The following is a 71,233-nucleotide window of genomic DNA, read 5'->3' as shown; positions in this document are numbered from 1 at the left end:
CTTCTCATTAGAAGTCCACAATGGCCTTTCCTCAGACGTGTAGTCTGCCCTGCCCAACATTACTCCCACTTAAACGTGCCATTCATCCCCAAGAATCAGATGCTGTGTCGCCTGCCAGTGCTGTCAGCCATTGAAACCCAACTGCAAAGCTCCAAATGAAGATGTGAAAAGCCAGTCTACGTTCCAGCAGGAGAGGGAAGTAATTTTCTCTTCCCGCCTCTCTATTGATCTCAGCATGGCTGATTCAGAGCCCTGCTGCTTTCTGGGCACAGGAAGTAGAGAGAAATGGCCTCACTGGGAGGAGAAGGCAAACAATTGAAGAAAGACATTTTTGTCTCACCTTCATTGCACATTTAAAATCCCATAGAGGAAAAACTAGCCATGATAGACACCAGATTGCAAAGAATCTGCTGTATTTTTCTGCTTCCCCTCACTGAGACACCACCTCATTGGGCATCATACTACAAGATAGATGGCTTATTTTTTCAGAGAATATCATTGGTTGCTCTCTCTAAGGCAGGTACAAAAGTTGGTTCCACAAAGCATAATGCATGAATTTGCACATCCTTATGGGAAGTCATTTCACTGCTACACTAGTAGTGGGGGTGCTTCATGGAGAGGTTTGAGAACCCCTGCCTTAGAAGACTGGAAGCACACCAACTGTCATCACATATCAATGTGTAGCAGTAAATCTTCAGCTCACTGCCCAGGGGAAACTGCATCTTACCTTGGTGACAGATGTGCTGCTGAATAACTTTGGTAAAATGAGAAGTAAACAACCAATGGGCTCATGCCACATTAGAGACAGATCAAGGATCTATACTGCAGGGAAGTTAATCTTTCAAGAAAACTTGTTAATCCAGCCATGAGGGGTCAGTCTACATGCTTGAGAATAAAATGTAGAATCTTTAGTTATTGGCACACAACCAGGCCTAGGCGAATTGGCTTTCGTTTATCCTTGGGACATCCACCCTGGAAAAACACAGGGTGAAGTGCTTTGCTCTAAGAAGTAGTGTGTCATTTCTGAGCCATAAGTTTAACCAAACAGAATTTCAAAATGATGCATTTTCAAACATGTTCCCTAAACAGCTGTTTTTAAAGATTAACTTCAACTGAGCGATGGATAATGGCAAAAGTATTATGAAAGGCTCTCTATTGTCCACAACATTATTCGAAGGCCCCATGAGGTTTTTTGTGATTTTCTAGATAACAATTCTAGATAAGAATTTTAAAATATTTTTTCTCACAATTTCTACCTGACAAAATAAAATGTTAAATTATTTTAGAGCTTGGTATTGTACATTTATATTTATTTACATTATTTAATTTAGGTCTAAAAAAAAAAAAAAAAAAAAAAAAAAAAAAAAAAAAATTCACACTTTTAGACTCATCACAAAATCATTATCACATCATCTATTCAGTTTTTCTAGAGAGTTGGAACCCTGATTCTTTAAAGAAAAATAGTTACTGGATGAGTTAATTTAAAATAAAAACCATTCTGATTGTTAGTTGTTCAGGCTTATTTTAAAGCTTGTTTTGTTATTGTCATCATTGGACATTTGCTGAGGCCCCAAGTGAGCTTAGGCCCTGATTGAGAACCACTGTAATATGGTACTGATATTGAGCATACGTATTTTTTATTTTATCTTTTTTTTTTGCATGGAATAACAGGAGGACTTATTCTTACTGCACAAGCAAACAGCTTCAATCAAGTACTGTATTAGAGTACACAGATATTTGACAGACACTGTAGTACTCTGCCATCCCTCTCACCCTCTATTAGAATAAAAGTGTGTTAAAGAGAAGTATACATGATCCATTAAATTATACATGATGCCCTCCATTGAGCCAGGCAAAGTTAAGATTTGTATATCACCACCTGAGGGTCGAATTCGCTAATGGAGGTGAGGAAAGAGGTTGTTTTGCCACCTGGGGAACAGCAAGATAGACTGGACTCATTTGCAGCTACACTTCAGTGACCACTGTCGACTGCATGCCAAGTGGAGCTGTGCATTGGAGGTGTCAATGTGAGCTCCCATATGGTGACAGGCCTCTCTCTACTCCTTTCTCTCTGTCGTGCCTCACACATTCAGAAACTCTCCCAACCTGCGCTAAAGGAGCAAGTGTCAAACAGTGAAGCATGACCAACTGTGAAATTGTAACAGCTCATATTGTTCTGAGAGGACTTGAACTCGGGACGCCCAAAGTGCAACATCACTTTATGTCAGCACGCTGCAGATGAGGCTATTGCCACCAAACCTGCACTTTTAAGTTAAGATGTTCAGTGCTAACAAATACACCTGTATAGTGCTTGTCGATATTTAAACTTGACTTTTCTCAAAGTGTAACCACCTCATTGTTAGAGCTTAAGGAATGCATCTCCGTTACAACTGATGGAAAAGAAAACGTTCGGCAATGATAACAGAGGAGTAACAACGTGAATCATTATGAAAAATGTAATTTAATTAAAACCAAAATGACATAATTATCCGATGCAAAAAAAACAGGAATGCACAACATGGACTGAAATGATGTACATTATTATTCTATGTAAATGTTGTAATAATACATTTTGTATATATCTGATTGATGTCATAAACTAAGCATAATCATCTTAATCAGAGAAATATAGTATAGTAATATAAATTTGAAAAATTTCAAAAAGGAAAGCAGCATTAAAGGCTCATTTAGATATCACCGTGAGCCTTTGCTGCACTCAGTATTTTTTAAGATACAGTTCTATATCCTCCCACATCCCCTGCTCCATCAGGCTAGCAGCACATAGATAGGAAAGGTTGTAGAAGTTGATTAAAAAGCCGCAAACCCAGGGAGAGTAGTGTGACTGCACTTTGACCCCTAGAGCTCAAACATGGCAAATTGAAAGCTGCTAAACTTCAGCAGAGCCCCTCCACAATAACCAGCAATCGAAAAAAAAGGGTCAGCAGTTATGATGGTGCCTGAAAAGGAATTAACTCAAAGTCTGGGTGGGTATTTATAGAGGCATACGCATGAGATACAACAGTTCACCTTACTTCTGCCACTGACAATGGATTCTGTTAGACCCAGATCCCAGTGGCCCATTGATTGTTAGTTTTACAATCAACGGAATGAGAACTGAAATAAGAAATTTTAAAATACTATTTCCTGAAATTACTTGCTGAAATATTGGGTGATAATTCATTTCAATTCAAATTAAATAGCCTCAGTGGAATCAGTCAGTACAAAAATGATGGGTATAAATATATAAAGCCCCGGAATTGAATTCAGCAGAGAACCTATGACGGTAACTTGAGAACATAGGTGGGGGGAATGAATGACCAGCGCTCTCTTCCACCCTCAATACCATGAATGAGGTGAGACCCTTAAACAAGGCACTGCACCCCCCAACTTCTCCCTGGACGCCGCAGCACATGGCTGCCCACTGCTCCAGGTGTGTGTTCACGGTGTGTGTGTGTGTGTGTGCATGTTCACTACTGTGTGTGTGCACTTGGATGGGTTAAATGCAGAGCACAAATTCCTAGTATGGGCCACCATACTTGGCCACACGTCAGTTCACTTTCGTTCACTTTCTTTCTAACATTACATGGCATCACTTTGGTCTCCAAATTTAGGTACCCTTCAACTGAAAAACAAAGTGAAAGTTCAAATCAAAAGTTACAAGACTTTAAGAAGGCTGTGTTATTCCCTTGACAGAAAGTACAAGCACACGGAGTGCCAACTAGTCTAGCAACAAACTGATTTAACATGCAGCTGTACACTATGAAATATGACAGGTGGAAAGGGAAGTGACAAGGTAATAATTCACCTAGGACATGGGGCAATCCTGTATTTACCTTATGCTCAATGCAAAAATCAAATCTGATTCACCACACTGCATATTACACGCATGCTAAAGGCACAATAGGAGAGTGTCAAATGCATAATGTGAGGCTAATGAACAACTGAGACTTAATTTACTCCTTCTATAACGGATGCATTTATAAAAGAGTTTCACGTTTGCTGGGTCACAATGTCACTAAAGTTACTTTGAACGTTTGAAAGGCTCGAGAAATAAGTCAACTGATGTGAGTGAATAATAGAGGTGGAAGTTGAATAATGGACTTCAGTCATGGCTAATTTACTGACTGTGGCCTTAATCATTACCATAGCTACTAGCTAAAAAAAAACTAATTTAATAGTCATTTCAAATCACCACTGGTGATTCCCAGTCATGTGTAGAGCAGAAATTTAGTATTCAGCATAGTGTTACAGACCAATAATTTAAAAATGGACATTATATAGGAGGATGTGCTATCTTGAGCATATCACTGTAAGGTGTTCTTAAAGGGATACTCCATCCCAAAATGAAATTTTTGTCATTATTCACTTACCCCCATGTTGTTCCAAACCTGTAAAAGCTTCGTTTGTCTGTGTTCCAAAGACGAACAAAGCTTTTACAGGTTTAGAATGACACGGGGGTAAGTGATTAATGACAAAATTTTCATTTTGGGATGGAGTAACCCTTTAAGGGAGTATGGCATTTGAACATTGAACTCTTTAGATGGGAGCATATGAAATATAGGCATTCACCATCGAAGAACAGGCTATCCATCTGTTTCAGTGGCCAAAAATGATGCTAATACATTATTTAAACTGGGATTGTCTCTGTTTGCGTAACTTTTGACTCTCAGGCCATTGAAGATGTGCCAACATTGAGAATTTATCCAATTTAATGAATTTCTGCTCCATAAATTGCTCATAAATTCCATCGTTGTGTGAAATACCTGCCGGCGATACACTGACCCTTTTCTTAGTGAGTGCTTACCAGGTTTGCTCTCCTTGGAGGAATGAATCGATCCGAAAACAGTCAGAGTTAATTATAAATCAAAACCAGCAGACACTGACAGGGATACTGAAGAAAAGCTCCCACTGTAGAGCGCATGTCTGCCTCAGACAATTCAGTCAGAAATGTTGCGCAAAACATAAAACTCAGACCCAAGAAAATGAGCAGAAAGGAAACACTTAAAGGGGTCAAACGATGCGATTTAACATTTTCTTTTCTCTTTGGAGTGTTACTACAAGCTGTTAATGAATAGATAAGATCCCTAAAGTTGCAAAGACTAAAGTCTCAAACCCAAAGAGATATTCTTTATAAAAGTAAAGACTCGTCCACCTCCTCCTAAAACACCTCGTTTAAACACGCCCCCACGTCTACGTCACTGTGTGGGAAGATTTGCATAACACTGCCTAAATGTTCACACAAAGAAAGAAGGCGTAACTTTTATTCTCGCTGTAGTATTGTTGCTGCCGCCACAATGTCGTGGAGACGCTGTGTGTTTCGTTGCAAAAGCGAAAATATTTTTGGCCTTCCAAAAGAGGACACAACTAGAAATCAGTGGTTTAGTTGTATTTACAACACTGTTCCAGAACAAAATCCAAAACCCAACAGGAAGTAAGTTATTTTGAATTTCCGCCACCTGCTGGCAACAGGAAGTGACATGGTTAAAACTGTTATGGACTCCTAGGAACATATTAAAAAGTGTCAACAAGTGTTAAATAGGCTGTAAACATGCTAGAAACATACTAAAACATGCTAGCAACACTTAGCTAAGTGCTAAAGCATGCTACTAATGCAGTGAAAAAGGAAGTTGCTGTAACTCAGGCCAGCAATGTCCGATCTGCCCCAAACTTCACAAGTTTGATAGGTGTTATGCCCTAAACAAACACCCATTCCCAAATTCAGTTATAGACATAGCGCCACCTGCTGGCAACAGGAAGTGACATGGTTAAAACTGTTATGGACTCCTAAGAACATATTAAAAAGTGTCAAAAAGTGTTAAATAGGCTGGCAACATGCTAGAAACATACTTATACATGCTAGTAGCACTTAGCTAAGTGCTAAAGCATGGTACTAATGCCATAAAAAAAGGAAATTGCTGTAACTCAGGCAAGCAATGATCAATCTGCCCCAAAACTTCAAACATTTGACAAGAGTCCTGTCCGGAACACATCAACATGCCCTTATTCGGGTTATAGTCATAGCGCCACCTACTTACAAAAGGAAGTGTCATGTTTAACACTGTTATGGACTCCTGGCAACATATTAAAAAGTGTCAGGAAGTGCTAAATACACTGGCAACATGTTAAAAACATACTAAAACATGCTAGTAGCACGTAGCTAAGTGCTAAAGCATACTACTAATGCAGTGAAAAAGGAAGTTGCTGTAACTCACGCTAGCAATATCCGATCTGCCCCAAACTTCACACGTTTCACAAGAGTCCTGTCCTGAACACATCAACATGCCTGTATTTGATTATAGTCATAGCGCCACCTGATGGCAACAGGAAGTGGCATATTTAACACTGTTATGGATTCCTTGCAAAATAATAAAAAGCATCAACATGTGTTAAATAGGCTGGCAAAATTCTAGAAGCATGCTTAAACATGCTAGCAGAACTTAGCTCAGTGTTAAGGCATGCTATTAATGCAGTGAAGTGGAACATTACTGTAACTCGTGCATACTATGTCCAATCTGCCTCAAGCTTCACAAGTTTGATTAGAGTCCTGGCCTGAAGATATCTACATGCTCATATTTGGTTATAGTTATAGTGCCACCTACTGAGAACAGGAAGTGACATGTTTTAATACTTTTATGCACTATTAGCAACACCGTAAAATATGCCATTGTGTGCTAATCATGCTAGAAATATTCTCAAACATGCTAGCAACACTTACTATGTGCTAAAGGATCCTATTAATACTATGAAACAGGAAGTTGTTGTAACTCTTGCATACAATGCCCAATCTTCCCCAAATTTCACATGTTTTATAAGAGTCCTGGCCTGAACACATCTAAAGGCCAATATTCAATTATTATTATAGCGCCACCTGCTGGCAACAGGAAATTTACTTATTTTAAACTAACTTAAACATGAAATGTCTGATCTGATCTGCCCTAAACTTCACATGTTTGATAAGATTCCTAGTCTCATGAGATTTTAAGGCCAATATTTCAGTTATAATCATACCGCCAAGCATATGGCCCAACGTTCGCTGTTCTCCTATGGCCACCGAATGGTGGTGAGCCTGGGTGCGAGGGCCCTTTCATCGCTGCTTGCAGCTTTAATTTATAATTGGTTTTATTGTTTTTGTCTCGTCGCGCCGGGACACAGCATCACGATATAGTAAGCGGCGTAACATTTCTGTCAAACGCTTGAGGCATTCGGCCAATCACAATGCACTGGATAGCTGGCCAATCAGAGCACACCTCGCTTTTCAGAACGATGAGTTTTTTAAAAATCTACGCACCCCAGAAAGGCGGGGCATAAAGGAGAAACAATAATGTACAGTATGTGGAAAATAATGTGTTTTTTGAACTTTAAACCACATAAACACATTTCATTACACCAAATACACAAAATAATGTTCTTTTTTAACAACGTCATATGACCCCTTTAAAAATCAAAGATCCCAAATTAAGTGGTTGGTTAAAAATGGATCTCACATACCTTTAAAATAAATAAAAAACAATATTAACCATTCAAAGCTGAATTAAAGGGCTAAAAACTACCTTAGGTAGACAACAATGTCACATTAAAAAGCAGAAAGATGACTCAAAACTCACATCACCATGACAGAGAAGGCGACTTTCACAAGCCTCTCTTGTTGAGACTATAAATTGCAGTATAATACCAATAATGAAAGAAAAGCAGCACAGTTATAATTATAGGCTACAGAAAACTCTGAGACAACCAAAAAAAAAAAAAAAAAAAACTTACCAAAGCAAAAACTTCACATCAGCCAGTTATATAATGTTACAGAGCTGCAAAGTTTAAAACATTTAGGGCTACTAGCAGAATTCACAACCAAATATCACAAAAACAAAAAAACAAATAGTTTCAGTTTCTAAGACATAAGACATAGTACTGGCCCAATACAGCAAATGACAGCTCCATCAACTGGCCCAAAACTCTCTCACTAATGGTTTCCAGGCTATGCTTATTCTTGAGCCCTGGAATGTATTTATAATAACTATGCATTTGCATTGCAAGTTTTTTTTATGCCCTGACAAAGGTTCTCTTGCTATTGCTTAAACAAAATCACAATTATCCTTTGTCCCTCGCTTTCACCTCCTCTACAGCAGACAAAAGTCGACATGGCTTGTGTCTGAGGCTGTTTGCTTCCTAATTAGGGAGGTGCAGCGGTGAGCAGGATTCCACAATGGAAGTCATTTGGTCATTATCAGGGATGAGGTTAAATGAGAGAGTTGGGATTACTAATGAGGTGGTGTTATTACAGAAGGGACACGAGGCATTAGCATGCGATGGATGGTACTGATGTATCTTTCTTTCTTTCCATCTCAGGTTTATCCTGCCAAGACCATTAATGTAGCCCCAAAGCAATCTCAGAGGGGTGCCATCATAGTTCTCTGATGGAAACATCCTTTTAATGCCATAAAACATATTTGTGATATTTACAACTCTGCACAGAAGGCAAACAATTATTGCAATGGTAAATGAATGGTAAATTCAGCTGCAGTGCTGTGTAGATTATTTCACCATAAGTGCCTCTGAATAGCATGAATGAAATCTGAGCGCAAATTGACTATCAAATTAGTTAATTAGACACCTTAGTGATGAAAAATAACAAGTGCAGAAATTAGTAGACAAATTTGTGCAAAATGTTTGTCAATGCTTCTTTCAGGGCATCTGTCGGGGTTTTCTCACATATATGCACGTCACGCATTGTGAACAGTACAACAGTACAACAAATTACTCAAAATGCACAGGAGCAAAGCGCCATGTCTAATCTAGCAAAAGAATTAGTCAGAGCTTACTGATCACCCAAGACAAATGAAACAATTGTATAACACACAGTTAACACAATCTCCAATCCTTCTGTTTGAATGCAGTGACAAAATATGAGTCCAACTGATCATAAGTCTTGATAAATGACCCTATGAACATGTCGGGATGTAGTGATACCATTCATCTGAAAAAAGATTATATGGACTCAGTTTTTACCTCCCAATTCCTATTTTGACTCTGCATTTAACTAACTACAATTTTTTTAAAGGTGCATTCAGTATGTTTAATTGGTTTATGATTAGTTAATTGGTCCTTAATGATCTCAGTGGTGCCAGTGGTTGTGGACTATTTTTGTACATTAATGTTTATGCTTTGTAGAGGTCATGTAAACCAACGCTATCTTATGGCCAATTCGTATGTATTTTATGTGGTGGCTAATTCTTACAAATTTGTACGACCTCACTCCTATGATTGTGTATGATTTCTGTGACAGATAAGTTTAGGGGCGGGGTTAGGTGTGCTCCTTTGTACGAATTTGCCAACTCGTAAAATATGTAAAAATTTTCACGAATCGTATGAATTCATACGTGTCAGGTCGTACAAATTTGTACAAATTAGCCACCTCGTAAAATATGTACGAATTGCAGTGAGTTTGGGCTGCGGAAACCTTTCCAGCATGTATTAAATATTAATAATAGTTAAATATTACAAATAATTTGGTAGTACAGTTTTTTTGGTGCAAATGTTGTGATAATTATTTTGTACATTTGCAACTGCTTTTTATCACTTAATTAGAAGCACCACAAAATTAAATTGTAATCTGTTATAAGGACTACTGAACAGACATTTAGAAGTTGATTTTAAAGTGCAAAGTATTGAAAATAAAAACAAGCTCTGTAAACACATGCATTTTTACAACACTACAAGTGTGTGCCATCAGGTATTGAAAAGTTCAGGAAATACGTCATATAAATAGTCAAGTGGTCAAGTGCAAAGACTGCAGGTGCAGGTATTTGTGCTGCATCCGAAAACTTTTAGGCAGCTGACTTGCTGCTGTATCAGGCAATGACTTTGCAGGCAGCGTTTTTGCACGTAGGCACCTCATGAAAATGATTTCGGACAACATAGAACGAGTTTGGTGATAACTAAACAAATATTTAATTACTATAATACTGATTTCTCATTAGAAATAACATCAAAAGTGTAAAAAGTTAGTCAGAAATAAACATTTACACACAAACTGACCACCAAACGCAACTTTCAGACGCCATCTTTATATTTTAGCTTAACGTCCCAAAATCCAAGTAGATATAACTGCAGGCCGGAGATCTCCAAAATGGTACATCTATGCTGCCTTCAAAAATCGGCCAGATGAAGGCATCTCAGGAGACAGGAAGTGAAGCTAACAGTGAATTCGGACGTGTCTTGATGCCTTTCTACCTTGGAATGCGTCCTCTAAAGACAGCATTTTTCAGTTTTCGGATTTCAGTTTTCGGTATATTACTATAACGCCATGACATCAACAGGGAACGTCAATAAAACTTCAAATAGCACTGTACACAAAACACAAACAATAGACAATACTTACAATGAACGGCAAGTGTTTAGTTTTACAACACACGCTAATAAACACATTGTTATTTGAATATGTTGAGGTCGCAGACAATCAAAAAAAAAAAAAAAAAAAAAAAAAAAAAAATCAGTTAAACATTGAAAGGTAGGCAAACTTGTACCACATGAACAAAACAAATGGGGAAAAAGTTAATTTACGTATTAGCATTTTGGCCTATTTAAGCATCATACATTGCAAACAATTTCCCCAGAAATCAAAAGAAAATAATAACCTTACTCACTTCTTGAGGAAAGCGTCTCCCTCTAATCTTCAGCAGCATCTTCCGATTCGCGCTCATTTCTTCACTCAGTACTCGACGCACTGACGTAACCAGGTAACGGCACAGGTGATGTCAAAGTAAAGGTCCCACTAATATCTCTAAAACAGAAAATGCAAGCAAAATAATCATACTGTTAAATTATTATTTCTCTCTAGATATAAAAGGCTTAAGCCAAGTTGAAGCAAATGATTTTATGAGCCGTAGTTCACCTTTTCTAAATTCAACAAAGATAAAATAGCAACTAGTCAATGTCATAATTAATGACTATATTTAACAATTTAATGGTTTAAGTTTGAATTCAGTTTATGAACTGCCTAACCTCTTTTCATTGCGCTTTTAGATTTCCTAAAAACTATATATGACATTATATTATTAACATTAATTTGTTAAAAAAAAAGAAAAAGAAAAAAAAAACTATATGGGGAAGTAAGCCATTGCAGAAAGGAGAGCCCAGCAGCCCTAAAAACAAACTAAACGATGCTCCTAAAGAAAGCCCGCCACTGCCATCTAGTGCATTTATATCTAAATACTTTTTCATGACGTGCAAAAAAGGTTTTGCTCTCTCTTATGGATTTTCTAGATTGTGTCCTCATTTGGGATTCTCATAAATATCTATTGTACCTTTAATCCGTCCACGAAAAAGGTGCAAATTAAAAACCAACATATTTCTGTAGCTTTCTGGCATCCATAAAAAAAAAACTCCTTTATCATGTTGCTCATCCCTCCTGTCAATTATTTTCATGCTTTTGTGAGGTAAACACTTATTGAAGCTGTGGTGAAATCTGTGTCTGAGAAGTGCTCCAAAAATATAAGACAGACATCACAGTGTTGATTAAGTATAGCAGCAAGCTCTCAGAATACCTTATTTGCCACTTTTAGAACCAATTACACCTTGAGAAAAAAAAAATATAACCGTTAGGCCAATATTGGGCTAACTTACACAATAACAGTTTCTTCCCAAATGCTACTGGACTAAATGATCTGCCTGAACTGAAATTTAACATATTTATTCTCAGTATTAACCCCAGAGCATCTTTGTTCTCAAACAAGAGTTCAACGAACACAGCACTTCAACAAATTAACTTAAGACTGGTTAGTTAAAGTTCCATATATTGCATAAACACTCGAACGAGTGAAAAAAGGGTATATAAGAGTGAACAGGTTTTATTGCACATAGCAACTGGTCTCATACATGAGATGCTCAACATAATAAAATTAACAAAATTAGTTTTGTGCTTAAATTCATCAAAATGATCCAAGGAGCACACTGTGAACTCATGTTTAACCGAGAGTTACAGAACATTATAATGGTGAAGCTGAAAAAGTCTGTCAGGTAGTCAAACACAACTTTAGAAAACACTTAAACAGAATCAAGTGAGATTAACATATTTACATCTTCAGCAGAAAAAAAAAAAAAAAAAAAAAAAAAAAAAAAAGGTACAGCAGTGAACTGAAACATGGTCAAAAACAATGTGCAAAACAGCAACAATTCTGTAACATTCAAGTGTGAGGAATCCATTTTAAATCGGCCACATAAAGATTTCCCAAGCAGAGATAACATTCAATTGTCAGTATAAAAATATATAACCCTATCTCATGAAAATGCGTATAAATAGTAGGCCAAATAAAAATGAAAACTTGTGGTATTGATACGCAAAAATGTACTTTGGCATGTATACGCTACGCGATGGGTAGGTTTAGGGTTGTGGGGTAGATGCGTATCATATGAATGTGAAACCTGCATATCATATGCACGCCAACAAATTTCGTATCATATGCACACAAAAACTGCATATTATATGCACGCCAAACATGCTTATCATGTGCACACCAAAGTCCATTTTTGCATATCAATACCATGAGTTTTCGTTTTTATTTGGCGTACTATTTATACGCATTTTCATGAGACTGCGCTCAAATATATATGTATAAAACAAAAACAAAAAAAAGAAAGAAAAAGAAAGAACACTCCAGGGTACGAATTAAAATACTATACATTTTTTTTTTTTGTTCAAGAAAAATCCCCAGCTGTAATTTCACAGTTTAAACTGAATAAAAACTAAGTAATACAAATAAAAGATAAGTCTCAAAAACAATTAAAAGGAAATGAACAAGAAATAAAATTAACCTAATCAGAACTTTGAACTCATTTAAATTGTAAATATTTTGGGGTTGGGGGTCAAAAAAAGAGGCATTTGAGAACCTGAAAATGTCTTTGAACTGCCTTTTGCCTAGGGGCCATCAGCACTTACTGTAGGTGGACACAAAGACTGTCTGATTTCACACACACGCAAATGTCCTTGAGCTAGAACCAAGTGGTCAAGTAAAGGAATGGGACAAATAATTAAGATGCATGAACTGCAATTATGTGGGTGACTCAAAAAACAAACAGACAAACTAAAAAGAACAATGCATTGTGAACTATAAAAATTAGTAGTGTCACATTTGGACTTAATTACAGGACTTTACAGTGGTGAGAGATATAACACAACATTCAGCCATGAATTAATGGCACCCCATGATGCAGAGCCCTTTTCCACATGTAGTAGGTGGAACGAGGAGTAAGAGGAAAGTAAGACCGGAATTCTTTGAATGTGGGAAAGGACTTCTCTTCAAAGCGTTGTTGCAAGAACAGCTTTGCTTTGGCTTTGAAATTGGCCAGTGCCACGACATCCATCACAAACATCTGTTCATTACTGGACTGGTCAGGCAGAGAGTATTCAGGCAGTGTGAATTCAGAGGGACTAACTTTCTGTCCTTTCAGGCAATCGATGTTCCCATCAAAAGAAAACATTTTTTGAGATTTTATATTTTCAAAGACGTCTGGTGAGACAGCCAAGCTCTGGGATTTCTCGATCGCAGACCTCATGACCGGCTTCTTGGTTTTCCTGTTCAAAGAATCTCTCCAGAGCCAGTAGAAAGAGGAGGAAACCGAAGGGAATTTGAGCTTGAATTTGATGAAGGACATCTTTGACCTCTGGACGTGCATTTTGGCTTCTTCTCTTAATGTTTTCCTCTGGCGGTACGCCAGCCTCAGGCTTCTTTGCTTGTGTCTGGAGATCTTCACTCTTGGTGACAGTTTTTGTCTGTCAAAATTAGCAGGAGACACTTGACCTCTGGGACTCTGGGTTTTATCAGCATCTGAGCTTTCCTCGCTGCTACCTGAGAGCTCTTTGAAAGGCGTAAACAGCATGGCTTCCCTCCTCCAGTTGTAGTATGTGGATCTGGAGATGCCTGGAAACCTTCTTTTGAAAATTCTGTAGGGGAACGCCATGTTAGCAACGATGCAGTTCTGCAAGCTCTTTTTCGCCTCCTGCATCAAAGCAACATTTTGAGCACGTTCTCCTTCCAGCTTCTCACATTTGAAGGCCAACATGCTAGCAAAGCTCCCTTGGCTGGGTTTCTTCTTGACTTCTGGTGAGGACCAGTAGTCCTGTTCAGTGCTGTCTGCAGGACTCAGCTCCCCCATGGAGCCGCCCGAGACACTGCAAGTGGACACAAGCTCTTGCTTCCACGCATAATAAGTGGATCTTGGAATTTCCGGGAAAAGCTGTTTGAACTGGCTGAGGGGAATAAGCTTCCCTTGCTTGTAGGATGTCAGGAAAAAGTGTTTGGCTTCATACCTGGCCACCGATTTCTTGTGATACTCGATGCTTTGCCTCTTCCAGCGGTAAAAGGTACTTTTGGTGATGTTGAACTTGTCTTTGAGGTTGGAGTAAGACAGCTGGGAGTCCTGATTCAGAAGATCCAGGGACTTCACAGAGGGCATTCGCTGCTCGCTGTTGGGACTCCCGATTTTGAGGTCGCTCGCATGAATCAAGGCCACAAAGTTGTGGGGTTTGAAAACAGAGCCTGCCTCCAAGTCACCCGACCACATGACGTGAAGGGTCAAGGACTCAACGTCTTTTGACCACGTCCTCGGGCGAATGACTCGATTGAAATAGGGCCGAATTTTTAAATTGTACATGGGATAAACCGAATAAATGTTGCACTGCAGGACAGACGCCAGAGCATACACATGCCACATGTTCGCAAATGAGCCGGGGAAACATGAGGCCTTGACATCGGCATCAAAGATGGCTTCCAGCACTTGAATCGGCAGATTGAGCATGTCCTGAGACTCCTCGGTGCAGAGGGAAAACCTAACTGCTTGCAGCATGACCTTTGAGTCAATCATACCACACAGGTAGTATCGCTTCCAAAGCAGCATCTCCACCACAGTTCTGACCTGCAGCTCCAGACTCAGGCTCGTAGAGCCCACCAAAAGCATGCTAGCTGCATCAAACAGCAGGTTTCCTTCTCCTTTGCAGACCAGAGGAAGCAATCCCGTCGGTGCGTCTGCTGGGTACAGTCTGTGAGCCACTGCGTCAATGCCCAGCCATGAAGAGATCTCAGAGCAGAGTGGTGTAGGAAGATGGAAAGGGGCCAGGATCTGCTCCACCTCCACAGCAACTTTAGTGAGGGCATCAAGACCTATGCACTCTGTGGCCTCCTGCAGCTCCCCCAAGACCGAGAGCACCAGCTCTGTCCTCTGAATCATGCCTTCACAAGAATGAAGAAACAAGAGGATTAGCATTAGTAGATCGATATTTACAGCGGTTGCCAAAATGCATACATTTTGTTTTATTGACAGATACAAGATATTGCTACTTAAGCAGAAGTGATGAAAAAAAAAAAACTTTTGTATGAAATGAATTAAATGCAAAGATTTTTGTATAATACAAAAAGTGCTAATAGTAATAATGCTGATTAATGTAAAATAGCAATGCCCTTTTGTAAAGAGATGGATGTGGTTGGCATAACCATACAACTATTTAACCATTAACCCCTTTTTGTAAAAAAAAAAAAAAAAAAAAAAAACAGACACAGAGAGTCCAAAAGATTTACGTGTGTATTTTACAGAGTTGACAACTATAGAAAAAAGGTAAGACTGTCTTGATATCATAATAACATTTCAAATAAAAATGAAAATAAGTATTATTATTGGTTTATCAGTTCACTTTCCCACATCTGTCTGGTAAAGAAATATACATTGTTATAAAATACAATAAATTGTTACTATTTGCAGCCATGCATTAGGTCTAACCACATTTTGCTGATGTTTTTTTAATTTATTTATTTTTTATTTTTTTATATAGATTCGCACACATACTTCCACTGACTTTTATGAATCCTTTTGAGAAATGGACATGCGACTTGTTTTATTGGGCAGCTATTAACTTATCTCTTTAGATAACACATGTATTAAACAGAAACAAATAAACCGCACAGCATCACACAGAGAGATCAGTTACAAATACTTTTCTCAAATGAGGCTGATAGTGAAGTCCAAACGCACCAGCGTCTCCGTTACACACGCGAAAAACAATTCATCATACACTTATCAGCACTTTCGTGTGCGGTTAAACTTTATTTTTTCTTTGAAACCGCAAATTAAGTGGACTTAACAAACCAATTAAGTTATTTAATAAAATAAGAGAAAATACACCTAAGAAAATACGCTTAAGAACACAAAACTGTCCTCATGTTTAGAATAAATACAAACAGTACCGTGCAGAGTGCACTATATTCAAACGAATAAAATTAAAGCACAAATACCTCACCTTGTTTTTCGCGTTTCCCTCCCTTGAGACTTAAATCAGCTTTGTAAAGTAGTCAGCTATGGCAAACTTAGACCCTCTCACAACTCCAAGTTTAATCCATTGTGTGAGGTGGACAACGTGCTCATCATAGGTGAGACAACCAGCGCAATCTAAACCCAAGCAGTGGAAATTTCACATAAGGAAGGGACCTCCCTCCAGGAAATTGTCAATCACTGAGTTGTGTTGAACCCCTACACGCACGCACACACACACACACACAAACACACACCTATAGGCTATCAGTGGAAACTGTTTTAGTGAGGTCTTCTTATAGATACAATGGGTTTTAACATAATAATGTTTACTATACCCTACCCTTACATAAGCATCCCAAAAATCAGTTAATAGTACTAAAGAACAACAACAACATATTTGACAATCTGAGCCTTTTAAATAGTGAGGACCACCTAAAATGTCCCCACAAAACACAGTGCACCATGATATTTAATGGTAACTGTTAAGGTATTTTCCAAATAATTTGTCCATCGCTGGTATGAAGAAACCAGCACAGAGGCCTCATGTCATTTTCAATGTGAAGTGTAAACACATTTTTATATTTATCATTATCACAGAAGACAGATAACCATGTGCAAGAATTTTATATAAATTCATATACTGAGGCAATTAAAAAAATGTATGTATGTATAGTGTTAAATATTTTAAATGTATTAATTTAATCTGTGTACTATTGGAATGGGCCTATATACTGGAAATGAACAGTCTCTCTGGTTAGAAGTTTGAATAGTAAGTTTGTAGTTTGGCCTTAAATGTTTGCAATAATATTTTTTTTTTTAAAAGGAAAATATTTTAATAGACAATAAAGTTTAAATAGGGTCTATAGCTTCCTTGGTAATTAAAGTTAAGCTTCACTGCACTTTTGGATTTTGCCAATTATCATTGAGGAATGCTGGAAATTTACATTTCCATAGCTCAAAGTGAACTCCCTCGGACAATGGCTTTGAAGTGTTTTCTTTCCACACCAAAGCATGGGGTCCAGTTTCAATCAGATGTAGATGTATTTTTTTCTGCATACCTGGGGATGTTTAGAGTAGTGTTCTCTTTTATTGGATTAGCAAGGCCTTGTTTTCCATTATAACCCCCTTGAGCACAACTTCTCAAGGTTCAGTGAATTCAGCAGGTATGGTATTTACTTAAACCTTTACCTATTTATTCATAGTGCTGTATGTGTGTTCATCTCACTAAAAACCAAGTCAGACCAGCAGGCCACACAAGGTCAAGCTCACTCTTTTGTTTATTGGAGTTGTGCTAGAGCAGACAGTGTGTGCAAATGGCAGAGAGAGCCACAGATCTGGGAAGGTGCTTATTTGCCTCTTGTTTCTTCAGGGTATCACTTTTAACACCTCTGCCTGTCCTCCTTTTGCAGGCTTTTCACATAACCTTTTGTTTCTACTGCTTCAGCCACACACACCCTCCACCCAACCCCTCACCGGCCTGACCTACATCTCTCATTCTGAATTTACCCTCTCCAGCCCAGTTTTTTTGAATGGAGACAACCTGGTGCCAGGCTTAAAACAATGCTGAAGTGTTCCTATAGCTTGTTTTTAGTAATGCTTATGTCCAAAAAATACATTATTATTAACTGTCTTAAATGACCAGTCCAAAGGTTGCAACTCAAACAAACTTGTACTCTAAAAGTCAACCAACATGTAAATAATCTGGTTTCAAAAGTTGTTTTGTTTTCTTCTTCTTTCTTAGTTCTTTCATTAAAAATAACCTGTTGTGCAGTGAAAAGGTTCCATGTATGTTAAAAAAATTTTGTGGAACCATCAATGCCAATAAAAAGAACCTTATTTCTGGAGTGTAAAGTAAAATATGCATTAAATAAGTGTGTTAAATGTGGAGCTGAAATGTTGATGAGCTGTTGTGGGCTAAACACCTCAAGTGTTCTCTTTCCATCCTGTGCTTAAAATGCAAATGGGGCAACATTGTGTCGACTCCGGTAGTCTGCCACATGCTGAGATTGTATGTATGTGCTGGGGTATGGGCCGTGCTTGTGTATGTTGGAGGTTTGAGGGGGGTCGTCAAAGATCTGTGGGACACAGACGAGGAGAGTCTTGCAACCTTTTGTTCTTGAGCTTGACAGTGTGGACTCAGGGACAGTCAAGAGCAGGCACTTGACACCTATTGGACAATCTCAACATGGGTTCTGCTAGCCAGAGTTTGCTTTTAAACAGCACTTCACCTCATTAACCACCAAATACAAACTAAAGGTGCACAGAGATAAAGAAACACATTTCAGATGCATCTTTTGCTTATTTTCTATCTAACAATCTCCGCTTTGGTTAATGAAAATTTTATTTATTTATTCATTTCATTTAATTTTATTTCCAAGATCGTGACAAATTTCCTTGGGTCAATGATTTTTTAAGGAGAACAATAGGCTAAGATTTTTTTTTTTTACAATAATATTTGTTTAAATTAGCTATTTGGTATATTGCAAGCTAGGAAAAACAGGTAAATAAAAATGTCCATTGATTCAAAATTATTTTTTTTTTTAATTATTGTCATCACATCAGTTCTACATGGATGTTTATATACAGTGGTGTGAAAATTGTTGGCCCCCTTCCTCATTTCTTTTTTTTTTTTTTTTTTTTTTATGTCGCTTTAATGTTTCAGATTGTCAAACAAATTTAAATATTATTAAAAGATAACACAAGTGAACAACACACAGTTTTTAAATGAAGGTTTTTTTTTATTATTAAGGGAAAACAAAATCCAAAACTACATGGCTCTGTGTGAAAAAGTGTTTGCCCCCTAAACCTAATAACTGTTTGGACCACCCTTAGCAGCAACAACTGCAATCAAGCATTTGCGATAACTTGCAATGAGTCTGTTACAGCGCTGTGGAGGAATTTTGGTCCACTCATCCATGCAGAATTGTTGTAATTCAGCCACATTGGAGGGTTTTCGAGCATGAACCACCTTTTTAAGGTCATGCCACAGCGTCTCAATAGGATTCAGGTCAGGTCTTCATTTTGTTTTTCTTCAGCCATTCAGAGGTGGACTTGCTGGTGTGTTTTGGATCATTGTCCTGCTGCAGAACCCAAGTTCGCTTCAGCTTGAGGTCACGAACAGATTGCCGGACATTCTCCTTCAGGATTTTTTGGTAAACAGTAGTATTCATGGTTCCATTTATCACAGCAAGTCTTTCAGGTCCTGAAGCATCAAAACAGCCCCAGACCATCACACTACCACCATCATATTTTATTGTTGGTATAATGTTCTTTTTCTGAAACCCGGTGATACTTTTAAGCCAGAAGTAATGGGACACACACCTTCCAAAATGTTCAACTTTTGTCTCGTCAGTCCACAGAGAATTTTCCCAAAAGTCTTGGGGATCATCAAGATGTTTTCTGACAAAACTGAGACAAGCCTTTATGTTCTTTTTGCTCAGCAGCCATGCAGACCATTTTTGCCCCGTCTCTTTCTTATGGTGGAGTCATGAACACTGACCTTAACTGAGGCAAGTGAGGCCTGCAGTTCTTTGGATGTTGTTTTGTGACCTCTTGGATGAGTTGTCGCTGTGCTCTTGGGGTAATTTTGTTTGGCCAGCCACTCCTGGGAAGGTTCTCCACTGTTCCATGTTTTTGCCATTTGTGAATAATGGCTCTCACTGTGGTTTGCTGGAGTCCCAAAGCTTTAGTAATGGCTTTATGTTTTCCAGACTGATAGATCTCAATTACTTTCTATCTTTCTCATTTGTTTCTGAATTTCTTTGGCGTGATGTCTAGCTCTTGAGGATCTTTTGGTCTACTTCACTTTGTCAGACAGGTCCTATTTAAGAGATTTCTTGATCGCGACCTCAGGTATGATAAACCACAGTTTTAACCGAGGGCAAACACTTCTTCACACAGGGCCATGTAGTTTTGGATTTTGTGTTCCCTTAATAATGAAAGCCTTCATTTAAAAACTTTATGTTGTGTTTACTTGTGTTATCTTTGACTAATATTTAAATTTGTTTGATGATCTGAAACATGAAAGTGTGACAAACATGCAAAAAAAATAAGAACTCAGGAAGGGGGCCAACACTTTTTCACACCACTGTATGTTGTTCTAGTGTCTTTAACACGCACGCATAATGTCTTCATTGAGATCATTATTTCCTGTAATGGGGGTTTGTTATCACATATAAATTACAAATAAAATGAAAATGGTTTTAAGCCATGAAACTGAAGTACACCTTTATAATTAAAAAGTTAACATTTTATGAAAGTTTTGTGTGTGTGCGTGTAAGGTTTCATTTCTTACGATTTCAAAGAATTGGTGTTCAACTTCAACTTCACACTAAATATGACAGAAAAAGCACACTTACTAAACAATGATGGGAATTTATGTGCTCGAGGAATAGGGTAACCGCAGTAGTCCTTATATAGCAACTTGCATGAAAAATGTCAAAATTCACATTTAAAGCAAGAACAAAGATCCTTTGAACCACAGACCTAATTTTAGACACATACACACACACACACACACACACACACACACACACACACACACACACACACACACACACACACACACACACACACACACACACACACACACACACACATACACACACACACACACACACACACACACACGTGTGTGATGAGCCATAGTTACATATTTGTCTTCAGATTTGACACCCCTCATGGTGGTTTGCAACTTTATTAGCATTTAATTGTCCCCTCATCAATAACCCTTACATACTACATTTAACACTCATTAATGTGTTGTGTTTCTTTCTCCTGTTCCATATATTTTACAAATCCGTCTTTTACAGGTTTTTGGTCCTCTGTTTCTTGTCAAGTTTGTGCCAGTCAAGATGAAAAAAGAAAACTGTTTGAATTAATTTGACTGTTGATTTGTGCAATTGTAACGTTCTTTTACAGAAGTTAAGAATGTGGCAGAAAATAGTTTATCTTAATTTAATAAAGCACATAATGTAAACAAATGAGAAACAAACAAATGGAAAAATGGTTGTGACAAAAGATACACAAGAGAGAGAGACAGAGAGAGAAGTTCAATAAACTTGTGACTTGTGAGTATCCAGTGACTAAATACAGACAATGACCTAATGGGAATCATAACCTGTGATGAAGTGCTTACACACATAACTCATGCAGTCGATGAAATCAACTTATTTTATGCTGTACAACTGAGGAATTATTTAGCGTAACATGTTTACAGCGATTAGCAAAATTTTACAACAGCATATTCAGTTTTTTGGTCAGTGTCCACTACTTTGTCTATGTCCACTTTCCTTGGTTTCATTACATTGTAGTTTAACTCAATGTAGTTCACATCTTCACCCTGTTCAAGTAATAAGAACAGAATTCTGTAAGCTGAGTAAAGCAACGCACCAGTAAATCAATATGTACATGCTACTGTATATCCAATTGACATTTTACCCACATTCTTGTGTTCACGTTCAGTTATTTTGGTTTCCAATTCCAATACATTTTGATTTTCAAATGATGTTCTCACTAAAAGAAAACAAGAAAGTGCACATTTTCAGGGTTGAAGATTTGGTAAGTTTTTTGATTTTGGTAAGAAACAGCACAGTTGTAAAGAATGAGACCGTAAGGTAACCGTGACTCACTTTGTGTACTCCTGTGATATCTGAGCCAAATGATGAGTGCAGTCAATGACAAAGCACCGACAATGAGCACTGATGGGATTATTATCATTAACAGGTCTTTAAAAGAAGAAGAAGAAGAAAACAACAGCATTATAGAATTATGCAGAGTTAATGTATTAGGTTTTATTATGAAGTTATGTACAATATGCTGTTCGACATGAAACCAAGAAAGCAGATAATGTAATTAGAATTCAAAAGCTTATTTATATGTTTTTAGGTTTTTCTACCAACACACCATACTGCATTTATCTAAATATGTTTAATCCATCTATTTTAGCCCTTTCTACTCATGTTGAAATACTAATTTACACAGAACAACTGCCAACAAGAGATATAAATATAAGACTGCTGTTGAACACTGTAGTGTATATACAATTCTCAATGATGAAAATAAGTTTTATGGAAATAATTGGAGGACGATATATCACCTTCTCTGTCATCAGTGCTGTCTTTATTGTTCATGGAAGTAGCAGCTGAAAAAAAGGAAAAAGCCATTGTAGATGTTTGCCAATTTTAGATGTAAGATAAAACTGTTGGTTAGGATATTGCTGGCATTATGATCATTTTTCCATAGCAAAAACTTAAGCCACTAACATTTAACTACTGACCTGACTAAACTGCAACAGCAATACAGAGCAGGCAAAGACATTTACAAGAAAAACAATTAAACTGTTTTAAAAGAAATCTATTAGAAAAATAAAGAAATCTATTATTAATGTTAAATTATATTAATATAAATTGAAAATAAACATGTAAATACTGTATACTGCACAGTAAAATCGAGATTTAAATTAAATTAAAACTTTACTAATTACCATTTTTTTTCTAAAAGTGAAGGACACAAAGGAAGACAAACTGACAAATCATGCCATAAAGTTGGATGAATTTGAGCATTAGCTTACTTTTATTAATAATCAGGCAAATTCTGGCATCCTCTCCAATTTTGCTTCCTTGCACACCTGAATACTGACGGCAAGTGTAGCATCCATTATCTCCAGCTTTGAGTTCACTGATGTGTAGAGAACAGTCAGACATCAGACGCACTCTGCCTTCTCTCTGTGACCTGTCCGGATTGAGTTTACCAAGGGTGACCAACTCAATGGTAGGGTCATCATTAGACAGCCATGTAACTTTACTGCAGTCTGTCTGTGTCAACAGATTTAGACACATCAAACTCACGTGCCCTCCAAGGAAGATTTTCTTTTTTTCTACAATCATATCAGCACCTTAACGTAAACACAAACATAACCTTTACATTAAAATAAGTATTATTCAGTTGATGAAAAAAGGCCTACCAAGCATAAAACTTACTAACTTAATAAAAAAAAAAAAAATTATATTGATTATGAAAAATATTATATTAATTATGAAAAATATCCAGTCTGACTGGCATTTTTCTGTATTACCTGTATTAAAATCAACAAAGTTGAACAACAATCCAAGACATGTGCCCAAGAGTAAATTCATTTTTTTATCTTTTAGTAACAGGTTTCGCTCTCAGTTCTCATACTTATATATACACACTGTCTTTTGACATCACTTCCTCAGACTGTGCAATCTGTTTGCCACAATAGTAAACCCATGATGTTTTTTTTTTTTTTTTTTCCAAAGATAAGACTGAACCCTTACTTCAGATTAATTTATTTTGGACAGTGATGTTCAATGGCAAATGTATTTAAATTATAAATTGTTTTGATTGCCAAAAGAAAAGAAAAGAAAAAAAAAATATATATATTGTTTAAAATAATGATTAACCTAATCATAATGGATTTCTTTATATATGAGATTCTGTGTTTTCTTTAAGTCTATTATTTTATTAGTTTTTATATTTATTGAGATTCAGTTTCTGTTTAGTTGCCATATACACAAAGCAATGTTTGTATAAATTGAATACTTCTGGCATTTTTATTTTGGTACAACTAACTGGTGTATAAAACATAAATGAATAGAGAACCCCACTCACATGCCAACTCAAGACTAAGCAAGAAGCTTTTATTTGATCATTGATCGTGAGTGCCATTTGTTTACATTAATACCCCATTAGGTTTTATACCCCACGAGGTTGCGTGTTCAGCACCCACAGCCAAGTCCACATTTCAGAAGCTTAAGTCCTGAATACTTAGATCACTAACCAACAAAAATAGTCTGTTCCTGTCCTGCATTGCCAATTGTCAGGTCATCTCAGCGTTTGTCTGTGTGAAAAACATATTGAGACGTGTTAAACAGACAGCGAGTAAAAATGAGAAGTACACAAAATTAGACACATCACTTCCTCATCCCCAAACATCTTGAAATGTATTTATTTTCAAGTTTTTATCACAATAACTAATGACAATAGTGTGCATTTTAATATGACAAATTGTTACAGGTGTAAAATAGTATGGTATTAAATTAGTTAAATTAGTAATTATATTAAATTAGTAATTATAAGATTGGCCATTATTTCAGTCATAGTGCACTGTAGCTGTTTGTCCACCTGGTGGCATCCATGCACTTGGTGACTAATATGTCAACACAAAGGCACAAAGGTACAAAAGCATTATTTATAAAACAGGCAAAATTGAGACCCGGGTCAAAGGACCAAAATTTGTCAAAATGTCTGTCTATTTGTGCATAGTTGTCAAATAATTTATAAAGTTACTGAAATAATAAGAAATGGGTGGTTGACAGTAGTATCATGCAGTGCATTGAAAACATTAAAACAGATTTTCCCCACTTATTATATAATTATACATGAGCTTTTGTGACCAAATGTGATACATTTTCCCTTTAAATATAAGCATGTTCATGTCAATGTTATTTGTCAACTACCCAAACACAGTCAGGGGGATTCTGACTGGATGACGTTTATCTATGGACAGCGACTTGTTAGTGCGCACTACACTGAGACCCGCCTCCCTTCGTTTTCGCTCTATAGCACACGGTCCCCTCACTGTATAACACTGAGGCTGTCTGTATGTCTGCTCTCATGTCATTCAGCAGATGAATCACGTCTCAGCACTGGTTTTGCTTTAGACGGGGTGAGATCGCTCAATATAGCGGTCATCTAGCGCGCTGGAAGCGTCTCTGCACGGGATAACGTCCACACGCTACTGTCATGCTGGAAACAGATCGCTCTTGTGGACTTGCAAGATCGGAGGAATGATGAATGAGTAAAAAAAATAAATAAAAACGCCGGCGTGGATAATCGACAAAAGCTGAGTATTAAACCGTCAGCAGTTCTGTTGAATAATCTGTCAATATCAAGCGTTCAAGACGGACGGCGCACAGGAGCACGGAGGGAGAACCCGCGCAAACATGAGGGAACGGGACTTTATGCCAAACATGGAACGGGGCAAACCGGCCACATACACGGGAGACAAAAAAGCTAAAATGGCTGCTAAAACCAATAAAAAGTGGGTGAGACTGGCTACTGTATTCGCATATGTCTTGTCTGTGTCTTTGGCTGCTATTATACTGGCAATTTATTACAGTATGTTATGGAAACCGACGTCTACATCTGTGTCTGGACGGTCAGATGTATTGGTGACGGCTGCAGTTATACCCATAAACACAAATAACATCACAACAAATGACGTACCAACCACAAACAATATGAATAGTACACCACCGGTCAGCCTGAGATCGACACAGACCCCCACTTATGCCCACTCCACTTCTTCACAGAGACACTGGGGTGATAACAATGGTCATGAAGGCCTTCTCAATATCCCCACAACAAAAACAAAGAATACTGACCAAACAGGAACAATTGACTCTGCGCACATTCACGACAAACTAGGACGTTTCAGTACAGCAGAAGTTAGCCATGTGTCAGTAACTAGTATTCTTGTAGCAGGTGCATCAAGTGAACCTTCTTTGGCTCATGGAGCCAAATCTTCTAATAAACAAAATGTCTATGGCAGTTCTGGGGTCGGTGCCACTGAGGATCGGCCAGACATGTGGGATTCAGCCTCTTGGACAAGCTACAGTGCAAGATCTGATGTCTCCTCTTTGACGGAACATGGTCTGGAATTAATAGAGGGCTCGTCTCCATCGCAAGAAGAGTTGGTTACCAAGGACACCGAGAATGCAGCAAGTGGAGTGTGATACCATATTATTTATGTGGCACGTAATTATATAATATTAACTGTGTTGACTGTGCAGTGAGAAGTCATCAAACAGTTTATATAAATTTTGTTGCTATTTCAAGGACAGAAACTGTGTTGACCTACCTGCTTTGAAAAGCTCATTTAAAGGTTGTTGTTACATTAAAGAGTGCAATAGTTGGGTTCTGAAAGTAAAAATCCCATAAGTTTTCTACATTGGGGAATTCATTTCAACGATAACAAAAACATTTAAAGACAAACCTACTGTGAGCTACAAGGTTGTTAAAGGGATACTCCTCCCCAAAATGGAAATTTTGTCATTAATCAAAATATATTAATATATAAATATAATATATAATTACCCCCATGTCGTTTCAAACCCGTAACAAAACAAAAATAATGATGACGCTACCAATAGGCATATAACATTTTGTTATTATAGGCTATCTGACAATGTTTATATCTATTTAATAGAGATGGAAACTTGTTTCAGAGATTTGGACAGGTCACGTTTAAATTATGAAAAAAAAAGCAATTACAATATAGCCTACATGAAAACAACTGTTTATAAAAATTAACTGCAACACAGAGAAAACTATTAAGCAAATTGAGCCAAATTTAGACCAACATTTGTCAAAACGTCTATCTATTTGTGCATAGTTGTCCAATGATTTATAAAGTATTTATAAAAATAACAACTTTTTTTGTGGCGCGGCTGACACAGAAGAGCATACGCTGCCTGCGTCCAGCTCATATTCTCCAAAATGGCGCTACGGTGATGCAGAGAGATACAGAGGAGATGAATTGTTGAAAAAAGTCTTTATTTTTGTTTTCTTCACGTACAAAAAGTATTCTCATTGCTTCATAATGTTACGGTTGAACCACTGATGGCAGGTGGACTATTCTGAAGATGTCTTTCATACTTTTCTGGACATTGACAGTGTAATTTACTTGGCAGTCTATGGGACAGTCACAAGCATCCCGGTTTTCATCCAAAATATCTTAAATTGTGTCCTGAAGACGAACAAAGTTTTTACGGGTTTGGAACGACATGGGGGTAAGTGATTAATGACAAAATATTAATTTTGGGGTGGAGTAAACCTTTTAATTCACATTTTCAATAATTGTGTTTATCTGTGGAATTCCTGGTGTAAAACTACATAACCCATGATTCTGAAGAGAAATCACCAATCGGACAATCGCAAAGCAAATTTAGCATTCACTCACTCCTATGAAGCACAAATTGATGCCATTTGCAGTGCTACTTTCCCACATTTAAAGCCGTTTTAAGTACACAGTCTTGTACCTTTTAGACAGATTTTCTTTCTTTTTTTTTGTTGCTTCAAATCAAGTGTAATTCACTTAGTAGCTGGTTGGTTTAGTTCATGGCTTAAAATGAATGATGAATGAATGGGAAAAATACTTCCAGAACCAAGGTGGCAGAAAAATGGGTAGGCTCTGTGACAATCTATAATTCAGTTGCAGATAATCACAGTCATGCTCATATTCAGAATAACAAAACAATTATGTGATTACATAAATGTGACAGCTTTTATACAACAGTTCTATAAACATGCAATTAATATCTTTCACATTTTAGACAAAAATTGGATAGTTAGTCTGTATATATCTTTCCGAATAAAGTAGTTCCAAAAGAAGTCAAAGTATTAAAGCTTTGCATTTTTAATCAAACAGGACAGAGACTACTCATTCACTCCACTTTTTCCAAACATAGACAAGCAGGGTGATACAAAAAGTTAAACATCACAGTGCTGTTACACTAAATATGATGTCCTGGAACACGTGGCAAATCAAATCAAGGACTAACTGTTTTATAATCGATTGTAAATAAAAATAGATTGATAAGGACTGTGGTTAAGTGATGGGATTATGGTTCTTAAGATGTCCTTTGGAACAACAGGAAAATGAGCCATTCACATCGCCAACGATGGACAAACATCCTCCAGTAGCGTTTGTTTCATTGTGCAGTAATTGTGAGCAAGTTAAACACTGTTTAAAGCAATTTAAAACACTTTGCCTGTAGAGTTCATGAATGCAATATCTGCCTTAATGCAGAATACCTGGCAAGTAGGAAAAATACACTGTGCAAACTCACCCATGTTGACATTTTAAAGTGTCTTTTAAAAATCAGTGTGGGTAGATATATAATAACTGAAATATGATGTATGAATAAACAAATATTTTTCATTTGGTGCGATGATTATTAAACCAGAAATGTGTCCACTTTATGAGCTATAAAATGATTACTTATATAATAAAGAAAGTGGTCCTGTTTAAACACCAGCATTTATATATCAGTTACATTTTTTAAATGCAAAGAAGTTTTGCATTTAAATAATGTAAAGTGGAGTGGTTATGATGGTTTAAAAATTGCACATATTTGGGAATTAAACTCTTCCTGTATAATAATAATAATAATAATAATAATTATTATTATTATACAAAGCAATCCTTTCACTTCCATTAATATTGTTTTTTATGATTCTGAATAAAATAGGCATCAAATGAATAAAGGTTCAAATAAATAAATAATGTATTATTATAGATTTTTGGTCCATGTTTATATCCATATTTTATATGGACAATAAGTGTAACCATTCTTTTGTGCCGTAAAGTAATCTGTTTATGAACAGCGTCTTCCCAAAGTAGTTTCTAGTCAGTTTGTTCACTTTTTTCTTAATTAGCGTATAATTATTTAATATGTAATGTCAGTCAGATTGAAGCACTTTAAGATAGCAGCAGGACAGTGACAGTAACCTAAAACTGACCAAATGCTTATTCCCATCTCTGAATCACCAATCTCTGTGAGAACGCAAGAAATGCAGGTAAAACATGCAGACTCAGTCTCAGATCATTTATGCTTAGTATGTATACGTCAAACAATACAAATTAGTTTATAGTAAGATGTCATACTGTAAATGGGGAATTCATGTTTTATGGGACACTGCATTAGGGAGATGACACATTTAATCAGTAGAGAGTTGTCTAAGGGGAATCGTTTGCTTAATTTACACAGACATTTAAATCCCTTTCAAATATGTATTTGGCCTTATAAACCAAACTAGTTCAATAAAACAAATGTCTAGCAACAATAAAAATTTTGAATTCCTGCTGGTCAAGCCATACCAGTGATACTGGAAATTGTATGACTCGATGTGTTTTAAGTGACCTGAAGTATCCCTCAGTCTAAGTGTCTCTCTCACAGTGAGTAGCCTCCAACCATCAGTTGTCCATGGGGATTTCTTTATCAGCATTCCATTCAACCAAACAAACAGCAGTGTCCCTCAGGAGGTTCCCATTAGCTTCACATGAGCAAACAATGTTTACGCCATAGCAAAATTACTGTTTTTTCTACCTCTTCTAGCCCCATTTAAAATACAAGGATCTGGAAATTCCCTGCGTATTTAAAGATGGTGCTGTGGGTGACATTCTTAATAAATGGAAACATAATGCTCTGTAGACTGAACCCATTAATGGAATATGGAAAAAATGCTTTCAAATGTTTATGGTGGTTGTGTGGTGAAGGAAATGTGGAGAAGAAACATGAATTGGAGGATATTTTAAAAAATGTTGGTGGACAAACAGTTCCCATTAATTTCAAATTGTATGGGCAAGAAATACAATTAAGTCAATAGGATTGAAATAGTTTGGTTACAAAGATTCTTTAAAACGTCTTCCTTTGTGTTTAACAGATGAAAATAAGTCATACAGGTTTGGAATGACATGTCAGTGAGTAAGGAGAGAATTGTCATTCTCGGGTGGACTATCCTTTAAAAATAGGTTGCCATATTGTTTTTGCAAGGACACAGACATACAGTACATAGCCATACAGATATAATGTACAGAAGATCCAAAAACAAAGTTGACATACACCACCACCATTCAAAAGTTTGTAGTCAGTAAAATGTTTTTTTTTTTTTTTTTTTTTTTAATAAAATTAATACTTTTATTCAGCAAGGAAATTGCTTGATCAAAGGTGACAGTATAAGACATTTATAATATTACTAAAGATTTTTATTTCAAATAAATGCTCTCATTTTAAACCTTCTGTAGAATAATGTGACACTGAAGTAATGGCTGCTGAAAATTCAGCTGTGCAATATAGGAATATATTACATTTTAAAATGTATTCAACAAAAACAGTTATTTTAAATTGTAATAATATATCAGTTTTTACAATAATTTGATCAAATAAAAGCAGCCTTGGAGAGCATATGAGACTTTGAAAAACATTGCAAAATGTTGTCAACCCCAAACTTTTGAACGGCAGTTAAATTCTTCTCAGAGAGTTTCTATTTTAATTCCCATATACTCCTGTAAGGCATGTAAGACTTTGGATGGGTTGACAATGCACATGAATCTCCTGTGGAATCAATCTTGTCAATCAACATCACGATAGTAGATGTGATTACACATGCAGTGATTACAGATGCAGCATCATTCCGTTCATCCTCTTCAAAGATTAAAATCTTATGAAACGATTTGTTTTTGTGATACACAAAAAATCTATAATGGCATGTTCCACAAGTGTGTACTGTAAAACTATTAGTTCACCTCGCTTTGCCTCTCTTTGCCTTTGTGGACTGGAGTTCCTGAGGAGATTGTGGTAGAAAAGGTAGCAGAGGACCCATTTTGGGGTTGACTTCATCTCTGTCAAACATGTTTTTAATTTTGTTTATAGAAGCAAATATATCCAACTTAACACTAAAAGGGTTTCAAACATTTAGGCCTGGTTTCACAGTGAGGGCTTAAAGGGTTAGTTCACCCAAAAATGAAAATTAGGCCATAAATTACTCACCCTCAAGGCATCCTAGGTGTATATGACGTTCTTCTTTCAGACAAATCCAATCTGAGTTATATTAAAAATTGTCTTTGATCTTTCAAGATGTTAAATGCCACTCAGTGGGTGTTGCAGTGCTTCAGTCCAAAAGAAGTGAAATGAAAAGCGCCCATCCATTAAAACAAGTGTCTCCGGGGGGTGAACAAAGCCTCCTGTAGCGAATCAATGTATTTTTGTAAGACAAATATCCATTTTCCAAACTTAACAATCACTTTGGTATGGCATCAGTGTTGCGCATGCGTCTTGTGAAAACCAATGTTTGTTAACAGGAGCAAAGGAAGCAAAGTTTCCTTACTTTAGCAAAGGAAAACCAGTGTCCTTTTGGATTATATTGAAATCCTTCAACATTCTTCTTTACAAATCCTCGTTTTGTACTTCTAATTAGTGACCGTTATTTTGCTTTGATCTCTCACCTGTGCTTCCGAGTTCGTCACTTCTGAGAGGCACATGCACAAAGTCGACCACATACGTCATCCTCCCGGAACTGCTTCTGTGTACAACAGTGAGTGCAAGCTAGATTAAATTATTTATTATGTTTTAAATATGGTAATTTTTCTTACAAAAATGCATCAGTTTGCTACAGGAGGCCTTTGTTCACCCCCTGGAGCCGTGTGAGACACTTTTTTATTAAGGATGGGCACTTTTTATTCAACTTTTTTTGGACTGAAGGGCTGGGCTTGGGGACTGAAGCCCTCTCTGGACTTAACTTGGGAACAGGAGCCCTCACTGGGCTGGTCCAGGAAACAGGGGCTGGAGCCGACACTGGAGCGGACCCAGGGGCTGGGGCCCACAGTCTCTTCCTCAGCATTCTCCTCATTAGAGCAGAGGTAAAGGAGACTGCGGCTGTCAGTTGAGGGCTTGAGAGTGAACCGACCCGCAGCCTTGATTGAGGAACAGCCGGCGGATTTGACGGTGGACTGGTTCTGGATAGGGGCTGGACGCTCTCCAGACACCGGAGAATCCCTTCCACTCCAGCTTAGTCCTGTGGTGTCTGAGAGGTCAACAAGGCAGTAGTAATTTGCCCCAATCCAGAACAGTGAGTTGATGGTGGTGTCATCTAACGCCGAAGTAGCGGCCAGCTCGCAGAAATCCCAGGCGAACTCTATGAAGGGGAGGTCCCTACGGGCTAGGGCAGAGAATCGAGCGGCTACCTCCATAGCCGCGGGGAGAAACAAGAAAACAAAAGACTTTTCCAAAACAGAGAAATAAAATGGTGAGAAGGACCGCTACTTACTTTTGTAGGTCCGCTATTCTGTTAAAATGCTGCTACTGTGTTGTAGCAAGGAGACGAAGGAGCGAAGGAGACGTAGGAGCCTTTACAACTAAAGTCTTTATTTATCCAAGGAACACACACATAGCAGGGGATAGACGAACAATACCGGATGCAGGACTCAAGAAACACAGGGTTTAAATACACATAGAATGTAATGGGACACACCTGAAATCGATGTACAATCAAAACACGGGAGAAACTGGTAATGGGGAGCACATGGGAGTAAAACAAGACATGGAACACAGAACAGTCCTTGGACGTGACACAGTGTTCCTTAAAATAGCTCAGACATGCATTTTATTCTGGGACTAGGCTTAAGCCTTGTCTGTGATACCGGGGGTTAGGAACTAGTGTCCTAATCTGACCTTAAATCATACATCGATTGAGAAATATGGAGACAGAACTGTGCACATAACATAACACTACTCTGCATTATCCAACCCGAATTTGGTGACCAAAAGTAATTTTGTTAACATTTTTTCATCCAGGTTGTTCACAAAGGGGAGGATATGGGACTTAGTAATGCACAGGTTTAATCTTATCAAATACTTTTAAGAGATACCTTTGATTAATATCTACACTCATCATGCAGGCCAAAATAGATTACCAATTAGATTATTTTTTTCTTCTGTCAAAGATGGATGCAGTGTATGACTGTGCTGTTTGATGTATGCATGACATACATACGAGCTCAAAAATAAATCCCTAAATTCACTCCTCTGATGTCAGAGAAGAATCATGAATATGTCATTAAACACACTGCCAACAATCAACATGTGTTGTTTTTTTCACATCATTACAGAATAACTCATAACTTATTTCATAATTTATATTTTTTTCCCAGCATCTGAGGTTCTTGGCTTATAATGTCAGTCACATTTTTAGCCAGCATGCATATCCAAGTGACTTTGTCATAAACAGATGGCATGGGTCAGTTGACATTTTGAAATATTTCAAAGAATCTTTCAAAGAAGAATCGCAAAAGGCTCTAAAAGCTGTATCTCACATAGCACTTGGTTATCTGTGAAAATTCACACCCACAAAGTGGGTCAACAGAAATGGGACAATTTAAGCATGATGTTTGTTCATGCAAAGCAATATATATTGTATTTTAGCTGAAGGTGGTTGAGTCCATTAATTTAGCTACATAAGTCACAGCTCTTCATTCTAAGATTCTTTACACATTATTTTCAACTGCTTCTGGTGTGAGGACAGATGGTGGGGGTAACAGATACAGAGAAAGTGGAAAAAGTCAAATCCAATATGTGAACTTATTCTGGGGTTTTCTAGCATCATGTGCAAATTACAAAATAATAATAAAAACTATTATTATTATTCAGAATTATTATAATAAATATATAATATAATAATAATTCAGATATTTAATATAATTTATATAATAATATATAGTAATTCAGATAATGATGATGATAATAATAATAAAGTAAAATAATATATAATAAAATGGAGTAAAAATAAATGTTGTTTTCAATGCAAAAGAGAAGACATGACCTGGGTGTTTAGCCACACAACACACTAGAGTGTGGGTGAATTGGAATAATGAATCAGGAAGACAATTTAAGATTACATAATGTCAGTCTAGACCAAATTACTTTTGAACAGACAGCAGGGGAACACAGAGTTCAATATTAAATTGCTCTGGACAAAGGCATCTACTAAATGTCTAATAAAAAATGACAAAATGCTAGATTTTTCCAGAGGTTTATCTGAGCTAACAGAATACAGTACTCATGAAAGGTTAATATTTTCAAGGATAACAGCCAAAGCCTGTGCTTAATGACATGTAATGATACAACTACAAAAGGACCAGGTGGCAGTGGGAAGTGCTGTAAAGTGCACCTGCAAGAGGACCAAGCCTGTAAACATATGACTGGAGTGGGTGGATGATGTGTTATGGAAAGACTCTCCATTACTGAAGTTGGCATGACCAACTCCCATGAGGACCAGACACCCACAGTCGTGACAAACAGACCTACCTTAAAAGGACATCATGTAAACCAAACCAAATCAGAGGGGCACAAGAGGCGGGCCCTTTGGGTCTGTGATCCAAGGCAGAACTCTGCTGATTTTGAACACAATTAGGCATAATGGAGAAGAAATTCATTTAGCAGGGTGTAACGGAAGCAGGCTGTGGCATAGATGTCACAGATAAAGCCATTTTTGAGAAAAACAGGCCTAAAATATAGCTCAAGTCATTTTTGGATTTGTTAACAAACCATTAATCTTAAAACCTAAGAAATAACTTCTAAAAATGTTGTGATTCTTATAAGGGTAGAATATACTTGATGCAAGTATGTGAATACAAACCAATGATCATTTAGATGCCTCTGCCATTAAAACTTACTTACTAAAAATTACTTACAGAAGTTGCAGTAAACATTTGTTCAGCAGTATAAAACCTGTTGCTCCGCCATGACAGTAGTTCATCTGATTCTCACCGCGAAAGACTCTCCGCTCCAGCGCCCCTTGTAGCAACGCATAGAAAGCAGCGCGCATTTTACATTTAGTGTGGATTATGTTTCTGTAATAAGCAGTATAATATTACATCTAAATTCTTGTCTGATGATCGAGAGACTGTCATATACCAACCTGAGAATAACTGTCCCCAATAATATATTTTAGCACTCACTTCAACTGTGTTTTTATAACAAATGTTTAGAATCAGGGTTGCAAAAGGTTCTCGATTCAGTTTGATTCATTCGAACGGTTCACTCATGCAACTCGTTTTTTGCAGGCATTTCGGGATACTTTATGACAGAAAACAAAGAGAGCGCCAAATGAGGTGTATATTTAACTAGCTATAACCCATTGCAGGAAACAAAACTGCCAAATGTCTTCTAGCAGCTCTTTACTGTATACTTGATAGAGTCGAAACGCTGGGCTGGCCTTAATTTACAATAGCTATATAATGTAATCTGAGAACACATAAACCATCTATTACTTATTCAGTAGAAGAGTGCATTTATCAGCCAAGCATACACATTAAGCTTCTCAAATGCACTCACGAGGCCTGTTCATAATGTGTTAATGAATGTAACAAACATACTGTAAGCATAAGCATAAAACAGCGCCACCAAGTGGATAATCAAAGAGTAACATGAAAGCGCATAAACAAGAGCAGGCAGGCAGTGTGCTTTGCGCTTTCAACAAACAAGCAGAAGAAATACAAATTGAGCTATGGCCACACGGAAAAATATATTACATTGTTTTGCCATTTGCCAAAAAAGTCTATTAATAACCAATTATAAGGTAGGTAGGGCTGTAATACAAAGAGTACATTCAATAAACCCAACAAAGTTTTAGTACATTTTACATTAAATGTGCAAAGCAATAAATGTGCAATATTTAAAGTATGTTTTATTTCATTAGAAGCATTCCTTGGTTCTAATCAAGGGTCTTTTTATTAAACAGCGTCTTAGTCAGGTATTTACCCAATGAGAACGAAAAGTTCCTTCCATGCTAAAGTAATCTGGTTGGACAAATACAGGGTTTGTATGCGTCACAGTAAGCGCCACAAGAGGTTTTCAGGCATCTAAAGATGGTTTCCAAAACCACAAGCTCACTGGCTGCAAAGGCAGTTGAGCTGTTGGAACATGTAGGCATTAAAAGACTTTTAACCAGACATAAACTCATTTGAGGGCCTGAGATAGGGGCTGTTTGGGCATTTTAAGAAAATAATTTCAGCAAAATACAGGCCATGTATGGGAGGGATGATTTTGTGCTGATATTTAGAGTTCAGCATAGACGTGGCCTAACAGCATTTGTACACATTTGTGTATAAATCCCTAAAAACAATCTCCCCTACACTTAATCTGTTTCTCAGAGAGTGGTACATGCCTAAAAAGCTCCTCTAAAACTTTGGGTGAAATTATATGAGAAATGTCACCATCTAGAGGTTTGTGATGGCACTATCCTACAGACAAACAAACAAACACAGTTAATGTTAGTTCAGTTTGCCCCATGTGTTTGATTCCGTTTTCCTACAGACCTACACAGATCGCTCCTTGTTCCAACTTTGCAGCTCAATTTCAAAGTACTCCTAGAGGGCACATGTATGATGATTATTATCAGTGCAGCTACTGAACATCAGCAATAATACATTTAACTGCCACTGCATTTCACATGATAACACAGGCTGAAGAAATCGGCAAAGCAATGCATTGTCACACACAATGCAGAAGCATGATGTTCAGTTTGACAAATTAATATTGCTTGATAACTTTATTTTTGACAAGCTAAACAAGTTGAATAAAACTATAGCAAATAATGCACCAAATTATCATTTAAACCATTTTAAAAAGGAAACAGTAGTATAATTTTTGATAAATTTGACACTGTAGAAGCATAATATAAAAGAAAAGCTTTTATAATTAATTATTTAAATATATTTTTTAAAAATATTATTTGTTTGTCAGGGGATTCATCTCTGCAAGCTATTGAGTTTGATATGGTCGGTTAAATATAGGGATAAAATATCCTGGATGGGTTTGTAATGATCATTTGCATGGCAAATATTACGCTGCCATTTTCTGACAACCAGAAGGTTGTAATAATTCAGCAGGCAGCCTGTAGTCTGACTACAGAAAATACTTCATGTAAATTAATCATTGTCAGATTAAATAGTAAACACACCTTATGAGATATGTTTTGCATTCGTGTTCATGAATTTTCCATGAATTTAGTTTCAAATGCATCACACAAAACACATATTTTTGAAGCTTTTATTTTTTCCTTAAATCCAAGAATGTTTGAAACACTGAAGGATTTTTAAAAAATGTGATCAAAAAAAAAACAAACAAACAAACAACAAAAAAACAATATTTGCATATATTCCTTGCAATATTTCTACCACACAAAAAATATTTTCACTAGGTTTAGATCACAACACAACCCAAATACATTGCTGAACAGCCAGTGCAAATGTCTGAGCTGTTTGTCTGTAAATTAAAATTATGTGCTTGCTTTGGTCCTTAATCATAATTCTTTTTATTTAAAAACTGATCAGAAATGTAACTACCGATGAAAAATACAAGTAAGCTGCATAAACCTCACTGTAACACAGTCTTGATATACTTTTTATACAATCCATACATTAAGTCATTAAGCTGTGTAAGCCTGAATAGGTCAGTTTATTTGAATGTGACAACTTATTTCAAAAAGAAGCATGGAGCACCAACTGTCACAAGTTTAGCCAGACTGCCTGCTCTTAATCCAATCATTAACTGTGTCCAGATTAATCTGTATGATCTCATGGCCACGTTGATAGTTCATGGATCACAGCCGCAAAAATCTGCTCTTTAGCCCTATATGAACATCACGTGATTAAACTTGAAAAACACAAAACCGAAAGAAAAAACGATCCAACATGGCTATTTCACAGATATTTCAGATAACGATTGCCGAAGCATTTATTTATTAATACAAACGTTATAAATTACCCTACACCCTTGTGCAAGCATTATATGGCATTTCCACATTCATATCAAGCCACAATAATTCTATAAGGTGTGAAATATTTGAAATGTTAAGACCTCTTATAAGCCCATTTAAGCTTTAGATGGACCCTAAACAAAAGCATATAGTTTGATTGCTCTGAACAAAAACAGCATAGGCTGATAAGAATTTTATATCACGTAATCCTTATTAGAAACAGATAGCTTGTGTACAAACTGAAAGATTTGATAAATCTGTTAATATGACATGAATATCTTTGGGATATTGAAATAACTACACAATAAATGTTGTTTTACTCCATGAAACGGTTCACGTCAACTCTGTGAACGCACACTAAAATAGGGCTGAATTTACAACAGTTTGCATAGATTCCTGGGTTTTGTATGAGTGATGATTTAGCAAGTACAGCTAGCTGAAAGGCATCAACAAGAGTGTTTTTCTTTGCTTTTACAGTATTTTTAGTGTTCTGGTGCAAGGAGGAAAAAGTGCCTGCATTCTATTAGCAATCTATTTTCCTTTATTATATCTGTGCTTGAAAGGGATAGTTTGTCTAAAAATGAACATTCAGTTATCATTTTCTCATGCTCATGTCATTCCAAACCTGGCTTTCTTTCTTTTGTGGAACAGAAGAAAATATATTTTAAACAATGTTTTAACAGTTTTTTTTTTCCAAAACAACACTGGACCACACTAACTTTCATTGTATGGACAAAAGAAGTTTATAAAAAGCAGATATTTTTCAACATATCTTTTTTGTGTTCAACAGAAGAAAGTCAGTCATAAAGGTTCAGAACAACATAAGGGAGAGTAAATGATGCTGGAATTTTCATTTGGGTGATCGATCCCTTTAAGGGCATTTGAACATGGAGGATTATGACAAGTAACGACACCAGAGCTGCTTGAAATAATAACTAAATGGAAGCTGTATGTGCTTGTGTTCACTACAAAAACACCACCAGTAACAAACAAATGACACCTTTTGACAAAAGTTTTCTTAAGTACTAAGGTTAAAATGTTGATCAACTTTAACAAGTCATTGTGTACCATCATTAAAGCTTCATGAACAGATATTAATTATTGGATGTAAAACTATTTGCCTTGGGCCAGTTTCATAACTACAGACCTATATAGCATTTTCAACTGAAACACCACTGATAGTGTGATTTAGTCAATATCTAGACTTAACCAGTGTCGGGATATCCATCTCGAAATATAAGAAAATGAAGACAAAAGCTCGAGGCACTATATCCCACCAAAAACATCTAGAATTTGCACACACATGGAAAGTGCAGTTGTAAAGGTTACAATTGGTGTCTAAGTGCATAGATTTGTCCTCACATTTACAGTATGGCTTATTTCAAAGATTCAAGGGTTGCAGAGAGAGGCCTCTCATTGTCTCTTGGTGTGCTTGGAGTTGTAGTGGCTCCGCATGTCTTTGCGGAGACGGAACTTTTCTCCACAAACGCCACAGATGTACAAATGCACATCCATGTGCTTCTCCAGATGTTCGCCACTGGGGAAAATCTGGAAACACACCTGGCAGATAGTCTCTCCGGCGGACAGATGAGAGATCATGTGTCGCACGTGATCGTGTTTGAGAAATGTACCTTGATCACACACAGGGCAGACATACCGCGCCATTCCCTTGTGCATGTCAGTGTGCAACCGCAGCTGCCGCTCACGCAGAAACTGTTTCCCACAGGTCTGACAGGTGAACTGCTTTTCCTTGGTGTGCACAGTGTAGTGCTCCCGTAGATGACACCTTTGGTAAAAGCCTTTGCCGCAAATCGCGCAGAAATGCTTGCGCCGATGGTCTGGCTCACCACTGTCTTCCAATAGAACAGGCCGGAATGGCTCCTGCTCTGGACAAGCCAACGTGTGCTCCACTGCAAGACTTTCACTTTCGAATATCATCCCACAGAGTGGACAGCGAAAGCCCAGGTCAGCTCCTTCCAGCAAACTTTCCTCCATAGCCTCGGCATCTTCAAGTAGAAGCGAATCCTCAGCTGGGGAGTCTATCTCGGCCCCCTGGGGTTCACCGCATCGCTCTGCGTGCTCCTGCAGCTGCCTGCCTTTAATGAGCACTTGGCCGCACCTTCCACAGGCACAGATATGTCCCATGTGGCTGGAGATGTAATGAGCAGACTGATCCTCCTCCGTCAACAGGGCTCCGCATAACTCACATGGAATGCATGCACCATCTTGCTTTTCCTCTTTGATCCGTTGCAACTTTGGATCAGAGGATAACCCTGTGCTTTGGCCCTCCAAAGCATCCATGGTGGATACTCTGGCGTCTTCCTCACTGTCAAACTTCATCTGGTCTGCAAGATTGTCTTTGTATGCTCTGGTACGAACTTTGCAGCTCCCTACATTATGGTTCCTTACCTTTACAACTTTTATAGTTTCCAAATCGGTTTCAGAATCGTTGTCTCGCTCCACTTTAATGGTTATATTCCTGGATAAGGCAACTTCACTGTCCATGCCAGTGGAGACGGACCTGATCACCGTCTCTGTGTCCGGCTTGTTGTCTGGCCAGTCCTCTTCGCCCTTGCAAACTGTTCTGTGCTCATCCGTACCCTCTGAGGTTGAGCTCTCATCTTTGCCAGCATCGTCGTAAACCTCTTTGCTGACTTTGGGTGTCTGGAAAGCTTTGCGATTGGTGCATGTGAGGATGTGTTCAATGAGAAGCTTTTCACAGCTGAACACAAAACCACAATCATCGCAAGTGTATGTACGGCCAAATCGAGGACGTTCTTTCATGGCAGAGCTTCGGACTGACGTTTTCTTCCTTAAGTCACATGGCTGGTCTACAATGGTCTCCGAGTGTGGCGGAGGGTGTGGTATGACCACATCTTCAGCAGGCCTGACAGTTGAGATGTTAATGGTCTGACGAGCAGTTGTGGTTGAGGCTTTGGGTGCGCGTTCATTCTCAGAAGGGCTCGGTCGCTGCTGCTCAAACATTCGAACGCCGAACATCATCTTGCTTCCCATCACGCTGGATGAGGACGAGGAGCTGGATGATGAAGAGGATGATGCAGAGGACGAGGGTGTCAGATTGGATGTTCGGATGTCTCTGAGGTCCTCAAGTGAGTCAGGGATGTAGTACATTTGTAGGTAGGCCATAGATGATTTCAGCTCTTCAAATTCATAGTGATCCATGACGATTCGGCCAAGGTACATGAGCTGCAGGATGAGATCGAAGCACTCTGCGCTGATCTGCATGTTGCTGAGATCAAAAAGTGCAGTCCCCTGCTGATCCCGGATGAACATCATTCTGAAGTAAGAGCTGCAGGCCGCCAGCACGGCCTTGTGGGCCCTGAAATAAATGTCCCCTATAGCAATGCAGCAGTCACAGAGGAAACCCCACTCCCTTTGGTTGTTGAGCTGCTGCAGGACATGCTCACTGTGGTTTGGCCTTGCCATTACCCTGTAAGGAATCGTAAAGAAAAACGTAATACATCAGCAAGACACGGGTTTGAGGAATCTTTTTTTTCCCCTCTCACAGGTGCCCTTTGGCCATGACTATCATGATAATATCATGACTCTTATGTATTGATTTGCAAAATGAAGAGTTGGTTTAACTGTGAAATGGAATGGAGTGCACAGATCTCAAGATTAGGGATGTAACAATTAACTCTTATAAAACATTTTATTAGGCTATTGCTGCACATTTCTTTGTGAAATTGAAATATAACTAAACTAAATTGAAACTTTAAAACAAACTCCAAATCAAACAAGTAAATTACACAAAATAAAATAAATCTCTTAATTTGTTTGTTTCGCAGTCCGAGCTGATTAACGGTCCGTACTTTCATTTTGTTTGCTGTTTGATGTTTCTCATATGCAACAGAAATGGCAGTGCTTACGAGTTGAACAACATGGTGGTCACGCCATTCCGACCGCTCACAAAAATTACTCGCACTGGCAGAAGAAATGGTCTCAAAATGCGATGTGCTCTTTCCATTTCCATACATGCAGCATTAGTAGTTTTTAATCTAAATTAGACTGTATAATTTTGAAACCTGACGCAAAAACAGAATGGTCTGTCTTTAGTTTTCTGAAACTATACTACATAAAACATATCTGAACGAAACAGCAGACAAGCTGAACGAGATGCAGATTCACTCTCTGACAGCAGGTGGCACTGAACAGCAGTGATACAGTGTTTCTTGGGTTACCGCTGTAAACAAAGCAGAGCTGAACACTACTTTAAAATGCATTGTTCAGAAGGAAGATGAAATGAAAATACCACGTAAACATTTCTAAAGACAGTCAATTCCCCTCAGAGATACATTAATATAAACTCCTACTCCAACTGTATCGCGATTTGTTTGGCATCTCAACGGATTTGAATCGTCACATATATGAATCGATTTTCAACCGCTCGCAGTAAATCTTTACATCCCTACTCAAGATACATTTTTAACAGTTGAACTATTTTTAACTTAACATGCTGCCTTAAAAAGACAACATTCATGACAGGACACCCAAAAATGTGTGAATAAATGTATTTAATTAAAAGCACAATAAAAACAGTAATATTGTGAAATATTATTGCAATTTTAAAAAATTATTTTCTATTTTAATATATTTTAAAATTTAATTTATTTCTGTGATGGCAAAGCTAAATTTTCAGCAGCCATTACTCCATTTTTTTGTAATATTTTGTATCTAAGTAATAGCCTTTTGCTAATTTGCCAACAAATATAAGTGGAGGGTAAGACAACATTTTTAAATTATTATTAATGATAGGTTTAAATATTTTAGGTGTGATTATTTTTCCTTGCTTCGTTATTAATATTAAAAATAAATACAAATAAAATATTTTGCACTGCTCTGTAAACATCTGAGCAACTCAGCAGGTATAATTCCTTACAAGGGCAAACTTGGTCAATAAACTCAATTGATTGGGCTGTAATAATTAAAGGAGTATTGTGGAATCTTCAGTATCTTTGCAAAATTGTTACCATTCAGAATAAAATAATAAAAAGCAGATGGCAACAGAAGATATAAACTGTTTTCATATAATCAATAAGCTTAGTAAGAGTTGGTTTAAATAGTACTTGTTTCCGTCGTTCAGCTCCATAATAAAGCCAAACAGAGGTTTACATCCCGCCCTCGCGTTCTCATTGGCCTATTTTAGAGACAGAATCATGCGGGCGTTGTAGCTGTCAATCACACCGCACTTAAAAGTAAAATCAAACTACTTGGACAACACACAATAGATCTGACCATACGATTATCCTCAGGGACAACATAAAGTTTTTAAAGGATCTGTTACTTAAGAGACGGCAGAACAGAATATATCTGACCAATGTCGTAGGGAGATCTCTCACGCAAGCATGCAGTGCCACCCCCGCGCAGCTTCCCGCACATAAGCTATGAGCTTCACATTACTGCAGCTCGTGTTTACACGCAAAACACACTGAAAATACTCACCGATGGTAATGGGCGCTAACTTGTAGCGAACGACAGAATTCAAGTTAAAACACAGAGCGAAGAAGTTCCACCTCTTTTGCCTTCGTCCAAGCGAAAACTTAGGACGAGAATAGCTAATCTCGAGGGCGAAGCCCCTTCTGTGCAGCGCGGATGAAAGAACTTCCGCACAGCCGCTCTGCGAGCTCTATCACACCGCACTGAGATCCGGCCCCGCTCACGCAAATCCAGCCCGCCCCAGCACGCGCAGCACAGTGAAAATGCAACCAAACCGTGTATGAAAATATGCTCTTCAGGACAAGCCCTTGCGGTAACATTCGTGCTAAAAAACGAAACAGGATAGCTTAATGTTACATTGCATAGGCTACGTTTCGTACATTTTCCACAATAACTTCTTTCAAATCATTTTTTTTTTTTATGTGTAGGCCTATACATTACAATTTTTGTATAAAAAATATCGCTTTCCTCTGTAGCCTATTGCTGGCATAGAGAGCTGAATTTCTGCAAAAAAAGGTTGTTGAGAATTGTCATTTCTTATGTAAACATCAGAAATGTCACTTTTTTCGTAAAAAAAAAAACATACATTATCACAGCTTTTATAGGTCGACATGTTTAAAATTGTCATTTTTACATAATTGCAATTCTCAATTATAAATAAATACATTTTATTAAAGTCAGTTGACTGCTTGTTAACTTGTCCAAAAATTATTTACAAAGTAAAAAAGGTCATTAGCCTACCATCACATGCTATTACCACCTACATAAATATTAATCCTAAATCTACACCATTACTGACACACTAAATCAAAATCCACCTGATTAGATCTTTATCGCATATGATAAATGTTGTGAAACAGATGAGTTTAAAGACGTATACTTTTTCAAGTGTTCAAATTGTTAGAGGTGTTCCTACATAGGTGTGTTACAATAAAACAAATTCATGAGCGCCTCAGGTCTGTCAGAACATTTAGCAAATCTGACTTTGCTCTCTCGTCTAGCTTATGCAGTTTGTCATACTTCATGCATTTCGGTTCAGTGACTTTTCCTACACTAGATAACTGCTATAGTCTATTTATATACATGCGCCTTAGTCTTCCTTCGACACAAAATAACAAAAACGCAACGAACGAGCATGTAAATACGAGCAAAGCGTTTGCATTGCATGTTTCCACTATGTGTGTGTCTGGATCAGCTAATGTACAGTACGGTCACGTGACGGATAACAAGCTAAGCCGTCAGTCGCTTTTAGGAAGAACCGCGAGACCATAAGAGAATTTTTCTGCTGCAACAAACACGAAATTATTATCCGTTTCTCTCGTATAGTTGGTAAGAACGCATGTTTTGGGAACGTGTGAATGCATTATGTCTGTGCGATGGTGCATGCATGTTTTGTTGGCCAAGGTGCATGAAAACGTACACCGTTTCTTCGACAACACTTGATCGGTGTAGACCAGACGTGTGAAAATTATGATTCTGTCGCGGACAAATCTGATGGGAGTCTGAACATGCATATTACACAAGCATGAACTAAATAGCTCATACACGCTATTTTGTGTATAATCCATTCATTCTTGACATTTCCTATGCGACGAACAATTGCTGTTTGTAAATGTCCTTTTGTGTAATGATTTTAAGAAATCGCTCTCAGGTATTGTCTAGTCAGGTCGACATACAAAGATTTTAAAATGTTGCACTGTAAACATTAAATACAAGCCAGTCGTTGCTGTTTCTCCGTTCATATTAAGGAAAGAAAAAAAAAATAATACAATTGTACAATATGACATTCCGCTGTAGATTAAGTTAGCCTATACATTAAGAAAAACATACAATGTAGTTCTTACGGAATTTCCTAATAATGTTTTATGAGGAATGTAAGAATGTCATTTACCAAAACAAAGTAGGTTTCACTGTAAAAAAAAAACAAAACAAAAAACAAAAACATTCCTATCCAGATGTAAACAGCTGGGTAGTCTCAAAAATGTTTTAAATATTATGGCTATTTTGATCGATAGAGGTCGCCAGTTACTCATACAACTAAGGCTTTTCAGAGACTCACTTCATTGGTTGGTTTTGGCACTTGCTGGTCCATCATGTTGAGAGGCATTTGGGACAAGAAAAAAATTAGAATGTCTGAGAAGACAAAAGGAGAAATCTAGTTTAAAAGTATATGCCTTGGTATTCATAGTGGTTTCATGCATTTTTATTTTTTTGTTTAGTGCAATTTCTTTTAAGAACATCATAATTTTTTTTCCAAATATACAATATTAATATCAATGTTTTTCTTAAAGTTGCTGTATTTCACATGAACAACACAGACATAGGTAAATGCTAGTATTATTAATACCTGCTTAACATACAGCAGAGTAGGCTATTCAATTTATGCATAAGAATTTGATTGACATTTGTCGTCTATGCATGTATGTATGTAACAGGTTGAGATGGACGTGTCTGGCCACAGTCTGTTCCTTTTGCAGCAGCTAAACGTCCAAAGGGAGTTTGGCTTTCTGTGTGACTGCACTGTTGCCATTGGTAACGTATACTTCAAGGCTCATCGTGCAGTCCTTGCTGCCTTCTCAAACTACTTCAAAATGATCTTCATCCACCAGTCCAGGTTAGTGAATGTGTCTTGAAGTGTACCAACATAATGGGACTGAACTGAAGGGTCACCCATCATACTTACATATTCTGATAATCAAGTAAGCATGAGGAAGTCAAGATAGCTTTGATAAATATTAAAAGATTGATAAATATTAAAAGTTTCATATTAATAATAATGTCAAATATAGACCAAATGACTGTTATTAACCATACTTTAAATGATTAATAATTTGCTGATTGTATTTTTGATGACTTTCCTGCTTTTTCAGTGAGTGCATCAAGATCCAACCCACAGATATTCAACCAGATGTCTTCAGCTACCTGTTACACATCATGTACACAGGCATGGGTCCCAAACAACCCGTAGACCACGGCAGACTTCAAGAAGGTATCAAGTTCCTCCATGCGTACCAGCTCTGCCACAAAACAGGTGATGGTGGTCCCGATGCATCCTCTGAACCCATCCGTATGTCCAACCTGTATGGCATCCAGATCTCTTCACAGTTGGCCAGTAAAGAGAACTCGGGCCTGAAGGCTGGTGGTTCACGGGACCCTGAGGATGGCCGCTCCAGCACGAGGGCTGATCGCACACATGGCCGTTTAGCTCTCGCTGTAGGGCTGGAGGGCATTACGTCTGAACGACAGCCTCAAAGCTTCCGCGCCGCATCCTCAGTGGCCTCGGGGGACGACTCTGACATTTCGGCACGGATAAAACAGGAAAGAGCAGAGGAGGAAGAACAGGAAGGTGACAAAGAGCCTTGCTCTCTCTCCCAAGCTCAGGTGAGCCCCTGTCTATTCAAAGATGCCCCTCTAGCGCTCTTATGCCCCCGGTGCGGTGAACGCTGTCTGTCACCTGAAGGCCTACAAGAGCACCTATTTACCCATGCAGCCTGTGCCCTCGAGCCTAGTGGTCTGATGGAAGGCCCTTCAGAGGACAAAACCGGGGAGCACAAGTCCCTAGAGGAGAGGCGGCCTCACAATAAGCGCATAGACTCTGGCAGTCTGGAGGAGGCCTTACGGCAGAGTCAGGCCCTGGCAGATGAGCTGGCCGTGGAACTCAGGCGAGGTAGTGGGACTGGATGGAGCGGCAGCCCGTTGGCAGCCTTCACACGAAAACGAAAGATGGCCTGTGCCGTCTGCAACCTTCGGTTCACGCAGAAGAGTCAGCTGCAGGAGCACATGTTCGCACATGTGGGCAAGCCGTTGCGATACCATCGTTACAGCCGCTTCTGCGGGCAGCTGCTCCAGGGCTGTGAGGGCCAGCCAGATATTACCGCAGCCACAGGAGAGGAGGCAGCCAAGGACACTCAGGATAATGGCAGCTCCTGCTACTCACTGGACTCTGAGGTCTCTCAGGAGAGTGTGGACACAGTGACTGTGGAATGACGTAGTGTTTGACATATATTCATGCACACACAACACACAATGACTGTTAAAGAAATATTCTGGATTTAGTGCAAGTTAAGCTCAGTCAACAGCATTTGTTGATTACAACAAAAAATCATTTCCACCTGTCCCTCCTTTTCTTTAAAAAAAAGGAGCAAAAATCTGTTACAGTGAGGCATTTACAGAAGTGAATGGGGCTAATTCATAAACATTAAAATACTCACTGTTTTAATAAGACATAAACAAAAGTAGTGCTTGTGACATACATAATTTTAAAAAGAATAATGTATAAGTGTTTTTAAAACGTTTTAAGAGTCATGTTTCTGCTTTTAATTCCTCCAAAATTGGTCCCCGTTCACTTACAATCCAGTGTGCCTCGCCATAACCTCAGTTTTTGCTTTGTTAAGAAAACGGGACAAGTAAAAATTGCTTTGTGTTAATCAACATTATTCTTCAAATTATGCTGATTGAGCTGAACTTTTATTAAACCCAGAATTTTCCTTTAATAAATTTTCTTTTCTGCCTCAGAACTTCTGTCCTGTCACAAAAGTCCTTATCAGTGTTAAAACATACAATAGTTTTGTTTCAAACTTAGTGTTGATGATTGTAGTGTTATTGTATAATGATGTTGCTGACTCTTGGATGACTGAACACTGTTGGATCAATTATATATTGAAAGGAATTATTAGATTGACAAGCACATGCATGTGAAACTTAAATAGCACTATTAAGTGGCACATTTGACCACAATCAAAATATTTATTTTCAGAGGCCTGCTTAAACTAATAATGTGATTATTTTTGTTTATTTTGGGGTTGTGGCCTAATGAGTGAAACTGACTGAGCATAGATTCTAAATGATTTCTTCCCTAAATCGAATTACCTATCCAAAACTGGTTCAGTGCCTTAGAATATTTTTGCCAAACATCTCTGTAAAGAAAAACACTTAAACTATTGCTCAGCCAGTTGAACCAAATCCAGCTGTTTTTCATTTTTCAAGTTAACAGTGAACAGTGCCTATTTGTGCAAAGTTGTCCAAGACATCTACACAATCAGAATAATCTATCAAATGAATGTGTGCAACTGGTGCTTTTCTAAAGTTTGCTAACAGTCTTACTACATAAATACAAACCGAGACATAAATACAAAGATGGGACAATGCCACTGTAAATGTCTTATATAATACTTCTTGACAAACACAGCAATGGCACATTCAGTCATGTTTCAAAAGCAGACAGGTCATTTATAGACAGTTTACAGACAGTTATATTCATTGAATAATTGAGGCTGGTGTACTGTGATGAGTATATTAAATCAGCAAAACTTGCATTTGTGTTATTTGTGTGACTTGTGTAGTGCATTTAAATCGTCCCTTTCTATTTTATTCATCATCAGCACTCAGTGCCACCGTGTGATAATGTTTTGGGGTATTTTTTTAAATAAATGGCACATTGAATAAACTGTGTTTTATAATGCATCTGCTTTAGTCACTTGTCATTGGTTTCATTGGCACTGACTGGGGATTGTTCACCCCAATTGAAAATTGTGTCATCATTTACTCACCCTCACGTCATTCCAAACCTGCTATATGATTTTATACAGCTTAGAATGCAAAACATTATTTTTAAACAATGTTTAATTTTTCTGGTCTATACAATGAAAGTCAGTGGGGTTCATTGTTGTTTTGGTCCCCACTGACTTTCATTGTATGGAGTATGGACAGTAACATTCTTTAGATTATCCTTTTTTTGTGTTTTGCAGAAGGAATAAAGATATAAAGGTTTGTAATAACATGGGGGTGAATAAATGATGACAATTTACGTTTTTGCTAAACTATCCTGTAACGCAGTGGTTCTTAAACCTCTCCACGAAGTACCCCCAGCACTGCACAATTTATATGCATCCCTATATCTGACACACCCACTTCAGGTCTTGCAGTCTCCACTATTGAGCTGATGAGTTGAATCAGGTGTGACAGATGAAGGGGGACATACAAAATGTGCAGGGCTGGGGGTCGTCATACAAAATGTGGTACTGCTGTAACTGACCGTCTTGTAGTAACATCTTATTGCCACAAGAGAGTAGCATGTAGTCATAAAAGCAAACATTATCTCTGCTGCCAACTCTTGAGTAATCATTATCTTTAAGCATTACTCCCAAGCTTGTTATGTACAGTTAGTATACAGTCACTTAACATCTAACAATTTCGCTGTAAGCTTCAGTCAGGACCTCATTTAAATATGAAAAGAACATCCAATGCACACACCTTGGTTCTCAGACCACTTATTTTCATAAAAACGTTGCCCTAAATGTTGATGGAATGGAAGGGAGTTAAGCATGTGGCTCAGTGCCTTCTCAGAGTCATGTGTGGGATATTCATTGCTATAGAAACTAGACTCCAGTGTTATGGGAAATAATGTTGCAGTATAAAAAAAATATGAACAATAGAAGGTAACATTAATGACAATATGAGGTTAATCATGCAAGTACAAATTTACACCATTGAAATTACATAAAATTACAAACTTTCCACAATCTGACATCAATTATTACAATTATCATTACAAACATTTCCAATGTTTAAACAGACTGAAATGTCATCTGACATTTAATCAAATGAAATTCCTTTTCTCTTTTTTTCATGTTATACACAGCTTTATTTATACCATCTTCCAGAAACCATTTGCTGAATAAAGAATTTGAATGTGTGTTTACGCATGGTCCAAATTTATCTGATTATGCTGCTGCTCGATTGTGAGTTGCTCCACAGCACCACGAATGGCCGCTTGCACCATAGAAACTGCCGTCTGAATCAGTAAGGGCTCATTACACCGGCTGTGGTCCAGTTCAGAAGACACATTTACTTCAGAAGGATGTAGTGTGTTGTTTGTTAGGCTGTTTATTCTTAAATGTTGCCAGGACCCATTTATGGTAAGACCGTCAAAATATGGTGCCTCATTCATGTTCTCTTCCTCTGATGAGTATGCATGCTCTATAGTAATCACTGGCCTGCATTTGACACAAGTTTTAATAGGCTTCTCAATTAAGACTAGCAGTTCACCAACTGATGATGTGCCTGGAAACTCAGAGTTGAAATTACGGCCACTACAACACAATGGAAGAACCTCAGAATCCAAAACACTAGATTTTAACACCTGCTTTTCTTCTTCATTCAAACTAACATCTTGGTCAGGACGTATTTCCTTCACATCCATGTGTTCAGCATCAATGTTTTTGTTAACGCTCACTTCTGCACTGAACGTAAATGTCTCTGGAACGCTTTTTGCTTTTATGTCTTTTTCTTCCTTTCGGTTCTCTTCTTTTGTGATACTGGAAATGTCCAAAGCAGCTGCAGGTGATTGATTCAGTTGATCAGCTACTTCTGTTTGTGATGCACTGGAAGCATTACACTCAAACTGATCAATCGGAGGTGTTTTCTTCCTTCTTGGAAAGATTTGGTAGATCTTTTTAAATGTCAAAACTTTTGGTGCCGTTATCTCCTGAAAAACCATGCTATTGTCTTGCTCTCTACATCCCCTTCCTAGATTGACATTGGATGTGGTAGATCTCTTAGAAATTGCCCACACTGAGAAGAAAGCCCTAGTTTTACTTTTCCCACTAGGAACTTCTTTGTTTGCATCACTCAGTTTATTCTCATCCATGGAGTTACACATATTGTGTTGAGCTTTGTTTCTGTTTTTCCTTGTTTTTTGAGGATTCAAAGTCTCGTTTTCTGATTCCTTCCTCTTTCCACATCTGAGGAATGAGGAAAACATCCTTTTAATGGATGATTTTGAAGTGCTTCTGGTTATTTTTGTTTTAGTTTCCATATTTTCATCTTTGCTTTCACTCTGCTCCAATGTTACAAGAATTCCTGTGGTATCTCCTGGAGCACCTGGCTGGGTTTCCATCTCCTCTGGGGGGTTTTGAGGGCTGTGGTGGGTAATAAGTGAGGATTCATTTCCATCATTTTCTTGATAATTATTCTCTGCTGTGCCATCGCAACTTTTAGCTTGTCTTTGCCTTCTCTGAGATTTACCTTCCAGTTTCTCCCTTGATTTTGACTTCCCGAGCAAAAGTCTCGGGGGACCCGTCAGTTTTCTTTTCAAACCCACCCTCTCCTGACTGTCGGGTAATTCTGTCTCTTGTGTGGACATGGTTAATCAAACAGTAACAAAGTCAATAATAGTCCACTGGCAATACTGGATCAATTACACAAGCGGGTGTTTTCTCCGTTTACATACTGTCAGCTTAAAGATGTGGTGATGCTGCAAACCAACACAAAACATTGTCTTGGTGAAGTTAAAGGTTTTTTGTTTTTCACTTGTTGGTTGAAACATATTTATTACTTGATTTGTCTTCAGTGATGAACTTTTTGATATATTATTCATTTGAAATGTTCATCTTTGAGAATATTTTGATCATACTCATAGACGACACACTTGCTGTGCAATGTTTACAGCACAAACAACATGAACTCATACTGGATGTGACACCAGTGAAAAGTCTCTTTAAAACATCCTTTATATAAAGAATTCAGTAGGCGTTTTGGTAACAGGTGCTAACAGTAAAAGTTAACTAAAATACGATTAAGGGCAAATAATAACTTTATTTCCCAACACTTTTTTAAATGATAGGCTACAGGAATAAATATAGCTATCTCAGTATAAGTAGGCTACAAACTCGAAGACTATTCCGATAACACCATATTTTGTTTGGGACGTTTGTAAATCTGTGACGAATGTAAACGGTCATTACTTTTACACCTTAATCTTTATGATGATAAAATATAACTCAGAACAGCAGGTTAACTTTGAATTAAAAAGTCCTACAACAACGTACGAATTCATGATAACTTAAAACACCTACCTGTAAATTGGAGAGCACGACGTAAACTATTTTCACGGTTGTCTAGGGCGATGAGATTCAACGAGCGTTTATAAATCCCCTCACAGATCTGCCGCGCTCAGAGACTTCAGCCAACACATAGCACTTTACGCGCCTATTTGTTTCCATGACGACCAGCAGATTGACGGTTTATGTGAGCCAGAGCCAGAGCCGTTGAGAGGCTCTGATGTGAGCGTGCCGATCATCCATCCAATCAACACTGAGGAGGCTCTGCTAATGTGAAGATATTATTGATATCCATCATTGCGACCATACACACTCGACATATACAATTTCCTATCAAAGTTATATTTTCTATGGAAGGTTTTTTTCCTAGCAAAATTCAAATGAAAATTCAAACGCATAAATATCAAATAATAAATCAAACTCTCAAAACAACTGCTCAAATGAGAAACCAAATGCTCAAAAGAAATTTCATTTCTCATTCGTGGAAGCATGAACTGTATCAAAAATCTAATTAAAAATCCTTTGCATTTGATAGGCTATATATTTTTCATTATCAACCCAGTATAAACCTATCGAAATTAATTCTATAATTCAATGCTCAAATCATAAATCAAATGCTCAAACCGTCAATCAAATGCTCAAATCATGAATCAAATACTCAAGCAGACATCTCAAATGATAGGCTACAGATACACACACACACACACACACACACACACACACACACACACACACAAACAAACAAACATAAAATTTGTGTACACGTTGTTAAGATGATAATATATATATTTTTAAATAAAATATTTTAGTAATGGAGATCAACAGAGAGGGGCTAAACTCTAAAAAATAAATGTATTTTTTACTGATAATTCCATGAAGAACCTTTAACATCCATGGAATCTTTCCATTCCACACAAGGTTCTTTGTGGTGGATATAAAATATCCACAATACAATGGTTAAAATGTTCTTCACAATAAGAAATAAAATGGTTCTGAAAGGTTCATGGAACCTATATATATATATATATATATATATATATATATATATATATATATATATATATATATATATATATATATTTTTTTTTTTTTTTTTTTTTTTTTTTGCATCACTGCAAAAACCTTTTGGAACTTATATTTTACAGTGTGTAACTCTTTTATAATGATTGAAAATCTGGCTTCAAATGAAATGTCCGTGATGAGCAGATGGCACACAGAAATGAATTCTCATTTGGAGGCTTGCTTGATGTTTGCAAAAGACATATGTGCAAATATGACCTGTTATTCCCAGAGTCTAATTTATATCTATGTCAGTAGCAGACATTTCCTTATGGACCTTTTAGTTGGATAGCCCTTTTATCATTCAGGCATGTTTTAAACTTCATTCAGAAGAGGGATTGTCTCTTTCACCCAGGATATATATAACACAAGTCTCATGTATGAAATCTTATTTCAAGCTCAAAGGCAGAGGTGTGAGGAAAATATGCCATTGAAAGCCTCACCAGAAAAGCGAAAAACTTACAAAGTACTCAACAAAGCTACCACAAAAGTGTATTTAGGCCTGGCAGAGTTTACTCAGGTTCATTTGTATAGGCTGCCTCATACTGATAAACCTGGTGGCAATGTCCCGAACTAACCCCTGAATCAAACAGGCCAGATGCACACTCAGTATCCCACTTGGCAAATATGGCTCTGTTTTCATGGTGACAGACCCATTCATTTTACAAAGCACATATGATAACTAAATATGATAACACCTTTTATTTGAGGATTTTCTTTAAGTATCTGGATACAATGATGTTTAACATGTCTATATGAATGTAATAACATTTTAAACCAAATTAAAACATAAAAAAAAGATGGCAATCATTTGTTAAAATAGGATCCCAAAACATTGGGTTTCATTTTTGATTAGCTTCTATTCATTATGATCACAGCAATTTATGCAGCATTTTTAATGGTATACACATTTTTTTTTCCCGCCCCATAGAAACAAAATGGTTTCCTAGTCACACAGCATCAGATAACTGTAAGAGACACATTGACAGTGATCACTGAATACTGGATGGCAGCAATGGCTGTTGGGTAACATGTATTGAAGAAGAGGCTAAAAATAAAGCTGGGCAAATATACAATGATCTATTTATAGACAACAATCAGGATGGCAGCTTAGTATCTATAGCAACTGGAAACTTCATTAAAGGCTAAGCCAAGATTTATTTGAGTCAGATAAGATAGCGTATAGAATAAACATATAGACATTACGCAAGCTCATAGAATCAATGTGTCATTATCTGTAAAATCAAATGTGGCTTTCAATAATACTGGCAAACTTCAGCATAAACAAGCTGATAAGAAAAATACTGACAGACAATTGGTTTTAAAGCTCAGTCATGGCTAAAAATATCTTATGGATCAAGAAGCACAGCATAGTAAGTGTGAGATCTGGAGTGAATTCCTAAAATCCATCATTCGTCAAAATTTACACTTAACGCACAGTTAAAAAGACATTGATAATTAGTTTTTACTGTACATAGGACATTTTATAGCAAATAAAAAAGCAGCTGTATAGTATTTGTAGTAAAACATGAAAATATTCTACATTTTATCATATGGTGCTAAAACTTTGTATTGGTTTTAAAAACCATTTAGTCATGTTAAAAAGAAAATTGTTCCTTTCCAATTATTAAAAGTTTAATTGACCATTAATTAAGCCACTTTCAACCTGCCCATCGTAGCAAGTAACAATTGAGCTACTTGCTGTCACTGTAAAGGTTGTTGCCATGGAAACAGGGCCACATGGGATCATCCATTTCTGTATTTGTCTGTTGGAGAGTTTGAAGAAATTAGTCAATCTGGTGTTATCATGAAGGAGTTATTTTGCTGTTTTAATAATACAGCCAATTACAAAACAAACAAAAGCTAACTCAAGCAATGAACAGAAAAAGAAAATTAATACATTAATAAAAATAAACAGTCTGACAGTCTGACAAGCTAAACAAAAGCTGAGCCAAGTTAACCATAACTCCATATGGAAATAACTGCTACCCTTTAACAAACTGATTACATTTGTAATCTGTAATGAACATAAATGTTGAATAAGGTCACTTGGACCACCAGTGGATTTTGTTGAACAGCTCATGTTCAGCAAAGGCATGCAGCCTAGCAACGTGTCTGGATAAAAATATCCACAACATGTGTGACCAAATATTCTCTCTTTCTTTTTTGCACTGTAGACTCACCCGATGAGCGACTGACTGAAGGGGACAGAAATGAGTCAATGACATCATCTGACTAGAGGTCATACACCTCAGCGTTCATGTAATCTCATCAGCTAATAATCACAAACTCTTAATGAAATCAACAATCACTTTACTATCATGTTTTTTCCTTCCTCGGGTATGGGGAGATGGTGTAATTTCATTGGAGTCAGTAAGATGTTTTAATGTTATGCTCACCAAATCTGCATTTACATGATCAAAAATACAGTAAAAGCAGTAATTTTGTGAAATATAATTACAATTTAAATTGGCTGTTTGCTATTTTAATCCATTTTAAAATGTAGTGTATTCCAGTGATGATTACTCCAGTCTTCAGTGTCACATGATCCTTTAGCAATCATTCTAATCTGCTGATGTTGCTGCTCAAGAAACATTTCTTATTATTATCAATGTCTAAAACTGTTGTGCTGCTTCATATTTTTGTGGAAGTTGTGATCATTTTTTTCTCAGGATTGTTTAAAGTTCAGAAGAACAACATTTATTTAAAATTGCACTAGTATTAATGTCTTTAATGCATAATTCCTTGTTAAAACCGTGCTGACCCCAAATTTAGAACTGTAGTATATCTAGCTCTAATATTATAAATACAGGAGTATAAAGCTCACCGATTCAGTCAGACAGCAGAGGAAACCTGCTCCAACATTGGCCTTGATATCAGTTATGGGCAGCATGAAGTTGGTGGGCACTCCCTTCAGCATGGGGTCATTACTCAAGGACAGGTGTGTCTTAGCTATGCAAACCGGCAGATTCCCAAAACCCTTTAAGAGAGGAAAAACAAAGATGATAAAACAAACGATGCACCCCGGGTTGAAAATCGAAACAAATATGCTAAAAAACTGCTCATGCATGTAGGTAGCATCTTTGTTTGGATCGCATACAGTTTTGGATAAAATACAGTTGTTGTCTCTAATTTTAAATGGAAAGGGCACAGGTTTGTTTATATGAAGATATTTCTTTTATGTTATCTTTTTGATTTGTTATTTATTTAAAAAATTCAATTTAGTTTTGTTATTTAACATATTTGAATTTCACAAAGAATTATGCAGCATTTTGTCCAAGCAATAATAAAAGGACACTTTTTCCTTTATAATTTGTCTTAAATTTCATTTTGTTACAAAAAAAAAAAAAAAAAAAAACGTAAGAAAATCATATTGTGAAATCAATATTGTGAATTGTATCACATTGTGAGGGAATCGTTACATCCCTAAAAAAAGAAGTGGAATAAGAGAGAATGTTACACTTCACCTGAGGCAGAGAGGCATACTGTACATATAATGTTAAACAGTCAAACTCATTTCTTCCAAATTGTACCACTCAAATCATCAACAATATGACATTCAATATATACATATATTATATATATATATATATATATATATATATATATATATATATATATATATATATATATTGTATTTGATCGAGAATGTCTCCTTTAAAGCCTCTCAGTAACTTCCTCAGCTGCTTCCACTTATAAGTCCAATCCACATCAATTAACATTCAGTATAAGTATATAAACTGTATTTGATCGAGAATGTCTCCTTAATAAAGTACATTCTGTAAATAAGCAAATATCTGAGGTTTATGTAAACAGCCAATTCTTAGCCTGCTGCATTATATAAATTAAACAGCCTTGTTGTGAAAAGGAAGCTTACCTGTTTTGTATAAAGTGCAAGCTTTTCTTTTGATTTTGGAGAGAGCTCAATATCTTTTGCACCATACATCTTTTGTGCCACAGTCCTTAACTTATCAGCAGCTGGAATCTGAAAACATTTGAGTCATTTATCTGTGTTTAATAATGCATTAGTATGAGTAATGGATTTTGGCTTTATACATAAAGACTTCCTTCTAGCCTTAATTGGCTATGAACAGTTTTCATGCTAGTTATATTTAGGCCTTGTCAGTTAAAAAGATTTCATGCATTTGAAAAGTCACTGGCTGGTAATGAAACAGCTCTATATATAAAGTGTTAATAGATCTCAGAATACGTGTGGGAAAGAAGAGCACAAAGGCACTGGGTAATGAAGTGAAAGTAAAATTGCTCCACTGTATACTTGGATCCACTGTATAAGGAATTTAATGATCCCGCAAGCAAATTTACTTGCACTTCCTCTACTACCTCATAATCCAGCTGATGCTTTTACAAAAAGCAAAGTACAGTACATTTAATATAAGTTTCAGTGGGATCTAAACCAACACTTTTTAGGTTACCAGTGCAAATTTCCCCCCCATGCCACTTCTCACCTGTGTGTCGTAGAGGAAGCTGAACTGTCCAGGTAGTTTTGCCGCTCTCTGAACAGCTTCTGCCAGAGCCAGCGCTCCAGCGCCCCCCTCAGACCAGTTAGTGCACTGCACTGCATCAAAGGCTCCAGCCTGCCTCGCCTGGCCACACACCAGCTCCAGCTCAGCTTCAGTATCACCGCTATGCCAAATACAGTCAGACCCCGTATTCACATACATTCATTCAGAGTGGCAGTACTGTGTGTGGTTCGGTTTGGCTTGTTGAGCATACAGTTAGTGTACAAATGATAAGATATAAATATTACATTATAATTAGAGATATATGAGTGCTAAAGAATAAAACGGTATACATATTGAAAATAATCCTTGTGAAAATGGATGGCTGGATAAGGATAATAATGTTTTAAATAGTAACAAATAGCTAGACAAGAAAAATCACAGACACTTCTTTTTGTTTGCTGTTTGATATTATACCTGAATTTGTTGACAGCTACGATCACTGGCAAACCAAATGCTTGTGCATTTTCCACCTGTCTCTTCAGGTGACAACAGCCTCTTTCCAGCTGCTTGAGGTTCTGCATTACAGAAAAATACACTAAAATTACAGTGTAATTACATTACAGTGAAATACACTAAACCCATCACTCACTTTCATAATGTCATTCAAATTTTCCATCATTTTCATTCAGTAATATGGCTTAAACCTGACAAATATGAATATTGAGTCATAAAATAGTCATAAAATGACTGCACAAGTTGAAATAGTGTACAACCTCCTGTGAATACTCTTTTGGAAGGGGCAAACCTGCTTGGACCTATAAACAAGAATATAAAGAAAGAAAAAAGACCATGTGAGATATTGCCTCTCTCAGAAAAAGCACAACTGATGTGCTGTAGGCTCAAGTTAATGCATAATGAAAAGATGTCTATAAATTCTCACAGGGGGGGCACCGCCATGCATCTTCAAGGAACGAACAGTGGCCACTATCACTACCACATCTGGCCGCAGGCCTGAGTAGCGACATTTAATGTTGAAGAACTTCTCCAAGCCAATGTCAGCCCCGTGACCAGACTCAGTGACTGCAGAGACAGGAAAGAAGAGCTTTAGATAAGCCAAGGTTTTTATGTTGAAGTTTTTGTTGTTTATATTACACAAACCTAGACCATGTGATTTATACTCATTATCATTGTACACTACTGTTCAAAAGTTTAGGAATGGTAAGATTTTTCAAAGTCTCTTATACTCACCAAGGTTGCACACAAAGGCTCCAAAATACATTTAAACCAGCAATATTGTGAAATATTACAATTTAAATCTGTACATAAAACTTCTATCTGAATAAAATTTTAAAAGCATTTTTTTCCTGTGATGGCAAAACTGAATTTCAGCAGCCATTACTTCAGTCTTCAGTCACATGATCCTACATAAATTATTCCAATATGCTGATTTGGTGCTCCAGAATTATTATTATTTTTTTATTATTAATGTTGCAAATGGTTGTGCTGCTTAATATCGGCAGAAACCGATTTTTCAGTATATACAACTTTTTTTGTAACATTATAAAAGTCTTATACTGTCAGTTTTGGTCAATTTAATATGCCACTGCTGGAAAAAAAAATATGTACACTGACCCTAAACTTTTGAACGGTAGTGTATTTGTGCAGAATTTTTATTAACAACAATGTACAGTTTTTAGGCAGTAAATATTATTAGAAAACTTGTTAATGAATTAATTTATATAATATATGCAGATGAACTGGATTTTATTTTCACCTACAAATCCTCCGGATCCAACCATTTTTAAAGCCAGTTTGTCTGCCAGAATGGAAGGACTGCCTTGGGCAATATCAGCTAATGGGCTGGTGTGAAGAAACACCGGTGTACCCTAGAGAGAAATACTGAGATGTGCTGAGACAGAATCTGACATTGTTTAAATAAATAAATAAATAAATAAATAAGGATTCTGTGTGCAGTGATTCTAAAATATTTATACTGAAAAAATGACATTGACGTTTTCAGTGGTCATGTAACATTTTGCGCTATTAAATCTTACCTCCACAGTTTGCATCAAGACAGGTTTCAGGGCATCTTTCAATAGCATGGCCAATGGACCACTGACATCCTGTGATGAGAAGATTGTGTAGATTAGATCACACATGTATACAGACATACCCAAACACGTGAACACACATACTAAATCCTCTGTGGTGACAGGGTCTCCAGATTTGTTTGTAGCCACTACTATCTTGGCCAGCCTCTGCTGCATCTCCTCCTCACTGCTGCTGAGTGACAGAATAGCCATGATCTCGTTTTCCAAAGAGCCAGAATCCTGAACAGTACAGACAACCATTGAAATGAACAAATCACCCCGAATTACATTATCAAAAAAGGCACTAAGTCAAAATGTAATTATTTTATTGATACATACTGTTGCAGTGTCTGGGTCAATGTCCAGTTGGACAAAGCGTCTTATCTCAGTCCTGGTCAAGGGGTCAGATTTCTCAATGCCCAGTTTCTACAGGTCATGAAGGACACCATGACCATGTTATCATACTACTGCAATGGTTTTGAAATGAATATCTTACTATAGACTGTGTTTTCTATGACTTACCTTCAGTCGATTAAGCTGGGCTGGAGAAACGGACCTTTGCCCCTTTTTGAGAGGAACCAATAAGTCAAATAAAGCCTGCAAGATATAAACTTGTGAGATCATACCAAATGCAAACTGTACAAACACACACATATCAAACACAATCTGACCTTCTCAGAGAGCTTGGACTCATAGTAAGCATGTGCTTTAATAGTGTCCATCACCACTCTGCTGGCAGCAGAGATGAGCTCATGCTGGCCTAAAGGCTGAAGGCTGACCTGGGATCAATGTTTTGGAAGATATTCATGTTCCATTTGATGAAATATGCTTTCAAATCTCAGCTGCAAGGTCTCAAACATACCTCCTCCAACGGGATAATCTGAGAGTATCCACCTCCAACAGCAATCCCTGTGATCAAAATGAAACCATGACCTCAAGAGAAAAAAATAAAACAAATAATTTGCTCCACTTTTGTTTTAAAAAGCCTGTTTTTTGTCTCAGAGTCTAAAATAAAATGGGTAATTGCTAGTTTTGTGGAATAAGTTTAAAATCACAAAGCGGCACTGCAAGAAATAAAATCACATTTATGGGAAATAAATTCACATATGGTTGAAACATTCCACAAACATTTCACAAAATCAAAACTGGCTTTCACACAGATCAGTGAGATTGTAAATGAGCAAATGACTTTATAGCATAATTATGATTTAGCATATCATTAATTCGATTTTTTTAATCTCATAATTTATTTTTATCACAATTTCAACAGTTGATTTTATACCATAATTTTGTCTTTGTATGACTATTGACTTTTCATCTCAATTTTTATAACTTTTTGTCACAGTTATGAGATTCTTCATCTCATAATTTTAGACTTTTAATGACTTTCAACTTTGTAAATCATAATTATGAATTTAATGTTGTTGTTTTGACTTTTTTTTATCTCATACTTATGATTTAGTAGTAGTATGGGGGGGGGGTCACTCACCCCTAGCACCGAAAAAGGATCCTGGGGAAGGCTCTTGCACACAGGCAAAAGTGTTGATATTCAGGTGAGCCCCTAAAGCCTGAGCCAGTCCAAGAGTGGTGGTGCACTTTCCTTCACCCAATGGAGTAGAAGTAATTCTGGTCACAGTAACATAAAATGAATTGACTTTAAAACCATTATGCTTGTTAGGCGAATTGCTCGACGACAGAGCTTGAGCTCGATGTGAATGCAGTGTGTGAACCAGGCTTAATAAAGTGTTGTAAGCTTCCATTTGGTGCTTGTGTTACTATAAGATTTTGCTAATGCACATAATTATACTTCAGGATGCATCCTACCCAGTGACAACCACATATTTCCCATCAGGCTGTTTCTCCATGCGTTTCAGAGCATCCAGTCGTATCTTAGCCCTGCTCCTACCATATGGCTCCACTTCCTCAGAAAACAAGCCCACCTCTCTTGCAAGCTGACCAATTGGTTTGCTTTGGCATGAACAGGAGATTTCAGCATCACTGAGAAAATGAAATAGGCATCAGCACGAATGGGTCAGCAAGAGTCACAAAAGTGTCATGATGCACTTTTCAGAATATGCTTAAATTAAACAATCTTTATATAAGCATGCAAGCCACAACAGTACCTTGGCTGAGGCTCTAGGGGATTCTTCTTTGTGTACTCTATGTTCCATTTTCCTGGAGTGTATTTCTGCAGAAACCGCTTTGCACTTTCCACTGTATTCTGGTCAAAATCCAAATGAGAAAGCATAAATATCTTTAAAAACAAGCCTTTTCATACTGTACACTATCATTATAAGTATGTGTTTTTTATGTTTAAAAGAAGTCTCTTATGCTCACCAAGGCTTAATTTATCTGCCAAAATTCAGTAAAAACAGTGATATTGTGAAATATTATTTCAAAATTACATGAACTGTTTGCTTTTAAAAATATATTTTAAAATGTAATTTACTCTCATGATTACAAACAAGAATGTTCAGCAGTCATTACTCTGTGTGATCGTTTTTTTTTTCTTTCTAGATTTTGTGATAAATATGAAGTTCAAAAGAACAGCATTTATTTGAAATGGAAATATGTTCTAACATTATAAATGTCTTTGATGTTAGTTTTGATCAATTTAATGTGTCTTTGCTGAATAAAAGTATTCTTTCAAAATGTACTGCACTGACTTCAAACCTTTGAATTGTAGTGTATAAATATATGGTGTATATAACATATAGTATATATAAATGATGTTTTGATGCATAAATTCAACCGTAGCATTTAAAATAATTGTTATTAGTCTTATTTTGTCATTGAAATATACAAAACAGAAAAGCTTTTCAATATCTGCCATAAAATGAAAATAATTATCAGTGTATTGGTATTGGCCAGAAATGTAATATCAGCCCATTCCTAGTACAGCATTAACCGTTACAGTGCTAAACTTTTTATTTGTGACATTAACATCTTTCAGTTCTTTACTGAAAGCTTGTTCAAGAAATGCAGTTCAAACTCTCCACTGATTTCAGCTTGCGAGCATGAAATAAATAAGACTCAATGTTACAGTGATTATACACAAGTCTGTAAATGCAAAGCAGCCAGCCAAAATTTTGTCCACTTTTCTTTTACCTTATTGGGTCTATGTGCACAAACAAAGCATACAAAGTCATTTGCTCCTGATATGATACCTTCATCAGCATGGCTACAGTCATGGGTCCGACTCCACCAGGCACTGGGGTGATGTATCCAGCTCGCTCTATAGCTGAAGGGTAGTGCACATCCCCCACCACCCGTTTCCCACTGGCTTTGCTGCTGTCTGTAAGTCAAAGGTAAACATGTGAGCTAAAACCAGCAGCTATTTGATCATTCATGACTGTTTCAAACAAGTAGATAGAGTCAAGCAGAGAGACCTGGTATATGATTGATACCACAGTCTATGACCACCGCCCCCTCCTTCACCCACTCTCCTTTCACCATCTCAGCTCTGCCAGCACCCACAACCAAGATGTCTGCTCTGCCCACCTAAAGAAAACAAGAAACTGAAAGTTACTCCAACATTCACCTACACCATTTGTTAAACCAAACTGCATGCCAGGTCAAGGTCTGTACTAAATATAGATAAAGCAAACATTAAATTCATCTTTTACTTTTTTAAGAGTCATGAGCTATTCTTTGTTGTAAAATCTAGCTGAAGAATTGCTCATATTCAAAACTGGGAACAGGGATTTAAAACAGAGCCTGAGAGAAGCAGATGAAACCAACCTGTTCAGCAAGGTCAAGGGTCTTTGAGTGACAGGTGGTCACTGTGGCGTGATTCCATAAGAGCAGATCGTGCATTGGAGCTCCAACGATCTTACTGCGGCCGATCACGACAGCATTCTTCCCCATCACACTCACACCTGCACACACGAATCACACTTGCTCTGTTCCAAAACCCAGTGAGCATTTTACCATGCACTATTGACACAAAACATGCTCTAAAGGTATCATTTTAATTGTGCTGCCTTGTTTGAGCCAAACTGTAAAACAGTATCACATGCAGCCTTTGTGGAGAAGGCAGAATGCATTGCAACAAGCTCAGCATTAAAAATACAAGACTGTTGACACAGTGACAGAAATTTAGGTTGTCCATTGCAGTATACTGATCAAAATTTTTTTAAACTCGTTAGAACTCGGGATGCCCAATGCACAATGACGCTATATGTCGGTGCACCAAAAGTTATTTTAAATTATTTATTCATTAGAAATTAATACTTTTATTTAGCAAGGATGCATTAAATTGACAGTAACGTTGTTTATCCTGAAAAAAAAAAAGTATCATGGTTTTAAGAATAATTTTTGAAGGATCATGTGACTGTAATGGCTGCTAAAAAAATATGTTTGCCACCAAAGGAATAAATTAAATTTAAATATATTTTTAAAACAAAAAGACGTTATTGTAAATTGTAATAATATTTCACAATATTACTGTGCTTTATTGTAATTTTTGATTAAATAAATGCAGCCTTAATGAGCATAGAAAACTTATATTCAAATGTGTTACCAACTTCAAACTTTGAAATATTAGTGAATTTCCTTTAAAAGCAAAGTACCAAAAAAAATATTAAATATATTAAAATTATTTAATTATATTAAATGTTAAATAATTAAAATGAAGTACTGTACCAAATATTTTTGTTTATTTTTAAGCTTATTAGAGATGATGCCCATGTAGGCAGTAGACTGCAAGGAAGCTCACTTGGTTTTAAATCAGAGCTCTTTTCTTTATCTTTGAGCGATGTGCCCTTTTCTGACGCACATATGTTTGCTACTAAAAAAGATCCTTCTTTTCTTTCCTTAGGGTGATGTCTCATTTCACCACCCAGTCATCAGCCTGCACCGCTCCATGAGTTTTTGTGTGTGTATATAGATTTCGCACCTATCCAATTACACTGGCACTGCACACTGCACATGCTGTAGTACAAAGGCCCCCAAGACAATCATGCTATGATTCTGACTGATGAGAGCTAGAGTTCATGGGTAGCACTTCACAAGATTTCTACCCACCGGTCTGACTGATGAGCTCCATACAGCCATTAGGAGTGCATGGAATGAAACAATCGCCCAGGTCTCCACGAGACAGCTTTCCTGCATTTATACTGGTCAGGCTGAGAGGAAGACACATTAAATAATATACAGTTACAATGTTTTGTGGAGATCTTTTAAAAATCAACCATGCATTTAGGGAGTTTTTCTGAAAAATAGGCATATTATCAGATCTATATCATATTTATAGAACAAGTGTAACACCTGAAGAGTATTTTTTGCACCAGTATTAAAAAAAATAATATATATATATATATATATATATATATATATATATAGTTCGGTGCCTTGCTGAAGAGTCTCACTTCAGTCATGGTATTGAAGGTGGAAGAGAGCACTGGTTATTCACTCCCCCTGAGACTCGGACCCACAACCTTCAGGTTACAAGTCCGACTCTTTAACCATTAGGCCACAACTGCCCCTCATGCACAAATGATCTATGCAAGAGCCTGCAGGTTTTTATTGCTTATTTGTGCAGATTTTAGTCTCAGTTGCTCCTAAAACTATTTTTACTTAGATAACTCATCTGAAATCAATAAAAAAGGCCAATTTTAACACACTTCAACAAAAAAGGCCTTTGGCCTTCTGACTCTGAGTGGAAAAAAACAGATAAGAGAGCCACATAGAGTGATGAGACCTGGAAACTAGAGCTAGTAGGGGCCTAAAGGATCAAACAATAGGAAAAAAAAGTGTGTAAAATGCAACTTGACTTTGTGAAGAAAAAGTCTGCAGTCTGCACCCTGTCTATTTCAGTAAGTTTAGTAAGAAAAAAATCCACTGTCAGGCTCGTTTTCTCCATCTTGTTCCACAAACATACATTTCAAGCAAATAACAGAATTCCACCTACCCGTCAACATCTTTCTCTGGGGCCACAGCATTGGTTACTTTCTCTGTGTTCATTGGGTTGATAGAGTCAAGCGGTAGTTGTACGATGAGGCCATGGACCGCAGGATTCTCATTCACTGCAACTATCCTTTGCAGGACTAAGAAAATCAGTGGGATCAGCCTTCAGAATCGAATCCTGAATTGTAAGCAATGCTGCATGGACATATGAAGGGAGAAAGGACAAAAAACGAGACGAGGTGAATCACACTGTTGTTATTGCTTAGGGCCTGTTTCTCTTACTTCGTCCTCTGTGGCTGTCTCGGGAAGCCTAATGTGGTTCGCATTGATTCCAATCTACGCAAGAGAGGGAGACAGTATCAGCGAGAGGTTTATGACAAACATGATTTCTGCTTATTAAATCAGCTCACTGAACCTCAGCTGCTGCCTTGAGCTTCATGCTGATGTAAAGGTTTGAGTCATCTCTGTCCCCAACCTACAACAAAAGTGTGCAAAGACAAAACGTAAAACATTAGAAATGAATTTTTTTTAGTCTAATACTTTTAGACATTTTACATTTTATGTCCTATAAAAACAGAATCAGCAGACAACTCACTGAGATGTATAATTTAAACCAGTATTACAAAATAATGGTGTATTATCTAAAAGCCTAATATTGTAACATTTCAGTGAATTTTTTTCCCTTAAAATTATGTTTAATGTTCTACTATGTATGTATAAATGAATATAAACATCTAACATCTTGGTGTAAATGTTAGTATGCTTTATATATTTAAAAATATATATATATTTATGAAATGTTATAAATACATAAACATTATAAAAATAGTTATAATAATTATAATATTGCATTTTGATTCAGAAATTTAAATGCATTTTTTGAAAGTATTTAAACTGGTTATTTCAATGTAATGGTCAAAAGTGTTTTGATCAAAATAGATCAAAAATATTTAAAAGAACAACAAAACAACACAGTTCAAGCAGTGAGAATATTATAAAAAAACAAGATATGAGTCACACACCATGTCAATGTTATCTTATCATGGTGACCTTAAACTAACACACCTTTCTTTCATGTTGCACCCTTTTGCATTTATCAACACATGACCATGAAGCCATAGGGAGATTATATATTTTACCACAGCACCCACAACCGTGAGAGAAAAGAAAATGGCATATTACCAAATGACCATCTGGAGTAGAGCGAAAGGAAAAAAAAAGAATAAAGAAGAAAGATGAGTCAGACTGTCAAGAGAGATAAAAATGATATAGCTAGCTATCACCACAAGGTTTATTATACGGGCCAAAATAATGAGCGAGAGGTCCAAACTGACCTGCAGCACAACCAAGCCAGGCCGGAATCCTGGGAACTGATTCATCGCTGCTACCTCCTTCTTCAGCTGCTCCTTCACCAGTCTGGACATAAAGAGAAGAATGGCATCTAACTTAAGTGTCTTAAATAGGGGGGTATTTTCAATTATTGCTTGATCTCAAGTAATATATGAAAACATACATTTAACAAAAGTACTACATTAAGTTGCAATCTTAAAGCTGAACTTCACCTAAATGTGTCAATGTCCTTCTCATAAGGTGTATTAAGTACAATTAAAACATAATATGCATTGCTAATGATTAACAACATTAGCAATGTAAAGTATGTAAATAAATATTTTAACAGATTATTATATATTTTATACTAAAGTTTGGGGTTTGTAAGATTTTTTAAATGCTTTTTAAGTTTCTTATGCTCACTAAGGCTACATCTGATTACAAATACAGTAAAAACAGAAATATTATAAAATATCATTACAATTTAAATAACTATTTTTTATCTTAATATAAGTATTCTATTCGTATGATGGCAAAGCTGAATTTTCATCAGCCATTATCTAGTCATCAGTGTCACATATTTTTAATATGCTGATTTGAACCATTTCTTATTACTTTCAATGTTAAAAATAGTTGTGCTGCTAAATATTTTTGGTTTTGTAATAATGTAAAAGTCTTTAGTGTCATGTTTGATCAATTTAATGCATCATTGCTGAATGGATTATTTCTTTAAAAAAAAAAAATTGACTGACTCCAAACTTTTCAAATGTAGTATCTACTTAATAACACATTATTATATAATTTCATATATTATTATAGGACAGGCGCAACACTGGAATGTAAAAATGCAACACTCAATTTTATACAATTTGTAACATCTCTAAATCCAAAAAAGGGGGTCCCTGGCCTAAAAAAAACTCCCGATGCACCCGATTCCTACATCTGCAGGGGCCCTCAAACTCACTTTGCAGTCTTGTTTCCAGATACAATGGTTGCCATGGTGCGCTGGCTGTCCCGGTATCTCAAAGCTCCTCGCCGGAGCAAAGAGGCAGTGATGGCAAACATCTCCAGCTACTGAGCACAACACAATGGCAAAGTTAGTAAGAAAACATAATAGAGAGAAAAAAGCACATGAAAATAGAGCTGCTTCAGTATTCTGCATATATCAACACCTGTACTGCGTGAAAACAGAGCCTGCCCAGCCACTCCTTCCTTACTGTTTTCTGCAAGCGTCTCCTCTGCTGTCACAGGAAACTGTGCAGTGTGCAACTCCCAAACCAGAGTGTTATCACTGGATCCAGCTGCAGCATTCCAGGCTATTCCAGTACGAGTGTGCAAGCAAGCTGATAAAGGAGCCCTGTCAAGGCTGCAAAGCTTAGACCAACTCAAGCAATCACATGGTTTGTGTAAAAAAGCGTGCACAGGGCCAAAGAGGTTAAAATACAACTGCTGGGCTGTGGAGGAAGTGGGCTGTTCCATAGCGAAGAGCCAGGCAGCCAATCAGGGATGCTCTGAGCTGGAACAGGAACATTCTTGGAACTCTGAGCTCTGTCTCCTCCTTCTCTTTCTGCCTGTGAAAGAACTCCAGCATGTGACTTCCAAAACAGAGTACCTCCTTCTCCCGCCTCTGTAATCAGCCCAAAGCCTTCAAAACAGCTGTCAATCAAACAACCTCTGGGAAGAGTCTAGTACAAGAAGTCTAAACAGTTGATTTTTGTTCATGTGCTGCCTGCAAACAAACTCATATAAGCATTTGTTTGTTTTAAGGTATTTCTGCCATGATGCTGAAAATGATATAGGCAATGTCTTAAAACTTAAAGTTTGCATGCAGTGTTAGATTTCATGGGCAGTCTTTTAAATGCATGTCTTTAAAATGCATTTTTCAGACAAACAAATTGGCTTAAAACATATGCATATGATAATACATATCTCACACATGTATTCCGAGTGGAGAAAATGTAGACAACAGAAAAGCCCAAGAACATCATGACACGTTTCTCCACTAGCTTTCTCCAAAAAAAAAAAAAAAAAAAAAAAAAAAAAAAAAAAAATGAAACGGTTTGTTGTTAACTTTAGCTCCCTCTAGTGAGACACTGTTAAATAACAACTTTAAGAATTCCCTCTGTAGACTCATTTATTTAGTCTAAACCTGCTGTATTAAGTATTTGAGTGGTTATTCACTTTTGGCAGATTCTTTTTTTGTCACACATTTTACACGATGCCTTCAGACTAAACAAATCAAACTAAACAGAGCATAAATACAAAGTCATTTTTACTTATTTAGATATTAGCTGGGTGTTAGCTTATGGGCCAAATCCTGAATGATGCCAATCCATTCTTGCCTCATTAGTTTTCGGAGATGATCACAATTTGTGTGCTTCTGCTTGTCCACTCACCTTTTGAGGACTGACCACAGGTTCTCTGTGGGATTGAGATCCGGGGAGTTGCCTGGCCACAGATCTAAAATTTCAATATAATGATCTTCGAGCCACTTCTTTATCACTCTTGCTTTGTGACATGGTACTCTACATTCTGGAAAATGTATGGATCATCACCAAATTGCTCATGGATCGTTGGAAGAAGTTGATCTTGCCGGACGTTTTGATACCATTCTTTATTCTTGGGAGTGTTTTTGAGCAGAATTATGAGAGAGCTCACACCCTTGGTTGAAAAGCAACCCAACACATGAATGGTCTCAGGATGCTTCACTGTTGGCACGTCACAGGACTCATGGTAGCGTTCACCTTCTCCGAACAATTGATTTTCTAGATGTCCCAAACAGTCAGAATGTAGCTTCATCAGAGAAAATAACTTTGCACCAGTCTTCTGCTGTCCAATCCTTGTACTTCCTGCAGAATTTCAGTCTGTCCTTTTTTGTTTTTTTTTGAGAGAAGTAGCTTCTTTGCTGCACTTCTTGACACCAGGACAATGTCCAAAAGTCTTGGCCTCACTGTGCGTGCAGATGCTCTCACACCAACATGCTGCCATTCCTGAGCAAGCTCTACATCTCTGGAGACACGATTCTGTAGCTAACTCCTCAGGAGGAGACTGTCCTGGCGCTTGCTGGACACTCTGGGACGTCCTGAAGACTTCTTCACTGCAGTCGAACCTCTCTCCTTGAAATTTTTGATCTTGATCTGATAAATTGTTCTTTCAGGTGCAGTAATTTTTGTAGTAATTTCCTTGCATGTGAGGCCATTTTGATGCAAAGTGATGATGGCTGCACGTTTTTTTGGAGGTAACCATTGCTAACAGCGCTTCTCCCCTCCTTTTATCTTTTAGCAATTATTTCAAATGCATCTGTTCGCTCTTCACAATAATCTAGAAAGAATATGAATGAACACCACAACGGCTTAAGCAGCAAACTTTGCAAAACAAAATTTATGTCACTGCCAAATCTTTTGGCCTAACACTCCTAGCAGCTAAAAGCTAAGATTTCTACGACCACTAGGAGGCAATATCGTGTTAGGTTTCAATGTACAAGTGTTAGGTTAGTGGCCTATCAAATATAAACCCAGACAATAACACGTTTAAAAAATAAACCACACTTTTTTTTTTTTTTTTATATCTGTTATTTTCTTAACAGAATGTTGAAGCGTGCATTTCCTCCTAAATAAAATGTACTGCACTAAATGTAGGCTTATGTAGGCTATTCACCATGCAAATCCACCAGGCTCTTCAGAACACCATTAGTGTCCTATAAGCATTAAAATCATTAAGATTATTTCCTGCTCAAGGGACATTAGAGTGTAATTGCTCTGGTTTGACTTGATCGTGTTAGCTAAATAATATAAAGAGGTCGAAACTGGGCACATAGACATCATAATACAGTTAAATACAAATACACAGTTAATCCATGGCCAGAGGTGTAGAATAAGCCCTAATGCCTTTGCATTGGTTACCAGTTGGTATCAGTTTCAAAACCCAATTAAATTTTTTAATTGATTTTGTACTTCTTATTTGTCTTCAAAACCTGCTGAAAAGGCTGCTCAAATCCCTTCGAGACCCACACAAGATATCTGGCAGCGGTAGGTTATCAGTTAATAAAAGCAGGACAAAATAAAATAGTTTTGCAGCTTCAACATAGAGTTTAGTGACACTCCTCCAGCACCTCTTCCTCTAGAGCCTGAACGTTCCCTCCCACACACACCTTTGCTGACAAGCTCAAACTTGCATATGACATGAGGCTAATGGTACTAAGAACTGTGTGGGCATACATGCGGGCATCTTACTTGTTGAGCAGATTGGCCTGTATGAAAAAGAAGGCCTTATCAGGGTGAAAGCATTCCCCAGAGAAACATGAACTATAAAACACAGACAAAGAGAGAAAGATGAAGAGATTGGTACATGTTTTACATATATACAGTAGTTAATGTGATTTCAGTGCTTGGAGATACACAGACATGCACATAATGTCTGCAATATGCAAAGACGGTCCAATTATCTGAGT

At 37.2% G+C, this 71,233-nt stretch overlaps 7 protein-coding genes across 10 annotated transcripts; 2 read left to right on the top strand and 5 right to left on the bottom strand.

Moving 5' to 3' along the window:
- Positions 1 to 11,825: 11,825 nt before the first annotated feature.
- On the bottom strand, positions 11,826 to 16,524 carry LOC109113143 (vertnin). The gene is made up of 2 exons (XM_042777778.1): positions 16,283 to 16,524; positions 11,826 to 15,221 (listed from the first exon to the last, which is right to left on the bottom strand). Exon 2 carries the CDS (start codon positions 15,217 to 15,219, stop codon positions 13,174 to 13,176), a length of 2,046 nt encoding a protein of 681 aa, XP_042633712.1. The 5' UTR covers positions 15,220 to 15,221; positions 16,283 to 16,524; the 3' UTR covers positions 11,826 to 13,173.
- Positions 16,525 to 20,975: 4,451 nt separating this feature from the next.
- Positions 20,976 to 23,183, bottom strand: LOC109045084. Its single transcript, XM_019062952.2, has 5 exons — positions 22,868 to 23,183; positions 22,394 to 22,438; positions 21,927 to 22,022; positions 21,740 to 21,810; positions 20,976 to 21,637 (listed from the first exon to the last, which is right to left on the bottom strand). Exons 1-5 carry the CDS (start codon positions 23,181 to 23,183, stop codon positions 21,518 to 21,520), a joined length of 648 nt encoding a protein of 215 aa, XP_018918497.2. The 3' UTR covers positions 20,976 to 21,517.
- A 1,642-nt stretch (positions 23,184 to 24,825) lies between these two features.
- Positions 24,826 to 26,415, top strand: LOC109113469. Its single transcript, XM_019126267.2, has one exon. It carries the CDS (start codon positions 25,263 to 25,265, stop codon positions 26,052 to 26,054), a length of 792 nt encoding a protein of 263 aa, XP_018981812.1. The 5' UTR covers positions 24,826 to 25,262; the 3' UTR covers positions 26,055 to 26,415.
- An 11,176-nt stretch (positions 26,416 to 37,591) lies between these two features.
- Positions 37,592 to 43,275, bottom strand: LOC109113470 (zinc finger and BTB domain-containing protein 1-like). Its single transcript, XM_019126268.2, has 2 exons — positions 43,102 to 43,275; positions 37,592 to 41,089 (listed from the first exon to the last, which is right to left on the bottom strand). Exon 2 carries the CDS (start codon positions 41,083 to 41,085, stop codon positions 39,052 to 39,054), a length of 2,034 nt encoding a protein of 677 aa, XP_018981813.2. The 5' UTR covers positions 41,086 to 41,089; positions 43,102 to 43,275; the 3' UTR covers positions 37,592 to 39,051.
- A 156-nt stretch (positions 43,276 to 43,431) lies between these two features.
- On the top strand, positions 43,432 to 48,514 carry LOC109106188 (zinc finger and BTB domain-containing protein 25-like). 2 transcript variants are annotated; one of them, XM_042777777.1, is made up of 3 exons: positions 43,432 to 44,424; positions 45,531 to 45,709; positions 45,966 to 48,514. In XM_042777777.1, the coding sequence occupies exons 2-3, from the start codon at positions 45,537 to 45,539 to the stop codon at positions 47,080 to 47,082; spliced, it is 1,290 nt and encodes a 429-aa protein (XP_042633711.1). In that variant the 5' UTR covers positions 43,432 to 44,424; positions 45,531 to 45,536; the 3' UTR covers positions 47,083 to 48,514. The 2 variants fall into 2 exon arrangements, with proteins under 2 accessions (XP_042633711.1, XP_018975096.1); XM_019119551.2 differs by lacking the exon at positions 43,432 to 44,424 and having other exon boundaries at positions 44,433 to 45,709.
- Positions 48,515 to 48,519: 5 nt separating this feature from the next.
- On the bottom strand, positions 48,520 to 52,603 carry si:dkey-1h6.8. Its single transcript, XM_042777776.1, has 2 exons — positions 51,951 to 52,603; positions 48,520 to 51,349 (listed from the first exon to the last, which is right to left on the bottom strand). The coding sequence occupies exon 2, from the start codon at positions 51,236 to 51,238 to the stop codon at positions 49,793 to 49,795; it is 1,446 nt and encodes a 481-aa protein (XP_042633710.1). The 5' UTR covers positions 51,239 to 51,349; positions 51,951 to 52,603; the 3' UTR covers positions 48,520 to 49,792.
- A 1,078-nt stretch (positions 52,604 to 53,681) lies between these two features.
- Positions 53,682 to 68,299, bottom strand: mthfd1a (methylenetetrahydrofolate dehydrogenase (NADP+ dependent) 1a, methenyltetrahydrofolate cyclohydrolase, formyltetrahydrofolate synthetase). 3 transcript variants are annotated; one of them, XM_042777772.1, is made up of 28 exons: positions 67,956 to 68,299; positions 67,748 to 67,857; positions 66,789 to 66,870; positions 66,637 to 66,647; positions 65,870 to 65,929; positions 65,738 to 65,790; positions 65,459 to 65,596; positions 64,573 to 64,673; positions 63,289 to 63,425; positions 62,937 to 63,048; positions 62,715 to 62,842; positions 61,671 to 61,768; positions 61,372 to 61,545; positions 61,037 to 61,173; positions 60,410 to 60,480; positions 60,219 to 60,326; positions 60,070 to 60,144; positions 59,887 to 59,973; positions 59,653 to 59,787; positions 59,512 to 59,580; positions 59,232 to 59,343; positions 58,398 to 58,537; positions 58,231 to 58,272; positions 57,932 to 58,032; positions 57,461 to 57,638; positions 56,872 to 56,979; positions 55,822 to 55,974; positions 53,682 to 54,760 (listed from the first exon to the last, which is right to left on the bottom strand). In XM_042777772.1, exons 1-28 carry the CDS (start codon positions 68,260 to 68,262, stop codon positions 54,689 to 54,691), a joined length of 3,099 nt encoding a protein of 1,032 aa, XP_042633706.1. In that variant the 5' UTR covers positions 68,263 to 68,299; the 3' UTR covers positions 53,682 to 54,688. The 3 variants fall into 3 exon arrangements, with proteins under 3 accessions (XP_042633706.1, XP_042633707.1, XP_042633708.1); XM_042777773.1 differs by having other exon boundaries at positions 60,410 to 60,456; positions 67,956 to 68,294; XM_042777774.1 differs by lacking the exon at positions 66,637 to 66,647 and having other exon boundaries at positions 60,410 to 60,456; positions 68,001 to 68,142.
- Positions 68,300 to 71,233: the final 2,934 nt, after the last annotated feature.

This window comes from Cyprinus carpio, chromosome A20 (genome assembly GCF_018340385.1).
Source record: "Cyprinus carpio isolate SPL01 chromosome A20, ASM1834038v1, whole genome shotgun sequence".
Lineage (NCBI taxonomy): Eukaryota > Metazoa > Chordata > Actinopteri > Cypriniformes > Cyprinidae > Cyprinus > Cyprinus carpio.
This window is presented reverse-complemented; position numbering and strand designations above follow the sequence as displayed.

What these genes read in the sequence shown, in the direction of transcription:
- LOC109113143 (XM_042777778.1), bottom strand. Translation starts at nt 15,219, where the DNA reads ATGATTCAGAGGACAGAGCTGGTGCTCTCGGTCTTGGGGGAGCTGCAG.
- LOC109045084 (XM_019062952.2), bottom strand. Translation starts at nt 23,183, where the DNA reads ATGATTGTAGAAAAAAAGAAAATCTTCCTTGGAGGGCACGTGAGTTTG. An exon ending in TTGCCTGATTATTAATAAAA is followed by an intron (nt 22,439 to 22,867) that starts GTAAGCTAATGC and finishes CCTTTTTTTCAG; the next exon opens with CTGCTACTTCCATGAACAAT. An exon ending in ATATCACAGGAGTACACAAA is followed by an intron (nt 21,811 to 21,926) that starts GTGAGTCACGGT and finishes GTTTTCTTTTAG; the next exon opens with TGAGAACATCATTTGAAAAT.
- LOC109113469 (XM_019126267.2), top strand. Translation starts at nt 25,263, where the DNA reads ATGAGGGAACGGGACTTTATGCCAAACATGGAACGGGGCAAACCGGCC.
- LOC109113470 (XM_019126268.2), bottom strand. Translation starts at nt 41,085, where the DNA reads ATGGCAAGGCCAAACCACAGTGAGCATGTCCTGCAGCAGCTCAACAAC.
- LOC109106188 (XM_042777777.1), top strand. Translation starts at nt 45,537, where the DNA reads ATGGACGTGTCTGGCCACAGTCTGTTCCTTTTGCAGCAGCTAAACGTC. An exon ending in ATCTTCATCCACCAGTCCAG is followed by an intron (nt 45,710 to 45,965) that starts GTTAGTGAATGT and finishes CTGCTTTTTCAG; the next exon opens with TGAGTGCATCAAGATCCAAC.
- si:dkey-1h6.8 (XM_042777776.1), bottom strand. Translation starts at nt 51,238, where the DNA reads ATGTCCACACAAGAGACAGAATTACCCGACAGTCAGGAGAGGGTGGGT.
- mthfd1a (XM_042777772.1), bottom strand. Translation starts at nt 68,262, where the DNA reads ATGGAACAGCCCACTTCCTCCACAGCCCAGCAGTTGTATTTTAACCTC. An exon ending in CAAAAGAGTATTCACAGGAG is followed by an intron (nt 58,033 to 58,230) that starts GTTGTACACTAT and finishes TCTGTAATGCAG; the next exon opens with AACCTCAAGCAGCTGGAAAG. An exon ending in TCTGCTGTCTGACTGAATCG is followed by an intron (nt 54,761 to 55,821) that starts GTGAGCTTTATA and finishes ACTCTCCAACAG; the next exon opens with ACAAATACAGAAATGGATGA.